The 72089-nt window shown below is 41.6% G+C and overlaps 2 protein-coding genes across 2 annotated transcripts in view; one reads left to right on the forward strand and one right to left on the reverse strand.

Moving 5' to 3' along the window:
* Nucleotides 1-2527: 2527 nt before the first annotated feature.
* Nucleotides 2528-31554, forward strand: ncf4 (neutrophil cytosolic factor 4). The gene is made up of 10 exons (XM_054603801.1): nucleotides 2528-2626; nucleotides 3300-3384; nucleotides 3460-3619; nucleotides 11035-11105; nucleotides 11741-11868; nucleotides 15331-15379; nucleotides 22382-22480; nucleotides 27355-27506; nucleotides 28883-28948; nucleotides 31177-31554. Exons 1-10 carry the CDS (start codon nucleotides 2595-2597, stop codon nucleotides 31382-31384), a joined length of 1050 nt encoding a protein of 349 aa, XP_054459776.1. The 5' UTR covers nucleotides 2528-2594; the 3' UTR covers nucleotides 31385-31554.
* Nucleotides 31555-58424: 26870 nt separating this feature from the next.
* The window catches only part of si:ch211-79m20.1 (serine/threonine-protein kinase LATS1), a 14488-nt gene continuing 823 nt past the window's right edge, over nucleotides 58425-72089 (reverse strand). The window contains exons 2-7 of the mRNA XM_054603795.1: nucleotides 64713-64815; nucleotides 62212-62277; nucleotides 61899-62095; nucleotides 60299-61322; nucleotides 59769-59904; nucleotides 58425-59299 (exon numbers count right to left, since the gene is read on the reverse strand). Of these exons, the coding sequence (XP_054459770.1) occupies nucleotides 59777-59904; nucleotides 60299-61322; nucleotides 61899-62095; nucleotides 62212-62277; nucleotides 64713-64815 (1518 nt within the window). The 3' untranslated portion in view covers nucleotides 58425-59299; nucleotides 59769-59776. The remainder of the gene's footprint in view (nucleotides 59300-59768; nucleotides 59905-60298; nucleotides 61323-61898; nucleotides 62096-62211; nucleotides 62278-64712; nucleotides 64816-72089) is intronic.

Below are 72089 nucleotides of genomic sequence, written 5' to 3' on the forward strand. Positions count from 1 at the left end.
GGCTCTACTGCTGTGTCTGGTTCTGATGTCTCTACTGCTGTGTCTGGTTCTGATGTCTCTATGGCACAGCTGCTGTGTCTGGTTCTGATGGCTCTACAGCTGTGTCTGGTTCTGATGGCTCTACAGCTGTGTCTGGTTCTGATGGGGTTCTGATGGCTCTACAGCTGTGTCTGGTTCTGATGGCTCTACAGCTGTGGGGTGAGAGGTGAACCTGCCTGGTTTGTCTGAGGGTGTGTTTGTTTGTGGAGCCGCTGATCTGCAGAATGTGGACTTTCTGGTTCAGGTGAGAGAAGGAATGAGAGAAGAAAAGAAGAAGAACACCAGCAGACAATACAAGAAGAGATCTGAGTGGAGAGGAGGAGGAGAGAGATTATCCTCCCAGCAGAGTTTAAAGGAAAAAACACATCACAAAACTTTATTTAACTAAAGCTCTGACAGTTAACACCTCCATGTATTATGAATCAATGTAGTCCAGATGAAGTCAACATTCCCTCTGCAACATCTGAACAATGTAACGTAATAATCAAAACAAAGTAAGGTACCAACAGAAACAATGTAATGCAGCAATGTAACACGACGACATCAAGCAAAAACTGTAACAAAGTAACGTAACAACCAAAACAATGTAACACAACAGAAACAATGTATTCCAACAACGTACCATTGCAACCGGAAGAATGTAACGCAACAATGTAACAAGCGTAACTAAAAACAAGCACTTTTGGTGGACTTTCTTACGTAGAAAATGTAAAGTAATTGTTTGCTTTTGGTTCCACACGAACATGAACAGCGGTCTGAGTGAAGTCCTGTGTTGACCCGTCCATCATGCCTCCTACCTGCTTGTTATACTCTTTATTATAGCATGCAACTTTCAATTAATACTACATAACTCGCTCTGACTGAATTCAGTGGTTTACAGGAACGTACAAAGCCAACATTTCATCCTGGTGACTGATTCATGCAGCGAAGACTCTGAGAGAGGAGTTCTCATTCTGCCTCTTTAGATTTGACTTTTTATTTTTAGTTTGGTTTGTTTACTTTAGTTCGTCTGTTTCTCCTGATTCTTATTAAATAAAAGGAGAAAATAGTTTCCATAATGTTTATTCTGCGTGGCAGATTTAAGCTGAGGTTTCCGGACCGTCTCCACCGTGCGATGGTTCAGAGTGGGAGGCTGGAGGAGCTGCCAGCATTCACCATCTTGTTCACAGTATTTACTCTAATCAGTCAAATGAAATGTGGGCGTAGTTCATCGATGTTTGGATGGAGCATGTGGCAGCAGTGGTGTGGACGGACAGACGGGAGGAGGAGGAGGAGGAGCTCTGGAGGATTAAAGAGTTAAAGGACACTTGACCTGCGTGAGGCTTCTGTTCTTGCAGAGCTTTGATAACTCCTTCACAGTCGGTGGTTTTGTTACAGTGGCCTCTGAAACAGGTTCAACATGAAACCTTTTACATCCATTGTTCATTTACCTAATACCACTGCTGATGAAGTCTTTACTGCACACGGATACACTGCAGAGATTATAGATACGATGCATGTTAGATTATTATACTATTATTATTATTTCCAGGTACATTTGCACCATATTACATGAAGTAAAGAGGAAGTGAGTTGATGCTGATACCAACAGTCCTGATACGTGGTCAGAATAACAGACATTAGTGGAGTTACAGATCATAACACTCACGGTTCAGATCGGTCAAACATCGGATCAGCACAGACGGAAGAAAGAAGCAAATATCAGAAACTTTAAAAGATCCCTTATTACCTTTTTTTGCCACCGATACTTATGACCGATCATTGATGATCCATATTTGCAGACAGGAGGACAGTCATGTAGTCATTTTATGTGATGTTGTTTCTTCAACAGAGGGACTGAGCTGAGGGGTTTTTATATTTTATTATGAATATTATTATTTTATTTTACTAATTTATTTTATTTCATTTATTTTGTTTATGTTTTTCTTAGTTTCTTTTCTTTCGTTTTGTTATCTGCTTTATTGTTTTCATTGTTTCATGTGGGTTCACCTCTGACCTCAGTCTTTCTTTGTTAATCTTTCTGTTTTATTGCCAAAGCCTTTAAAGGTGCTCAATAAATAAAGTTATAATTAGTCGGTTGCAATCCACAAACCACAAGATGAGACGTAAACACTTTCCCTCATTCTGTCTCTTTAGATTTGACTTTTTACTTTTAGTTTGGTTTGTTTACTTTAGTTCGTCTGTTCATCCTGATTCTTATTAAATAAAAGGAGAAAATAAAGTTATAATTAGTCGGTTGCATTCTTCCACAAACCACTAGATGAGACTTAAACACTTTCCCTTAAAAGTTAAAGTCAAACTTCATGTGTAAACGTTGTAATAAAGTTTTTATTCAGGTGAGTATTTACAGGTGGAGACTCCACCTGTTCAGGTATCTGTTGATCTACGTCACAACCTACCTGTCCTCTGGCCCCGCCCCCTCGAGTCCCCGCCCACACCCCGCACCATCCTCCGCTCCTCTGCGGAACTCTGGCTTCCTGTGCTCGGGTTCCTCTCAGCTGCAGACTCGGAGAGCTGCGGAGGGTTGTTCTCCTGTCCCTGTCAGTTCCTCCATCATGTCTCTGCCGCAGCAGCTCCGGGGGGAGAGGTGAGTTTTTATGTTTTAGTTTTAACTTTTTATGTTTTAACTTTTTATGTTTTAACTTTATTTATGGCCCTGATATCTGTCAATAAAAGACCAATGAACAGACATGTCATTGTCCTACTAGTTGTTATATAACAATATGATATCCTCTTATTATTAACGTGAGAATATCAAAAAAAGAGCAAAAGTATAGTAATCTGCCTCTGCACTATACTTTTGCTCTGGTTTATGCTTTAAGATGCTTGTTTAAGAAAGGAGATGCACTGATGACTTCTGGTGACTAGTAGTTCTCTTGAATACCTATGTTGAATACACTTCCTGTAAGTCGCTTTGGATAAAAGCGTCTGCTAAATGACTGTAATGTAATGTAATGTAATATAACCGAGTTATGAAACTACAGGCTGACTGTGTGTTTGCAGAAGTTTTGTGGCGTTCCTTTGATTTTTCTTTATTATGTTGTGTTTTTATAATGTGTTTTATTGTTTTGCTCATTTAACAAAATACATGTAGGATGTAAAGTGTGTTAAAACTGCTCAAATCTGATCAGACATTTAAAGGCCTGTTTAATATTATAAACACCAAAGTTTCAAATCTAATGAATTGAAAATAATGAGCAGCAGAACTTCCATAAACCAGATTATCAGGTAAAGTGTGTAAAACGTTTCTTTTTGCTCAGTGACTTTGATCAGCTGCCTCATAACATCCCCATCAGCGCCGCCATCGCTGACATCGAGGAGAACAAAGGCTTCATTGACTACTTTGTAAGTTGACTAAACTTTTCACTGAACCTAGAAAAAGAAGAAGCGTATAGTTGTAACGTCTGTTTTCTCCTCCAGATGTTTGTGATTGAGGTGAAGACTAAAGGAGGCAGCAAGTACCTCATCTACAGGAGGTACAGAGAGTTTTTCAACCTCCACCAGGTCATCGAGGCCAAATACTCCCCCGAGGACCCGGAGCGACGCGGTCCACACACCTGCATCCTGCCGTCCCTTCCAGGTGAGCGTTCACAGATTCCGATTTCACATTGTTCACATTCCACGGACACATTATAAGCTGTTGAGATGGATTTTTCCAACAATAAAACATTTGTATACGTCCAACATGATGGACTGAAGTCCTTAAATACATCTGCTGGTTCTGATTTGACACGTAAGCATGTTTTAGTCATAGGCTTTATAAAAGGATGGATGTAGTTGTCATGGCGTCTCTCAGTGGTTTGTGGATGTTTTGAAGCCTCAAGTTCTGCATTTTGGCCGTCGCCATCTTGTTTTTTTGCAACCAGTAAACAGGAAGTGACCATATTAGAACTAAGGCTCCAGTTCTGAGAAGTGAAGTCAAAGCTTCATGTGTTAAAGCTGCATTCTCTCTCCTGTCCACCAGGGGGCGACTCCTCTGGTTGTATAGAAGTCTATGAGAAAATGACTCTACTTCTCTCTTGATTTATTCCCTCAGTAAACATTGTAAACATGAGTTTATGGTCTCAATCTCTAGTTTCAAGTCTTCTTCAATACAGCATGATGTTCATTTAGTAAATGATGCTCCATTTAGAGATGATGATGCAGACTTTCATGTTTTATACTCGCGTTCCAGATCCCAATTTTTCCCAAACTGCAGCTTCCTTTACAAAGTACTGACTGTTCCATGCAGTATGCATATATTTGGGTACTACTACTTCCTCATAACATGTCACCTTGATCTTTAACCCTCTCCTGCAACACAACGTGATGTCATCCATCAACGCAACGTGTGGGCCAATCAACGCCATGCAACAGCTAACTGCCAGCTTACTGTGTACTGTGAGTGGTGTAATGTCAAACCGCCGTCGCTGCTAACGGTCTGAACGGCAGCTAACGTCACCGGTCAGTGATTTATTAAGACCAGCTGTGTTTGAGTCAGAGTTACTTCATCTTTAGTTTCTATACTTCTGTTTGTTTGACAGCTTTTCAGTCAGTAATTGACTGGCAGCCGTGACATCACTTCACTGTAGAGTCAGTAGTAGTGTTGACTGTTTTAACACTAATTCTATTTTGAAACAAATGCTTTTAATTGAATTCTGCAGACTGGAACGTTTATCAATAAATGTCTCCTGAAGATGAGAAGCTTGTTTCTAATGAACTGATCAGTTTAGAGGTTTTGGTCCATTTGTCTTCCATAACACGTCTACTTTAAGACTAGTGGAAAGAAAACATTTATTTTACTTCTTTTATTTATTTATGTCTGTAGATTTCTCCTAAATTCACCAAAAGTTACCATTAAATAATGCTCATTTGCATATTTAAACATAACATTTCAGAAAACTTGTTATACAAAAGATAATCATCTTAATGTCAGTAATCAACTGGTGAAGTTTCATGTTGATATCTATTAGTTATTTTTTTACCCTATTCACCTGTAGAGTCTTCAACATGTATGTAATTTAACTAAACATATCTTTAAAGGACGTTTTCTCTAAATGAGTTTTTTCTCAGACTCTGATCCATAAATCTCCACTTCAGTAGCTCTTACATACACCAAACTTTACAGCTTCATTCCTCTCTATATTCTGAAGGTTAACACAGAGGGGTTTGTTCAGATATCATTCATAACCTGATTTATACAACATTTAGTACTGAAAACATTCCCTCTGTAAAGACCTTTGACTCTAATATGTCAACAGAATGAAACAATAATGTTGAACCTGTCTTTATCTAATGTTCACATTTATATTCTGGAACTGTGTGAACATTAGCACATATTCAATAAGAAAATGCCTCATTTGCATATTTAAACATAACATTTCAGAAAGCTTTTAACACAAAAAAGAATCTTCTTAGTGTCAGTAGTAAACTGGTGAAGTTCCATGTTGATATAAAGATGTTTCGGTCGTGTTTCCTCTTTAACTTCTCTACATAATCACGTCTTTCCGTCTAGTTTCGTGAGACTAAAGTAAAGTCAGCGACTGCTAGATTTTCACTCGTTGACCTTCAAACACGCGCTCTGCTCCTCTTCATGCATAGTGAGAGGAGGAGCAGACGGGTTCACGGTGACAGCTGGCTGCAGGAGGAACTGAAACCCAGCTGCACGTCTCTTGTCAGATATCACAAATCAAACATATATATATATATATATATATATATATATATACATATATATATATACAGTTGTGACGCTGAGTTTCATGTTTTCACTCTCTCTCTGTACGGCGGCAGCATATTTACAGCACATGTTTCTGTATAACAACGTGGAGCTGAGCGCTGCGTTACGACACCACAGCAGCAGAAATGTGCCGTGTGAAGAGTAACTCCTACTCTCTGAATGTTTATTCAGCAGAGTTAAAAGAGTTCAGGCTACTTTGTGAAGCACAAAGAGGAACAAAGGCAAGAACCTTTTAGCCTGAGGCTTCTGGTGTTTGCAGGTACGGAGTCCAATCTGGTTATTTCCTTTGGTCTTGATATTGACACGATACGAATGAGTTTAACTGGTGAAAAAGTGACAGGACGCGATCAGAGAAGACGTTTCTCTCTGTTGCTCTCGGGAACTCCACAAGTTGCATAATGGAGTCATTGGCTTCAGAGATTCACTGGTTCTTTCAGATACATTCTCACATTCACACACCCTTAATTGTCACATGTTTAATGCAGCGTAATGCTCATGATGAAGGCTGCTTAAACATGATGAGTCGATACCGATATGAACCATGAGGATATGCCTTCAATGGTGACGAATCAGAGTCCCAGAACGAAGACATTTCAACTTCCTCCCTCAGTGAACCTCGTGTAACGTCTCCTCTTCAAAAGGTCTTGAAAGCGTTTTGGAATAAAGCTTTTTCTCTTTAGTAACAGAAGTATCAAAGTGTCGGGATAATGTCGTAGTTTATCCTACGAGGTCTCCTTAGTTTGAAGCCGTACATCAGTGGACTGTAATAAGTATAATCCACAGAACATTCAGAGAAGAGCAGATGGAGAGAAGGACAGATGAGAGCCGGAGGGAATCTCCAGAGATGGACAGAGAGGGAAAAACAGCAGCGATGAAGGTTAAGAGTTTAAGAGACGTGAAGGAGTCCGATTCATTCATCCATCAGCTTCAGAGAGGTTCTCCTGGTGAGATACGTGACGGAGCAGAGGAACCAAACAGTCATCTTCTCTGTTCTGCTGCAACTCTTTGAGAAACCAACCAGACACCCTGCATTTCATCGTCTCCTCATACATATCTTACTGAAAAGGAGAGCTAGTTAGCATTAGCCATTAGCTGTTAGCAGTCGGTGGGCGTCACAGTCCTGCTAGGCTAAATAACAGCTTTGTTTAAACTCGCGTGAGCTCGTATTTATGAACAGTATTTATACTCTATGCACTGTTTGTCTTTAATATCTAAAACATCAGAGGACGAAAAAACTAAACAAACTCTGAAGAATCAAGAAGACAACGAGAGTAACCGACAGAACGCCATAAACCGACCGCCACAATGACGAGGAGGGGCTGTAATTATCTGTAAACTCATATCTCATATTCATAGAATACCTTATTACCTTTGTTTAAGCCCTGTAAAGAAAGAACACAACCCTCCACTGTTAAACTACACTTAACAACTAAAGTTAACGGAGGTTGCATTATGATGCGTTCAAGCTCTGGTCACTAAAAAAGTTTTGATGTGTTAAAATGTCATTTATAAAATGTAGTTTTTGGTTGGAAACTAAACTAAATCCAGTCTTTTTCACAGAAATATGAATGAGATATGAGAGGTGAATTATGACCTTTTTAACTTTGTTTGTTTTTAACGCAGAGATCTATATTTCAGAGCGTCTGTAGTAAACCTGTCACCGTCCAGCTGTGTTCACTGTGTCTCTGTTTGTCCTCTCGTCCTCATCTGCTCCCTCGCTCTCGTTTTTTTCACTCTGCAGCTCGTTGTTTTTTCCCAGAAGCCTCTCTGTGTGCGAGCGGCCGTCAGTGTCTCTATTGATTAACGGAGGCTGGAAGCCAAAACCTGCACCAACGAGAACCTGAGGGGCTTTAATGTGTGTGTGTGTGTGTGTGTGTGTGTGTGTGTGTGTGTGTGTGTGTGTGTGTGTGTGTGTGTGTGTGTGTGTGTGTGTGTGTGTGTGTGTGTGTGTGTGTGTGCAGACTGAAGATGCATACAGATTGATTTCAGTTTGACTGGTTATGAACGTAATACTTCATGGATGTACAGCTCTACTGCATTTTGAGATCATGACAAAGACATCAGTGTTGTTAAACTGAATGACATTAGGAACCAGTGGATGATATTAATATCAGCTATTTGTCAACGTCATAATCCATCTATGATGAGGAGTGATATATGCCAACACAGTCTGTATAGAAGAAGTTGACTTAGTCGTCTTGACGTCACTCGTTGGTTTGTGGACTGATGTTATGAAGCCACTGATTTGCCCTTTTGTCCGTCGCCATGTTGTTTTTTTGCAACCAGTCAACAGGAAGTGACCATATATGGACGTGGTCATCGTGACGTAGAGACGCCGTATACGTCTCTGGTGTCGACCTGTCAATCAGTGTGTAGCCCCGCCCTAAAGCATCCCCTGCTTTATGGTCTGTTTGACTCTAAATGGAGCATCATTTACTAAATGAACATCATGCTGTATTGAAGAAGACTTGAAACTAGAGATTGAGACCATAAACTCATGTTTACAATGTTTACTGAGGGAATAAATCAAGAGAGAAGTAGAGTCATTTTCTCATAGACTTCATTTTGGACAGGAGAGAGAATGCAGGTTTGACGACATCATCCACTTCTTATATTAAGTCTTTTGACAGTAAGGAGTCTGGAGGGAAAGCTGTAGAAACTACTCAGAGCTTAAAAGAGTACATCACCACGTCTGCAGGATTTTTGGGTTTAGAAAAATAATTTTATTGACGGTTTATATTCTCCTAAAAAGAGTCAAAGGTGAGGCAGTAAAGCTCTTTGAAAGATATGCGGTGTGTTTATTCTGTGACCTTTCTTTTTATAAAGTTAAAGTATCCCACTATAAAATATATATATATATTCCAGTCACAAGACAGCACCAATATTTGACTGGACAGATTTGTGACATGAATTCTTTATCACTGACTTGAAGGAGCTTCTTCAATGTCACTCTTCTATATCGGGGAGAGTTCAACTTTTTCTACAAACTCTGATTTAGCGTCTGCCACCGAGGAGTCTGCTGGATAATATTAGATGTGATGGGTTTAATTGCAGTGCCAGATCTCATCAGGACGGAGAGGGAATGAGAGAGATGGGGGGGGGGGGGGGAGGTCTGTGTGGTCAAATTGAAACACCACTCTCCGTTTTGCTCCGTCTCTCTTAATAGAATCTCTGTTACAGATTTTTTTATTCCCATTTTCAATCTAAGGAATATATCAGAGATACATGGGGATCTATTGAGTCTCTTTACATCTTATGAATCTTGTTTTGTGATGAATGCAACAGAGATGTTAGATGATAGAACAATGAGTTCAAGGTCAGCAGAGCGTTGTTTGATTCAGCGAGGCTCCAGCAGACGGAGAAATGTGATCCGATGAGTGAATGATTCATCACCGAGAGAGTAAAGGGACGGAGTGAGTTATCTCAGAGGAGAGAGGAGGAGAGAGAGGGAGGAGAGGGGAGAGAGGAGAGAGAGAGGAGAGAGAGGAGAGAGAGAGGAGGAGGAGAGAGGAGGGAGGGGGAGGAGGAGGAGAGAGGAGGAGAGAGAGAGGAGAGAGAGGAGAGAGGAGGAGGAGGAGGAGGGAGGAGGAGGAGAGAGAGGAGAGGAGGAGAGAGGAGGAGGAGAGGGGAGGGAGAGAGGGGAGGAGGAGAGAGGAGGAGGGAGAGAGAGGGAGGAGGGAGGAGAGGAGAGGGGGAGAGGAGAGAGGAGAGGGAGGAGAGAGGAGGGAGAGGAGGAGGGAGAGAGAGGAGAGGAGGAGAGAGGAGGAGGAGAGAGGAGAGAGAGGAGAGAGGAGGAGGGAGAGAGGAGAGAGAGAGGGAGAGGAGGGGAGAGAGGAGTGAGAGAGAGGAGAGAGAGAGGAGAGAGGAGGAGAGAGAGGAGGGGAGAGAGGGAGAGAGAGAGGAGAGAGAGAGAGAGAGGGAGAGAGGAGGAGAGAGAGAGAGAGAGAGAGGAGAGAGAGAGGAGAGAGGGGGAGAGAGGAGGGAGAGAGAGAGGGAGAGAGAGGGAGAGAGAGAGGAGAGAGAGGGAGAGAGAGGGGGAGAGGGAGGAGAGAGGGAGGAGAGAGAGGGAGGAGAGAGAGAGAGAGAGAGAGGGGGAGGGAGGAGAGAGAGGGGAGAGAGGGGAGGGAGAGAGAGAGGGAGGGAGGGAGAGAGAGAGAGGAGGGAGGGAGGAGAGAGAGAGAGGAGAGGAGGAGAGAGGGCAGAGAGAGGAGGAGGAGGAGGAGGAGGAGAGAGGAGAGAGGATAGAGGAGAGGAGGAGAGGAGAGAGGGGGAGAGGGAGGAGAGAGGAGAGAGGGGGGAGAGAGAGGAGGGGAGGAGAGGAGGGGAGGAGAGAGAGGAGAGAGGGAGGAGAGGAGGAGAGAGGAGAGAGAGGAGAGGGAGGAGAGGGAGAGAGGAGGGAGAGGAGGGAGGAGAGAGGGAGAGAGAGAGGAGAGAGGGAGGAGGAGAAAGGAGAACCAGAGGAGAGGAGGAGGAGGAGAGAGGGAGGAGGAGAGAGGGAGAGGAGAGGGAGGAGAGAGAGGGGAGAGAGAGAGGAGAGAGAGGTTTAGAGAGGGGAGGGAGGAGGAGAGAGAGAGGAGAGAGGAGGAGAGAGAGACACAAGAGGAGAGAGGGTCTGGATCTCGAGGGTCATTAAGACTGTGCTAATTAGATTTAACAGGCATGGATGAGCCTCCTGATTTAGAGCATGAGGAGTCCAGATATCAGCGATGAGGCTCAACATGTATTCTCCTCTAGTTTGGAACAAAATAAATGTGTTTTTTCTTTTAAATTACCATAAAACACAAAAGCTACACACACTGCAACGATACATGGCGTTCTTGTGGGTATTTAATAGGGATGTTTATTGGCGAGCACCTGAAGATATCTACAATATATCGCAATATATATTGTGATACAATACATATTGCAAAATAGAACAAAACATATAGAGCTGAAAATAACAACTAGCTGTACCACCTGGATAGTCCAATATGTACTGTGTATATGTGTGTGTATATATATATATTTATATAATACATCACATATTGATAATTCAAGGGGAAAAATTGCATCAAAGCTACTTCAGAAGGTATTTTCATTGCACATAGTTACTCAGAAGAGAAAACAATGAACTGAAATGCACAAGCCATGAAAGATTGTGCATATTGTATTTTTTTCATTGTGCATTGAACACACGTTAACTACATGTAGATGCCATGACCAACATAAGGAACACAGTGCATTAAGCTGTCCTTCTCATCGATGTCCCATCATTGTGAACATGTGTTCTCTTTTAGGAAAAGTCTTCATGGGCAACAAGAGGGAGATCGCAGAGAGCAGAATCCCTGAACTCAACACGTACATGAAGGTAACTCTGGTTTCCTGCAGCGTAGTGGGCCGGTCGCTGCTGTGGGTGGAGCAGCACGGTGGTGGAGCTGACGGAGCTCGGCGTGTAGGCGATGCCGCTCTGCCCCCGTGCACACACATCCCGTCTGACTGACTGTAGTTGTGGGACTTTTGACTTGTTTTCTGCTGAAGAACCCGATCAGGTTTCTCTCTCTCCCACTCACTCACTTCTCTTGTTGCTGCTTTGCTCTTTTTTTTATTCTCATCCTACGTGGTTCTCTCTCTCGCCCTCGCTCTCCTTGCTCTTATCATCTTTTTGGCTTCATCTCCTCTTTTTTTATTGTTTGTCCTCCGCTCTCCTTCTCCTCCATCACTGCTCCATCACTGCTCCATCACTCCTCCATCACTGCTCCATCACTCCTCCATCACTGCTCCATCACTCCTCCATCACTCCTCCATCACTCCTGAGACCCCTCTTGTCTCTTCTGACCTCTCTAACCATCCTCTCTGATTTCCCTCTCCGTCCACCTCCACCTGTCTTCAACTCAACCTCATTATCTCTCACACCCCCATCTCTCTCTCTCTCTCTCTCTCTCTCTCTCTCTCTCTCTCTCTCTCTCTCTCTCTCTCTCTCTCTCTCTCTCCCCCCTCCCCTAGAGATTGCTGGGTCTGCCAACATGGCTGTTGTTGGACGAGGCTCTCAGGATGTTTTTCTACCAGACGGATCAGGACGGCCAGCACCAACCTCGAGCCCTCCGGCGACTCCGCCCTCCGACACGCAAAGTGTAAGCACCTTTTTAACACTTCATCCTTTCAAACCACAGAGCGTTGAGAGCTGTGATGATGAGACAGATGCCACCAAGCTCACCGTTATTTTGCATGTTAAACTTTTTGAGAACAGTTTTTTAGTCGGATCTGAAGAGGCTCCTCTTATGCAAAGTGTTTGATGGTGCAGAAGGTGCATCCTTGGTTTCAAACAATAAATTATGAAGTGGGTTATTTTTTGTGCCCTTAATCAATTTGCATTTGCATTTCTAAGAAGTCCAGTGTCAGTAAAAGGAGCTCAAAATGTGAAATATCAGATCTTTACATCAACAAGATGGGAAATGGCCTCCTCATCTTTTCAAAGTTGCCATAATTGGTATTAATGTAGTGGCATTAGGCTTTTTAAGAGCCGTTCTCATCATGAACTTATGAATAGAAATGAACGACTTAGATGATGTTTAGATATTGAAGTATGGTGGAGCAGATGTGGAGGATTAAAGAGACCAAGGCCCTTCAGAGGAAGTAAACGATGGGAGATAATGGACTTTTCCTAAAAAAAGCGTAAACCTCAAAGTGCTTAGAATATTAGATTTATGTTAATAATTAAACTGGTGATGTTTAAGTGTTTTTCACAGCTTACATGTGTAGAAGCAAGAAAGAGGAAAACTTAAGCGGATATACAATCATGTAATATGATATTTGATATTGTATATCCCTTGTTTTCTAAGTATTTCTCACCTTGACTCAAACTCATCACATTTAAGGAGCTTTAAAGTGTTTGGATGCTCTTAAGAGAAGACAGGAAGCGTGAAGAAGACTGTAATAATGATGAAGTTCAGTCTACGACACTCTATTCAAGTATCTGAATCTTTAGAACAGATGATTATACGTTTAGACTTTATCTGGAGGAGTTTCTGCTCTTTGAGAAGGAAATAAAGACTCTACTGAGAGAAAACCATCCGTGAATATTAATATAAAGCACCAAATACCAAAAAGATCGTAAGGTAAACCTGCACCGATAAAACACATCTGGTATCAAAACAGCTGATGACATCACTGTTTTTGGCAGGACAAAAGAAAGCTTTGGAAAGTTTTGTTTTATCATCTCAGCTCAGGAGGATCATGAGTGAGTGAGTGAGTGAGTGAGTGCATATCTGTGTCTGTCCACTCATCTCCCATTCTGCTGCAGCAAACAGCAAACTGCATCATATCTGGTGCGTCTAGTTGACTTTTTATGGCCGCAGTGAAGCTGGCGAAAGAAAATGATGCAATCACGACCTGACCCTGGTTTCACAAAGCCTCCGCAAGTTGTCGTGCTGCTTTTTTCGTGCACTTTTTGTAACTTGCCGGCAACAAATAGTTCACCGATAGAAACACTTTTTACACGTCTGAGGATTTAACGAAGAAGGTCAGTTTTCATTTTTAGATTCTTTAGAAACAGGAGGTCTTAAAATAATCTACATTTGAGTAAATATTTAGTAGAACAATCAAATATTTTACAGGATATTTGATTATTTATAATACATTTAATACTTGACTTCTTTCTTTACAGGGTTTGTATAAAGGTGATAAAGTAGTTCATGAATATGAGATATGAGTTTACAGATGATTACATCTTTCCTCTCTATTGTGGAGGTTGGTTTATGGCGTTTTACCGGTTACACGGGTTGTCTTTCTCATTCTTCACAGTTGATTTTGTTCATACGTCCTCCGGAGTTTCAGAGAATAATGCAATGAACATTGCGTTAAGCATAAACACGTTCATTTATTCTTGTAACTGGAGCTCTATCTGAGAAGTCTCACGCTACCATGTCACAAGAGTTTAAACAAAGCTTCACACACTACGAGATAACACAGCTGAGTGCATCTCTGCAGTCACACCTGGAGGACACCTGATCTCTACTGAGTGAAGCTCTCTAGTTACACCTGTATATTAAATGCATGACTTTTATCAAAACCTAGTTTGATCTTTCACTTAAACGTGATATCTCAGGAACACATGTTGAGAATTTATTCGACAAATGTCTAAAAAGATAAAGTGAGTAAGTGATGACATTTGGTAAACTTGGCTTGTTAAGGATGACAAACAACCTGGAGGAGAAAATTCTAGTTTAATCTTTACTCAAACTGCGTTTAAATTTGCGTATGAGACAAAAACAGTAACGTACAAGTCATAAATATTTATATAAAATCAAAAAGCGAGGCTGTCTTTAGTTATAAAGTCCAATCTGATCCCTGAATCTCTCTCTTGCATCATAAATGCAGTTAAATAGCGAGAAAGGGAAAGAGGCAAGGACCCAGAGAAGCTCCTCCCATCGGCCCGTTTACGTTCCACTTCTTCTTTCTTAACGGTCGTCTCTCGGCGGTCGGCTTGCAGCAGGAGATGTGGTAAACAGGGACTCTCTCAACAGGAAATGATGCAAAGATTTTCATTACTTCCTCTGCTCCAACATCTGACCTGCCTTTTTAGTTTTTATGGGTTGGAAACATTACAAAGGAACTCTGGCATTTCCTCTTTTTAATGCTTTGTTGCATAGTTTCAATGTTTTACAGTAAACAGCGTTATTGAACGTTGGCATGAGTTTCCATCTACCATTAAACTACTCATGTTTTATCTTTGGTTTCAATATTCTTTACAAAATGATTTCAACATTTTGAACATTTTGTTTTCTTGCGTAAGAAAAGTAACATTGATTAGAGTCCAGTATAAATATAACTTCTCAGACATTACTGCATTTTGCTTCTTAGATGTTTAAACAAAACAAAATTCCTAAAGTGAGTCCGTCCCCGTAGACCTCAATGGTAAAATGAACAACTAAACATGTTTACATCCTAGAGCAAAAAATGTTCGCCGTCGCCATCTTGCTTTTTTTGCAACCAATAAACAGGAAGTGACCATATATGGACTGAGGAGGAGTGACGTAGAGACGCCGTATACGTCTCTGGTGTGGACCTGTCAATCAGTGTGTAGCCCCGCCCTAAAGCATCCCCTGCTTTATGGTCTGTTTGACTCTAAATGGAGCATCATTTACTAAATGAACATCATGCTGTATTGAAGAAGACTTGAAACTAGAGATTGAGACCATAAACTCATGTTTACAATGTTTACTGAGGGAATAAATCAAGAGAGAAGTAGAGTCATTTTCTCATAGACTTCTATACAACCAGAGGAGTCGCCCCCTGGTGGACAGCAGAGAGAATGCAGCTTTAAGACACGGACGATGGCTTCACTTTTCCAGGTTGCCTTCTGGAAAATACTTGGATCATGGCATCATGTTGTAGGATCATCCTCAGGGGACCCTGAACATCTGTCTCCATCTCTATTTCTAATTATCTCTAGAGCCGTGCTGCTAGTGTGACTACACAGAGGAATTATAAAGATCGATATTTCAGACATTTAAAGAACTTAAATGGTGGAGGTGCTTCCTGTTATTGATCACATGACCTGTCCACTCATCTCTGTCCGTTCTTTTGTCTTTTAGGAAGACGGTCAAACCAAAGATGGATCTCTTCTCGTCTCCGAGGGCCGAGGTAATGTGGAGCAAGTTTTTCTTTTTTTCACTTTAGTTGTTGTTACTAAGGTTACTGTCTCCATGGCAACACACGGAGTAAAACAGCGTTTTGGTCAAACAACCACGCAGAATGAACTGAATCGCCCTGAGGAATACCATGTGATCCTTCCACACACACACACACACACACACACACACACACACACACACACACACACACACACACACACACACACACACACACACACACACACACACACACACACACTTACTTTTTTTACTCAAGATGCATAAAGTTTAAACATAGATAAATAAATAAGGAGGACTTCATTAGTCAAATGCTTTCTCACACTTTAACACCTCGCTTCACTTCCTTATTTTAATTCCTGTCTCCTTCTCTCCTTTCCTATTAGCCTCCCTCACACCTCCTCCTCGCTTCCTTTCTCCCTATTCCTCTCCCCTTAAACGACCCTTAATCGTGTCCTCGTTTCCTCTCCCCTCCCTCTGTCTCTTCCCAAGGTCAAGTTCATCTCTCCTCCTCCTCCTCCTCATCCTCTCCTCCTCCTCCTCACTCGTTCTTTATTCCGTTCACGCCTTCTCCTCTCTGCCGCCGTAACAAACAGAGGAGAAACAGCGTTTGTATTCTGTGAGGTTGAGTCGCTGCAGGAGGTTAAAGTGGTGATGACCCGCCAATTAAATCCTCCAAGAGGAGAGAGAAAGGCTTTTATCTTTGTACGATCAGCTGACCTCTGAAACGTTACCCAACACTCCCCTGATATACAGCGACCATAACCAAATACAAATACAAAGTTTAGACCGTCAAACTGTCTAAAACTCAAAGTGGTCCTCACAAAGATAGAAGAACGAGAGCACACACACGCTCAGTTTAAAACCATCGCAGGCTATTTTTAAACTAAACCAGTAACTGTGTGTGATGGTGTTTGTGTGGGAGTGATAACGGACGACAGCATCACTATGGACATGTTTTATAAAACAAACAGTTAATTGGTTAATTGGTTAAGTAAATACGTAAATTGCAGTTCTGTAGTGGCAGATTCACTCGTTGAGTATATTCTTGCTGTGTGTGTGTGTGTGTGTGTGTGTGTGTGTGTGTGTGTGTGTGTGTGTGTGTGTGTGTGTGTGTGTGTGTGTGTGTGTGTGTGTGTGTGTGTGAGTGCATGTCTGCAGGTGAAGTGTGTGTTTCTGTTTCTGCAGCTCTTGAACTTCGTGAGCTTCATCACCTTGCGAAAGAGTTTAACTTCTCCTATCCGTGCACTACGACCACACACACACACACACACACACACACACACACACACACACACACACACACACACACACACACACACACACACACACACACACACATGTACACACACTATCTGTTTTATTGCCAAACTAAGAGCAAACACTCTATTTTACTCCCCCTCTCTCTCTCTGCCTCCCCTCTCTCCCACACAGAAGTAAAACACTGCTCTCTGCTCACGAAGCAGTCGGCCTACTCATCATTTATTTTAGCTCTTTCTCTCCGAGCAGAACGAGTGCTCCTCTGTGTGTGTGTGTGTGTGTGTGTGTGTGTGTGTGTGTGTGTGTGTGTGTGTGTGTGTGTGTGTGTGTGTGTGTGTGTGTGTGTGTGTGTGTGTGTGTGTGAGTGTGGATGTTAAACTTTGTCTAAACCAACTATAATCGGCTCGTCTTCGTCCTGACGGAGGAGAGGAGAGCTCTGGTGTTTTTTGTCACAGTAGAGATGGTGCTAGCGTTAGTGTTAGCGTGAGCTATGAATAAGGTCAATAGGGCAGAATGCTCCCAGTTAGCATGATGCTAACGATGCTGGTTTTGTCTCATGTGACTGGGCAGAGACGGAGACAGAGAAGCAGAGGTAGATAAAAGAGATAGGGAGGAAAGAAATGCAAGAAAAAACCCATAAAACTAGAACATTGAAAATGAAAGCCGGTCCTATTCAAGCCAGACTCAGCAGTTCTTCTTCTGCAGAGATTAAAAATGTGATCCTATATTAGATAAACGCCTAAAAAGATGTATAAATGTATGCGTTTCTAGTTTAAAAGATGAATTTTCATAACTTGTCGCACGATACGAGCTTTTCAGACATCACAAATAGTTCACTGATCAAATCACTATTCACAAGTTGAGGATTTTACAAAGAAGGACGTTTCACTTTTAGATGTTTTAGAAACAGGAAGTCTTAAAAATCTACATTTTAATAAATATTTAGCAGCCAAATCAAAGCATCTACAGAATATTCAGCCTTTGTTTCTTTATAACACATTTAATACTTGACTTCTTTCCTAGAAGGGTTTATATAAAGACAATAAAGTAGTTCATGAATATGAGATATGAGTGTACAGATTATTACAATCCCTCCTCTACAACCTGAGCTAATCCTCATATGCAAGCATGTCCTCCCATGATCCTTCACTCCAGGCCATCCAGGAAGTGGGCCATGCACTTAATAAAAAAAACCACATTAAACGTCAGGGGGAGAAAAAAAAAACCTCATTCTCATCTCCACCTCCCTGTAGCCAGATAACGAGCCGAGGTCTTAACGAGCTCATTAAGGCGGAGTCGACGGCGGTCTAATTCCAGCCGATGCTCCTGAGGATGAACCCAAGGGTGGAGCATTTAGAGGACGGGGAGGAACACAAAGCACCTGCTCTGGATAAACTACAGTATAAATATATATATATACATATTATATGTATAATGAGAGGAGACGGGGCAATTAATCGTCTGTTTTGCTTTGGCTGGTGAAATAAGAAAGATGTCACTGAGGAGGCCGTTGTAATTTAAATCTTATGAAAGATTCTGGTCTATTGATGCTGCTGTGGCTGCAGAAACTAAAATGGTGAATGATAGATATTAGCTCTTTCTCTTTGATTCATAAAGTAGGGCCTCTACCTGATGCTTTGTTCACACCAGACGAGGAACAGTACATTTACTTACAAAGTCGATCTAAAGATGTGAAATTTGCCCCGGACAATGGGAATTTGCTGTGTTGCAAAAAGTCTTATCAGCAACCAGATTCTCCTGTCGTGACGGACATCTTCATGTTGTAAATCAGAATAGAAGGATTAAAATATCGTATCTATCTTTACAATAGTACCTGCTCATTTGTTCAGAGACCAAACAAAACTCTGAATAAACGTATGTACGTAAAGCACGGACTGTCTTTGGTACAAACGATAACGATGCTTCAGTATTTACATCCGTCATGAAGCAGCAACTACTTTAAATGTGCAAAATAAACTGCAACTACCACGTTGTAAAAGTGAAACTCAAAGAAAACACATACGAACATATAGCATAACTAAATAAACGTTTTGAGCAGAAACAAAACAAGTTCTATTAGCAGCACGACTACTTGGTTAAGCTCATGAAAAGATCTTGTTTTGGCAAAAAATTTGGAAAACTTGACTATGTGAACACAAAGAAAACAACACAAAGTTGGTTTCACACGGGATGAGAACGCTGGTCTCCTGAGTTAAAGTCTCGTCTTTGGCACACTGTAAACTACATAAAATCCAATCACAAGACGTCACTTTCGTATTCTTTTGTTCTGATTTTGGTATTTAGCCTTGTGAGTCGATGATAAAACCTACAGTCTGATAACGCCATCACATTTAAACGAGTTAAATTACGTTACAGCGACTCAACAAGACAAAAACAGACAAAATAAACTCTTCTCACTGTTGTTAATCTGTAACAGTTAGAAGACATGTTGGTGCATTTTTCCCGACTGTGGTTCTGTTTCTACAAGTTATCACACTGAGCTAATTGTACGGATTTAATGTTAAAGTCTTAAATGTTTCACAGTTGCTTTTGTAACCTTTCTCACCTCTACGGGAAGTTATTTTTGCGGACGCTAAAAACATTAGGACTCAAAACACTGTTGCTCATTTGCCTCTTGATGTGCAGCAGTTTAAATAAAAACTAGTTGGCTAAAGTATTAATAGAGACACAGAGGTAAGAGAGAACGAATGTTATGAAAGAAACGGACTGAAATAGAGGCACATGGATGAGGAGGTGGATCAGCGATGCTGAGGAGAGATGAGAGAGGGGAATTGCTTTGTCACTTCATATTTGTGTTGGAGATAGTCGCTTATCGCCTCCAACACATATTCACATCGTCTAGAAATTACTGCCAGTGGTGGGTCAACAACACAATAATAATAATAATAATAATAATAAACCAGCGTCGAATGATAGCATTAAAAAACCAAAACAACGGAGCGTCCACAGGGTCGAGATAATCTCTACGGATTGATAATCCTATCAACTCCCTCTCTCCCCAGCTTCATTAATCCGACATTCTCATTTCCTGTCGACACACACACACACACACACACACACACACACACACACACACACACACACACACACACACACACACACACACACACACACACACACTTAATTATTTTTAAGGTATGATCCTTTTGAATTTCGCACGTCAAACCCAATATTTTTTGCAATCTCTTTTCTTTCCACAGCAGAATTCTTTCAGTAAATTTCTCTCCATCTAGTCGTTCACGTGTTTAAGTCCACCGCTGGATTTAAATTGCATGCTAATGTCCGTCGCCATCTTGGTTTTTTTGCAACCGGTGAACAGGAAGTGACCATATATGGACTGAGGAGGAGTGACGTAGAGACGCCGTATACGTCTCTGGTGTGGACCTGTCAATCAGTGTGTAGCCCCGCCCTAAAGCATCCCCTGCTTTATGGTCTGTTTGACTCTAAATGGAGCATCATTTACTAAATGAACATCATGCTGTATTGAAGAAGACTTGAAACTAGAGATTGAGACCATAAACTCATGTTTACAATGTTTACTGAGGGAATAAATCAAGAGAGAAGTAGAGTCATTTTCTCATAGACTTCTATACAACCAGAGGAGTCGCCCCCTGGTGGACAGGAGAGAGAATGCAGCTTTAACACATGAAGCTTTGACTTCTCTTTTTGGAACTGGAGGTTGCCTCCTGGTTTTAAACAGAGATCTTCGCTGCTCTTCTTCTCTTGTATATTTAACGTTTCTGATTAGAAGTTCAAAGGGTGTTTGCTGCCCCCTAGTGGTTGATACACGTCTGTACTTCAAGCACACTGTTACCACAACAGAACCAAATCAACCAGGAGTGAAATCTTAAAGGTGCAATAAACTTGGTCTTGCATCTTTGAACTTTTTGTGACTAAATGTTCGCTGAATACAACGTATACAACAAATAGTTCACTAATAAAAAATATTTCTTTACAGGGTTTCTATAAAGGTAATAAAATAGTTCATGAATATGAGATATGAGTTTACAGATGATTACAATCCCTCCTTTATAGTGGAGGTTGGTTTATTGTATTTTGTTGGTTACACTCGTTGTATTCTTGATTCTTCACAGTTCATTTTGTCTTCTGGCATTTAGAATAATCATGCAACAAACAGCACGATGAGCATAAAAGCTGGTAGTAGCTTACATCATGCTGCAACACGAGACCATAAAGACAGACTCACTCACTCACTCACTCACTCACTCACTCACTCACTCACTCACTCACTCACTCACTCACTCACTCACTCACTCACTCTCTCACTCTCTCTCTCACTCTCTCTCTGTGAGGATTGTGATTCTATAAAAACATCCACGTGAGAACCTCAGTGATCTTCTGCCCTGCTCCTCTGTTTAACTTTAACTCTCCTCATATCCTCCTCCTCCTCCTCCTCCTCCTCCTCCTCCTCTCCTCCTCTTCACCTCCTCCCACTGCTTTAACCGCTCCTCGTTCTTTTCTTTTTTTTTAGGTCTCACTGTGCCTCTCCTCATCCTCCAACAATCTTTTTTTAGATTCAGTCCTCTCCTACTGAGGTTGTAAATCTGAGAGTACAACAGAACTTCTCTTTATTTCCACGCAAGCTGCTTTGTTTGTAATACGAGTGTTGCTACAGTGAAGAGGACTGTGTGTGTGTGTGTGTGTGTGTGTGTGTGTGTGTGTGTGTGTGTGTGTGTGTGTGTGTGTGTGTGTGTGTGTGTGTGTGTGTGTGTGTGTGTGTGTGTGTGTGTGTGTGTTGGAGGACATGAACAGGTTTAAGCATCGTAATGACTGAAACTTTTTTTTTTTATTCCAGGCTGTAGCACTTTTTAAAGAACTCTGTGTTCATGCATTTTACATCATCTCCCACACACACTGTCTCAGCTGCAGAAACACTATAATGAGTCCTGTACATTCTGTAAACACACACACACACACACACACACACACACACACACACACACACACACACACACACACACACACACACACACACACACACACACACACACACACACAGAGGTGCAGCATGCACGACTGTAATTGATCACTGGAGTCATTAATGATTGATTAACCGGTTCCATATTTTCTCTGTTCATTGTAAATTGAACTTGGCTGTCGGTGGAGATAAACCGGACACTTGAACGCGTCACCGTGGCAACTGTGATGTGACATTTTTCACTATTTTCAACATTTCATAAAATATTCAGCACAGTTATTGATAATGGACAAAATCATTAGTTGCAAAAACTTTTCACCAAAACTATTAAATACGATCACATGTCACATCAGCGTAACGGAGCAGATGAAGTGAACCTTCATCTCCTCATCCTCTCATTCTCTCACAAACACTCATCACTTCAGTCTTCCTCACACTCTTCTTCCTCTTCCTCTCTTTCAGTAACACACAAATGCAAACACACACTTCAAAGTCCTTTTGTGCATCAAATCTCTGCTTCGCTCACAAATCTCAACTTTGTCAAACTGTAAACAATAAAACATCTCCGTCACTCACACGTCATCCTCCATCAGTAAAAAGAGTGAGTTACCTGTCCGCTCTCCTCTCTTTGAGATGAATGAGTCCGTCTCTCTCTCCTCTCTCGTTCCTCTCCCCTCTCACTAACTGGTGTGTGTGTGTGTGTGGTTTCTTCTGTGTGTGTGTGTGTGTGTGTGTGTGTGTGTGTGTGTGTGTGTGTGTGTGTGTGTGTTTCAGGCGATATTTGACTTTCGCGGCAACGGCAAGGCGGAGCTGAACCTGAAGAAGGGAGAAGTGATCTTCCTGCTGCAACGAGTCAACACCGACTGGCTGGAGGTAAGAACGGAGAGAGAGAAGGAGAGAGGGAGAGGAGAGAGAGGGAGGGAGGGAGAGAGAGTGGGAGGGAGAGAGAGTGGGAGGCAGTAAGAGATGGGAGAGATAAAGAGGAGGTGGAGGGGGTGAGGAGACATGAGCCAAGAAGAGAGAAAAAATAGACTGAGAGAGGGAGGCATTCTGATTGGGATGATGGAGGGAGAGAGATGGAGGAGAGTGATTGAAGGAGAAGGAAGAGGGGGAGAGAGATGGAGGGAGAGAGATGGAGGAGAGGAGATGGAGGGAGATGATGATGGAGGAGAGTGATTCAGGAAGGGTTATCGAGGAAGAGTGATGGAGGAGAGTGACTCTGAAAAGAGTGAATTACTTTTATATTGACGATCTTTTTCTTGCAAATGTTGTAAGAAAATACAAAACATTCTCTTCAAAAGTTACAGCGGTCAAAAACAAAATAATATAAAATATTAAAAATGAACCAATCACTACAAAGTAATATTCATAGCGTCACAGATGGGTCTCATATCTTTTCAGAGGATAAACAAACAATCTTTAATAAAATAAAGTATGAATTAAATATATCTGTTCTTTATTGCATCATAATGTCTTTATTCATTTTCATCAAACTCTATTCTCTTCTTTGCTAAACAGATTTTTTTGAGGTCACGAATGACGATATTTATGATTATCCCAAAAAATGAGAAATCCCCAATATGAACTCATGATGAGTTTTGTGTCGGTGTGATAATCTCCTGTTTCATTTCATCCATAATCCCTGAACGCATCCCAGAGACCTCAGAGCGTCTCCTCTGACTCGTCTCCTCTGACTCGTCTCCTCTGACTCCTCTCCTCTGACTCGTCTCCTCTGACTCGTCTCCTCTGATTCGTCTCCTCTGACTCGTCTCCTCTGACTCGTCTCCTCTGACTCGTCTCCTCTGACTCGTCTCCTCTGACTCCTCTCCTCTGACTCCTCTCCTCTGACTCGTCTCCTCTGACTCGTCTCCTCTGACTCGTCTCCTCTGACTCCTCTCCTCTGACTCCTCTCCTCTGACTCGTCTCCTCTGACTCGTCTCCTCTGACTCTCTCTGACTCGTCTCCTCTGACTCTCTGACTCGTCTCCTCTGACTCGTCTCCTCTGACTCGTCTCCTCTGACTCGTCTCCTCTGACTCGTCTCCTCTGACTCGTCTCCTCTGACTCTCCTCTCCTCTGACTCCTCCTCTGACTCCTCTCCTCTGACTCCTCTCCTCTGACTCCTCTGACTCCTCTCTCTGACTCCTCTCCTCTGACCTCTGACTCCTCTCCTCTGACTCCTCTCCTCTGACTCCTCTCCTCTGACTCGTCTCCTCTGACTCGTCTCCTCTGACTCCTCTCCTCTGACTCCTCTCCTCTGACTCCTCTCCTCTGACTCGTCTCCTCTGACTCGTCTCCTCTGACTCCTCTCCTCTGACTCTCCTCTCCTCTCTGACTCTCTGACTCTCTCCTCTGACTCCTCTCCTCTCCTCTGACTCGACTCTCTCTGACTCTGACTCCTCTCCTCTGACTCGTCTCCTCTGACTCCTCTCCTCTGACTCCTCTCCTCTGACTCCCTCTGACTCGACTCTCCTCCTCTCCTCTGACTCCTCTCCTCTGACTCCTCTCCTCTGACTCGTCTCCTCTGACTCCTCTCCTCTGACTCCTCTCCTCTGACTCGTCTCCTCTGACCTCTCCTCTGACTCCTCTCCTCTGACTCGATCTCCTCTGACTCCTCTCCTCTGACTCTCTCCTCTGACTCCTCTCCTCTGACTCCTCTCTCTCTGACTCCTCTCCTCTGACTCTGACTCTCTCCTCTGACTCCTCTCCTCTGACTCCTCTCCTCTGACTCCTCTCCTCTGACTCTCTCCTCTGACTCTCCTCTGACTCTCCTCTGACTCGTCTCCTCTGACTCCTCCTCTGACTCTGACTCCTCTCCTCTGACTCCTCTCCTCTGACTCGTCTCCTCTGACTCCTCTCCTCTGACTCCTCTCCTCTGACTCCTCTCCTCTGACTCGTCTCCTCTGACTCCTCTCCTCTGACTCCTCTCCTCTGACTCCTCTCCTCTGACTCGTCTCCTCTGACTCCTCCTCTGATTCTGACTCTCCTCTGACTCTCCTGACTCCTCTCCTCTGACTCTCGTCTCCTCTGACTCCTCTCCTCTGACTCCTCTCTCCCCTCTGACTCCTCTCCTCTGACTCCTCTCTGACTCTGACTCGTCTCCTCTGACTCCTCTCCTCTGACTCCTCTCCTCTGACTCCTCTCCTCTGACTCCTCTCCTCTGACTCCAGGTGAACTGATCCAGTTTCCTCCACAGGAACAATCTCTGAGAGCGACAGAAACAGGAAGTGGGACGTTTTTAATTAGCTGCTCCACAATAAAAAAAAAAAGAAAGAATATTAAAAGCAACACTGAGTCCAGATAAAGAAAAGGTCAGGAAACGTGTTTAATACAAAATATGGGAGGTGTTGATGGAAAGAGAGAGAGGAGAGGGATGGGGGGGCTTATGTTGTGAGAGAGAGGGAGAGAGAACCAACATGGATGAGGAGGAGGAAGAGGAGAGAGGAGAGGAGAGAGAGAGGAGAGGAGGAGGAGGAGGAGGAGGAGGAGGAGGGGGAGGAGGAGGAGGAGGAGGGAGGAGGAGGAGGGAGGAGGAAGGAGGGAGGAGGAGGGAGGGGAGGAGGGGGAGGAGGAGGGAGGGAGGAGGGGAGGAAGGGAGGAAGAGGAGGAGGAGGAGGAGGAGGGGATGAGGGGAGAAGAGAGAGGATGAGAGGAGGAGGAGGAGGAGGAAGGAGGATGGAGGAGGAGGAGGAGGAGGGAAGGGAAGGAGAGAGAGGAGGAGGCTCTGATCTGACCTCTGGCGTTCCACAGATCTTAACAGGAAACACTGCATTTATTCCTCCTTTTTTGGCAACTTTTCATCCCGCTGGTCCGTTGCTTACAACTCGTGAAGCGTTGCCTCAGAGGTAGTCGGTGGAGAGAGAGGCTGTGGGTGGAAGAAACGTGAGAAATCCCACTGTGGGTACTGGGGTGTCGAGGTGAACGTTTCAAACGCACCAGTGGTGAGAAAACATGGACTCTTTTTTCTTCTGAAGGTTCCTGAAGACGTATCTAAGTAGACGCCATGATAACAGCTGTTTGAATTCTCTAAATGTTAGGAAAGGTGCTTCAATGCCTCCTTTTCTGTCTCCTTTAGCAAAGGAAACACTGGTGCTTCCTTTAGCAAAGGAAAGGAGATGATGCCGACCCACAATTCCTGCTGCTGCAACATTTAAAGTGACACAACCATGCAGCTCTAACACAGATTTAACAATTATATTATACAGTCATAATCTAATGGTTTTAATGTTAATGAATATGAATAGACGGTGAGAACCATTTCATTACACTTTATATGTATTTATTTACTTTGAACATGTAACAAATAAGTAGAAATTAACAGAAAATAAAGCAAACTGTCTATGAAAAATTCTCATTTTCAATAACAAGAAGCATCAGTAAAAAAAGAAAAAACAAGCTAGACCTAGGATAAAATATGAAACTATTAAAAATCTAAATTTAACTGAAAGGTTTAATCCACATTATTGCACAAAGGAAATATTGATATTGATCATTTTCATTGATATTCATAGTGAATAGTGAGTTTCTACTGAAGCAGTGTTCATCAGTGACGTCAGCGGGAGGGAAGGAGCTCCGGTTTCTCTCCTTCACACTACGAGTGAAGGAGTCACTGAAGGAGATCTTTCTACAGACTGCATGTTAGAGAATGATAGATTTCATGGGGTTATGTTTTAGTTGCCCTTTTTGTAGTCCTTCGTATGATGTGATTTGTAGTCCACCATCACATCATAATTATGTAGTTAGTGAAAGAGGAGTCAGACTCTGTCTTTTCCTAAATCCTCATGAATTCTTCTTCACGTCTTTCCTCGACCTCATGACGTCGTCCCTCCAGGTCAAGGAAAAGTGTTTAGGAAAGGACGTTAGGAGGTACATTGTTGACCTCCTTCTCCCATAGTCCTTTATCAAACATTTATTTCTAGCCACACGAGGGAGCTGATACTTGTATCTGCTAATAATAACATTGATTCTAAAGTGAAAGGTTAGCTTCAGGAGAGGAAATTTAAATAATAAAAAGAATTACTCCAACTTAATGCATTTATTTGGTCTCAGTTTTGAACATATTTTCAATAACACATGCATAGAACAAAGTTGTGATTTATCAAAACATAGTTTACATGATCAAGATAATATGAGGTGTTGAGAGGATGGAGCAAACTCTTCCATGATTTATAGATGAGGACGGTTTGTGAATGTGTCCGTGATGTCATATTTATCCTCTGTCTCTATGTCTCCTCATCTCCTCATCTCTTCATCTCCTCATCTCTTCATCTCCTCATCTCTTCATCTCTTCATCTCCTCATCTCTTCATCTCCTCATCTCTTCATCTCCTCATCTCTTCATCTCCTCATCTCTTCATCTCATCTCCTCATCTCTTCATCTCCTCATCTCTTCATCTCTTCATCTCTTCATCTCCTCATCTCTTCATCTCCTCATCTCTTCATCTCATCTCCTCATCTCTTCATCTCTTCATCTCATCTCTTCATCTCCTCATCTCTTCATCTCATCTCTTCATCTCCTCATCTCTTCATCTCTTCATCTCTTCTCTCTTCATCTCCTCATCTCTTCATCTCTTCATCTCCTCATCTCTTCATCTCTTCATCTCTTCATCTCTTCATCTCCTCATCTCTTCATCTCCTCATCTCTTCATCTCCTCATCTCCTCATCTCTTCATCTCTTCATCTCCTCTCTTCATCTCTTCATCTCTTCATCTCCTCATCTCATCTCTTCATCTCTTCCGTCTCGTCCTCAGGGCACCGTCAACAATCAGACGGGTATTTTCCCACAATCCTTTGTGAAGATCATTAAGCCCCTCCCAGAGAGCGACTCGGAGGGCGAGGCTGGAGGCCCGTCCTACAGCTGTCTGCGCTGCTTCCTGCTCACCCCGTCCGGAGTCACCACCAGGTCTGTTTACCAGTCCGATCAATGATTTCATATTAAATATATTGTTTTGAGGAGGTAAACTAAATAGTTCTGCAGGAGTGAGTCAGTATTTTTCCACCTCCGGTTCTTCTCTTTCAAAGTCAGTGAGTTTTAGCTTCGATGCCTGAAACAAACTCTGTTATTAACTATAAGTACGATATTGATTTATCGTAAAATATACGAACATACGACCATTTTTACATCAAGGAATTATCGTACGATATCCATGACCTCCATCATTTTAACATCATCCACTTATCTTAAGATATACGGACATGACCTCCATCATTTTTACGTATTCAATTTATCGTACAATAGTTGGACTATATTTCGCACTATCAAATTATCGTACAATAAATAAACATGACCTCAACCATTTTTACCTCATCAAGTTATCGTACGATACACGGACATGATCTTGATCATTTTCACGTTATAGACTTCTTGTACGACATGTAGACATGACCACGATATAAACATATCTAAATATGTTTATATTATTATGAAACCATTTTATTTATTGTTTTGGTTGAGGGGCTTTATTTTATTTAAGTCTTATTTTTTCCCCAATATTTTAATATTTTCTTCAAATTCCAATTTGAAGAAAATATATTCTTATAAATGAAAGTGCATTGTTTTTTAAAGGCTGTATTTGCATTATTATGCTATTATATTAGCATTACATGGAAGGAATAAATGGTCCTAAAATTACAATAATATTGTTTATTGCAAATATATCTGGGAATATATATCGTCCAAAAAGATTAATTATAGTGTCAGGTCCACGGTTAATACAAGCTTAAGAGATTTTACAAAATTGAGGAAAATGTACATGGAGGTTAGTAAAGAAGCTAATAGGCCTCTTTAGATTGTAACGTGAATATCTTCAATAGTTTGAATGTTTTTTTAAACAAAATACCTCCACAACAGGAAGTATTCATAATCCTCAATAGTTCATGTTATAACGTAACAAGAGCAACTGTGCTTTGGATGAAAACCTTTTAATTGAGTGTTAAATTCATTGTTTCATATCTGATTATTACATCTTTAGAAGTGAATGATCCGGGCTGATTGATTTAAATTCAAACCAGATTTATTTTTAATTTTGTTTAATATATATTCTCATTATTATCTGCCTCATTGCCAGTGTTGTGGTTCAATTTGTAAAAAGAAAAATACAAGTTTAATGAAATCTTAAGTAAAGAAGTGAAAATAAATGTTATATATTATTTATAAAATAACAAGTGCAACTGTGCAAAAGTTGTCTTTTAAATCAGATTATGTGGATGAAACCTTTTTTTGAGTGTTGAATTTATTGTTTAAATTCTGCTTTAAAGCGATGGTTTTGCGTTTTACAGAGATGTGTGTGTTCAAGAGGACATCACCATCCAGCCGACCTACAAGGACCTTCTGTCTCGTATGAGGTGGGTGTTTGATAATCCTACACCTTTATGTAACTCACCATCACTGTGTTGTTATGCTGCAACAACGGAGCGTTTTTAAGGAGAAACAAAAGATATGATGAACATTTAAAAAGTGTGTTTTTATTTCATTTACAGCGTTACAGGAAACAATGATTGAGAGAAATGTGAGGATCAGTTTTGTGGGTGTTAAGAGGCGACTGATGTTTATCTGTGGGGGGGAATGATTGTGTTCAACCTCACACCTGAGAGTGAAATACTGCAGCTCCCAAAAAACGTGATAATGGAACATGAAAGTATCTGATGAAATGATAATTCTACTATTTTAGCATCATAATCACATCAACCATCTTATGTAAGACTTCTCCTACTGGAATAACATCTATAATAACGTGTAATCTTTGACCTGAGCTTTTTAAAACATGTTCACCACGTTTTATTGAAGCCATTTTAATAAGTTAGACTTTAAAAGAAGGAGATTTAAATCACAAAGGAAAGCATTTTGCTCGTAGCGGAGCAGAGCAGTGTTTCTCCTCGGTGTGCACTGATGAACCACAGTGATTGACGACCTTTTGTGATCACACTTTCACCATTCCAGCTCCATCTGTATTTTTTTTTTGGTGTTAATTCCAGAACAAACAAGGATAAAGTCCTTTAATCGCTGAGGTGCAGCGTGTTTGAACTGTTCTGCACCGCACACCTGCAAATCAGCGAGTCGCCCATCATCACCGTTTGTCAGATTAGTTCCCGTAGGAGCTTCGACTCCCTCCGCCCTGATGCATACGTCGTCTTCTTCTCCCTCCGTCTCTCATTATCTGGTAATTTAGATAGGTGAGCTCCACGATGATTAGCCCTCCACATTCATAATCAGTTCATTTCTTCCGCTTATCTGCTCATTATTGTTTGTTTTTTTGCTGCGTTGAGGCCTATTGAGCCCTGGAGACGGATTGGATGAGACCCTGGTCTGGAGTTTTTAATATGGCTTAGCAGCGCTAAAGGGAGGAGGGGGAGTGAAGGCAGCGGGGGAGGAGAGGGTGGAGGAGAGGGTGGAGGTATGAGGAGGTCGTGAGTAGGAGAAGAGAGCAGAGAGGATTCAGTCATGTTAAACAAGAACAAGAGGAAGAATAAAAGAAGTGGAGAGGAAGGAACGGAGGAAATGTTGCTTCACTGATGGATACAGAAAGAAATGAAAACGAGTATAAATGAGACAAAAATGGCATAATGGGGGGAATCTATTAGCAGTATTATAATTTGTTTTCAAAAGTGTATATAATCACCTGAAACTAAAAATGTATGTATTTTGCGTAAGCTTAGAATAAGCCCTTCGTATGTGCTATAGACCCTAAAGCATCCCCTGCTTTATGGTCTGTTTGACTGTAAATGGAGCATCATTTACTAAATGAACATCATGCTGTATTGAAGAAGACTTGAAACTAGAGATTGAGACCATAAACTCATGTTTACAATGTTTACTGAGGGAATAAATCAAGAGAGAAGTAGAGTCATTTTCTCATAGACTTCTATACAACCAGAGGAGTCGCCCCCTGGTGGACAGGAGAGAGAACGCAGCTTTAACACATGAAGCATTGACTTAATTCTGAAGAACTGAATGTTGTTGCTTGCCCAGAACATACTTCACTTCTGCACCTATTTTTTAATTTCCTTTGGTCCAGCACATGTTTTTTTGGTGATAATTCTCTCTGCAAGAATTTTAATTAAAGTGTAATATATCAACAAAAGCCATGTGGGGGCATTCATTTCCTCCGCTGGAAGAACGGGGCAGGCTTCTCTTCCTTTAATGTCCTCATTAAATATCTTTTATTGCTTAAACATTAAAGTCAACAACCACTTAATATGAAGGAAACCTGAAAGTGTTTTTATTCTCATAGAACAGTCTAACAAGAAGAACATTTTTTTAATAAAGTAGAAATAAAGGAAATAACTTAAAGTTGAAGTTGTGTTGGTGCAGTTTGTCTTCTGCCTTTATTTCTTTACATTTGCAAAGATATATTTGTTGAAAGCTACATTTCAATGCTTTCTTGTGCTTTTATATATATATCGTATAACAAGACGCTAAAACAGCTTAATTCTAACGTTGATGGTTCTTTACTGAACGTAACAAAAAGCAACTCTTTTTATTTTATTTGTTGGAGATACTTTCTGAATTCTTTGATGTTTTCTAAATCAATAAATGAAAGTATAAATACCTTCCCGTCCGTGTCTCCCTTCAGGAACGTCTACAAGGTGGACGACTTCGCCGTGAACTACCGCGACCCCGAGGGCGACCTCATCCGTATCCTGGACGACGAGGACGTCCAGCTGATGATCACAGAGAGCAGAGGTCAGCAGGGAAACGTCAAGAGACCCGTCAACCAGTTTCCATGGGAACTGTACGTGACCTTGACCTCTGACTTCTCTGTGTACAACGCCGAGGCCTGAGAGAGCGGAGGTCAATGGAAGCACAGAGGATATTTAGTATTCTTATATCTGAACTTGACCAAGTGCTTATTGTTGCTGGTGTCTTTGTGTGGTTTTCTCTTCCCTTCATTCTCATCCTCATTAAAGGTCAACTCATTTCACTTCAACTAATTTAATAAAAGTTTTAATGCTTTTTTGTTTGTTTTCTTGTTGAAAGTTGTTGCAATCTGCAAAAAAACCCAACTTTGAGCTGCAGATCTACTCACACATCTGTAGATCTCAGAGATGACAGGAGTGAATAGAGGAGAAATATGTACGAAGTAAACGGAGAGAGACAAAGAATGTTTACATTTTGACATGAATTACAGATATGATGTTCGTTAACTTAAAGTCTCACTTTGTTGAAGTATCATTTAGTTTTGTGTGAAACCGCTAAGTGAACTACATCTCTCTTCACCAACAACACAGCTGTTAGCTTAGCTTGCTAGCTAGCTAACTTAACTTTTTTTTACAAATGTAACATTTCCCATTATTATACTTCAACAGTTTATCAACAAACAAACTCAAATATACAAACGTCATATGTGTAATTCATCCACAGTTCAAACAAGATCAAAACATTCATGGTGGTCCACTGGAAGTGAATATGGACCCTTCCACTTCTTTCTCAATAGATCCTTAAACAATAATCAATCCACACTTAATCTGAAGCATTTGTTTATGTTTTGTTTGTTCTGTTCTTTTTCCAAGACTCAAACAAAAGAAAATAACCATTAACAGTTGATCCACCTGATTTGTTGCTACAGGGGAAAGTCTCAACACTGAAGGCAAATAAGCCCAAAAATTCCTCTTATTATTTTCTTTGGTGCCCTGATCAATTTACAGATTTTGCTCTAATAAACTTCCATAACTTGATTTTTTCATATTAGTTGAATTTTTTAATTTATTTTACTACTCCTAAATTCACAAAAAAAATACCGTTAGATAATGCATCATTTGCATATTTAAACAAAACATTTAAGAAAACTTAAAATACTAATACAAAAAATATTTTTGAAGTTATTGAAGTTATTGAGGAGTTTTATGTTAATAAGATAAGATAATATATCTCTCTATCTAGATATCTATTAGTTACTTTTTTACCCTATTCACCTGTAGAGTCTTCAACATGTTTGTCATTTAACTAAACAACAGTTCTCACACATTTCATCCACGTGTCTGCATTTCATTCACACTCACCTCAGGTAAAAATTCAGATATGATATTTATTTTGCTGACAGGACGGTTGTTTCTCCTCATTCTGAATGCAAAAATATTCCCACCATATTTATTTTAACAAACTCTCACAGACACTGTGTGAGTTATGCATCTTTAAAAGTTGCTTATCTTATACTTAAGCGTAAACAGCATCATGTGATTGAGCATTCAGGTGTGTATTTTGTTTTAACTTCTAGGAGTAAGCAATATTGGAAAAAAATGACAAAACCAGAAGGTAAATATGTTTGTTAAATCTGTGATGGAGCATTTTTATGCTATGCAAAGAGCTACATTTATTTATTTATTTATTTAGAGTCATTTTATTGTCAGTTCTAGTAGAAATCCAACTTATTTTAGATCAAAACAACAGTTATCTTTATAACGGCTAAAACAGTTAATTCTCTTTCCTCAAACACAGCTGGGATCCCTGGACACATGTTGGTGTAAATGGAGGTTCTTCAGGCGTTAATGGGATTTTTTTTTGTTGTTGTTGACATGGATGCACATCATTATTATTCACTTTCACACTATTGTTAAGATATGTTTATACAAAAAGTGTAAGATTGTATTGATAGAAACCGTAAAGAACATTTAAATGAAAGTCCAAAGGGATTAAACGAATAAACGCACGTCCTTTATAAACGTACACATTACTCTGATTCCAATTACTCATATTGCATTTTTCGTTTCTAAAGCGCAAGTAAGAAATCCCCCTTTACTCCTAATGATTGACAAACACAGTGACATTGGTTTCACCTTGTCAGAGCTGCTGAGAAACAAACATGATGCGGTTCTTTGATGCTTTCATCCAGAGCAGCGTAACGCTGAGCGAGCAGAAAAGGATTCAGGTTGTGTTCAAGGACACGACTCAGTGATCTGACAAAGTGGCAGGTTGGAGTTCTTGTTACGGGTTTTCTCTGGAGTCAAAAATAATTTGAATTTCCTGACATTGTTCATTAAAACAAGGTTATTGTATTGGGATTGTACAACAGGGTTGCACAACGGAACGTGGATTGGAGTCCCATTTTGCTAAACAACAAAAACACACAAAAACACATAATATCATGTGTGGAGTGTTGAGGATCAATTAAGGAGGATTCATTGTTGTACTGGGTTAGCCTTTGTGCTATAGGGTCAGCAATTGTGCTTCAGAGTTAGCAATTGTGCTAACATTACTGGGTTAACATTTGTGCTATTGGGTTAGCAATATCAGCTGCTTATAGCTTCATATTTAATGTACAGACACAAAAGAACCTTCGATCATTCAAATCTTTGCAGGAAGTGTATCACCCAAAAGTGTACCTAGTACCTAAACATATTTATTCATATAATAATAACTCAACTTTTTTACTTAACATTATATTCATGCCTGTCTGTTAATCTGACCCGGTCTGTCCGTTTGACATTCTGTCACTTTCTCTCTCTGCGTCTGTCTGTCCGTCATCCTCACTCACCATCACCTCATCACTACAGAGGTCAGACTGTAACCTTTGGCCACCAGTTAATTATCAACATTGGTCTTTGCTGCCACGCCGGCCTGTTGTACATCTAATTAAGCTCATAATGGATGTCATCAGGGCCAAAGCCATGTCAGCCTGTGAAACCAGCTGAGTACCATGAACAGTCAGTTAAACGTGGACGACATGCTCAGGTAGGGAAATAAAAGTTGGAGATGAAGGAGGGAAATTTAGTTTTGTAATCTGAATAACTTTTTGTATTCTTTGATATATGAATATATTATTCATAAAGCCTTTTTTCCACCTGACAAAAAAACACTATCATCTGAGAGGATTATTTGTCTAGGGCTTTTATTGTGAAAGGTAAGAACAGAAAGATCTACTCAAGGTTTAAAAGAAGTGTATATATATATATAATATATTATATATATAATAAATATATAACATAATAAATATATAACAAGTTTGTATATACCTAGCCAGTCCATCAATGAGTAGAATGTAACATAAGCACATTGTATCGTAACCTGTTCCTGTAACCAGTGTTGCATGAAAGCATGGTGGAATTAGAGAGCTAGCAAAGTAGCCATTTGTCCACTAGTAAGTGTGCTAATTCCACCATGCTTTGGTGCTACATTTGTAACAGAACATAAACCCAAAAGCAGGCTACATTTCTGTTAATCCCTCTAACAGTTTACCTTTTAGTGACATTTCTTCCCTGACAACAATGCCTGCAGGGTAAAATCCCTGTTGTTGACCTTTAACGGTGGTTGTTCACCTTCCGGAGCGACTGACTGGTGAAATGTAACAGACTCAGACTGAATCTACCAACATGTGGTCGGTGGTTGGTGTTCATTTCCCAACACTGGATCCTGTGTGCCGTCCATTAGAATCCTCTCTCTTTTATCCTCCCATGACCTTCCTCTCACCTTCTCCTCTTCTCCATCACTTATTTCTCCCATTTGGCAGCTCCAGAAATATAAATCTTCACTTAGTGAAATATAAACTTACGGTTATTTCCCACAGAAGGAGAAGTTGAATCCTGATAAGTAACTGCTGAGGCCGTTCAGGGGGATTGCTTTTTTTTCTAAATCTCATTATTCTAAGAACCACATTGCCTTCAGAAGAGCTTTGCAGCGAGAAGAATATCCATTTAAAGTTTCCTGATGAGGTAAATCTTGCCATTAGTTTGAGTTATGTCGCTTTTTAAAATAGTTATTCGTAAACATTTGTCTACAATAGTCTGTTATGAAAAGCGTATAGCTTTGTCCCACATGAGTTCTGTATTAATGATAAGTATAAGAAGGGCAAAATTAAAATGCAAACATGCTTGGAGATCTTGGATTACGTCCGTTGCCATGTTGTTGTTTTCACAACCAGTGAACAGGAAGTGACCATATATGGACTGAGGAGGAGTGACGTAGAGACGCCGTATACGTCTCTGGTGTGGACCTGTCAATCAGTGTGTAGCCCCGCCCTAAAGCATCCCCTGCTTTATGGTCTGTTTGACTCTAAATGGAGCATCATTTACTAAATGAACATCATGCTGTATTGAAGAAGACTTGAAACTAGAGATTGAGACCATAAACTCATGTTTACAATGTTTACTGAGGGAATAAATCAAGAGAGAAGTAGAGTCATTTTCTCATAGACTTCTATACAACCAGAGGAGTCGCCCCCTGGTGGACAGGAGAGAGAATGCAGCTTTAAGACAGGAAGCTTTGACTTAATTTCATATCTATAAAATCCAGAGCATTGCATTGTGGTATTGTTAGTTGAAAGAAGTGTACGTGTCATAGATACTATTTCTTATTTCTATCAGTAGGAAGGTCCGTGCTGTAGTTATATAACATGAAGCTGTTACTAACTCTAATAGATTTTATCAGGTTAGATTATTTTCAAAGATGCTCCGACAGTGTGATGTTTTCATCACAGCTTTAGTTAACAAACAGCAGGAGGCTGTCCTCTCTGCTATAGACTGAATGCTATTGAGTTTCATTTTTGAAATTGGCTCCAATGACGAGCTTTAAGAATAACTTTATAGAAACAGACGATCTTCTCTCTGATGGTCTGGTTTACTGATGGAGGTCTATAGAGGATCAGGACTAAACCGAGACTGGATCAGAAGTGTTTGTCAGTGTGAAGTGGGGTGTAGTTGTCAGACTGTGTTTCAAAAAGAAACGATAGAAGTAAAGATTACCCTCTCTGCCCTTCATTGATCCTCTCCGATCAGCTGTAGAGCTGTGAAGTGCTGCCACTCATTGGACTTTATGAGGTACTGCAGAGTCTTTTCAATGCACAATGAGTGTAATTGCTGCTGTTAATTGCTGCTGAGAGCTTTCCTCATTGGTAGTTTACAGGATCTGATGATGCTGAGCAGCACAGAGTTGTGTTTCTGCAGAAGAAGACAGAGATGAATGACTGAAGCTGACAGGAGACAAACTGAGATGAATACACAGCTTCTGGTTACGTATGTTTTCTCTCCTGGTCTCTAAGTTTGGAACACACACACACACACACACACACACACACACACACACACACACACACACACACACACACACACACACACACACACACACACACACACACACACACACACACACACAGAGCTGAGAGATGGATCTGTCCGTCTGCTCCTGGTTTTCGGTGATGAGTTCAATCCATCTTTATCTCATTCTGTTCCGGCCAGCGGACATTCAGCCTCCTCCTCCACATTTATGATCATGTAAAGATCTGTCACACACACACACACACACACACACACACACACACACACACACACACACACACACACACACACACACACACACACACACACACACACACACACACACACACACACACACACACACACACGACCACATACTTCAGGCAAACTTAGAGGAGGAGAATCAGGAACATGTGGCTGAAATAAAAGAAGATACATTAAAATGTCTTTTGAGTTCTTCCATCTAGTCCCAATCCTTATAATATTAGTATTAGTAGTAATGTAATAATAATATAACTTACAATATTAGTATTACTAGTAATATATTAAGTATATATCTTATTATATTTAGCCAATCATTTTTCACAGATAAACTTAACTTATAAAACATTAAACACGACTTCATTCTGAGAGCTTGATGTTTCTTTTAGTGTCACAATGGAACATTATTAAAGTGCTTTAGGTGGTGTGTGACAAATATGACCGGATTAATATCAGTATCATCATCTTCATCTTGAACACCTGATTGGACAGATGAGCTGCTTTATAATAATAATAATAATAATAATCTTTATTAATATAGTACTTTTCATACAGACTATGTAGCTCAAAGTACTTTACATTTAAAAATAATTAAAACCTTACTTTTATAGGAAGTATGCATTTTTCATTTACATTTGAAGTGTAATTTAAAATAAATAAATATATTAAACAAATTAATAAAAACTGGAAAACATTTTGCATTTATAATAAAAAAATTATAAACATTAAAGTGTTTAAGTACATTAAAGACAGACATTTGAAAGACATATGTGGGACTGTGGCTTGGCAAAATACATATGTGATAAATGATGTTTTAAAACATCAACAGAGGCTTCCTCTTTAAGGTTTCTGGGGTCGGCTGTTCCACATTTTGGAGTCATAAGTGAATTTATTCAGCTTTATTGCTCAGAAAAGGCATCGAAATAAAAATCTAACAACATTAAACATAACTAATACAATCTAAAGAATCCTAAATATCCGTATGTGTCCTGGATGCTGATTTAGTATAAAGTTATATGTTTGACTTCTCTATGAATCCAGAAGTCTCTCAGGTTGACTTTCCGTTTCTCTCCACAGGGGGGCGCTGTTGATCCACCTTCTGCAGCTGTCAGGTGACTGCATGCTGCATAGGCACAGCACTTCTTCATCTTCTTCATCTTCTTCACCATCAACATGAGCAGCTTCCTGCAGATCAGATTCTGAGGGAAAGAAAACAAAGTTACAGATTATTTTATTTATGTTTTCTAGGAGTTTGGCGGCAGAAATACAGTCGAAACGTCTCACAATAAATTAACTGAAGCTACTTCTTTGTTTTTTTATTTTTGTCCACATTTTCTGGAGACAAGCCTCCTCTCTTTGCAGCCAGAACAGAACCATGACTGGAGCTCTGCAGTGATTTTTCCATCCTGAGGAGAAGCTGGTCGATACTGTCGTCTCCGTTTAGGCCTGCAGGGTTTGAAGGGTTGTGCAGACGGGAAAGGGAAAAAATAAAATAAGAGGCGATGAAGCGGAGAGCAGCTCTCACTGTGTGAAAAAACAAGAAGTGGAGTGGAGTCACACAGATGACCACAGAACACACAAACAGAAGGTCAATGATGGAGCGGTGGAGGAGGCAGAGACTGCTGGGAGTCTGCTGTTAGGAAGTTGGCCTGATGTGTTGGTGTGAGGAGTGTGTGTGTGTGTGTGTGTGTGTGTGTGTGTGTGTGTGTGTGTGTGTGTGTGTGTGTGTGTGTGTGTGTGTGTGTCTTAAATCTGTCTCTCTCTTAGATATGAAAGACAGGTTGGTAAAGGATTGAGACGAGTGGGTGGGGGGAGAAAATGGAAAGAATGAACCAGAGAGAGGTGAAGTTAAAAAAGCAGCAGAGAGACTTTTGATGTTCAAGACGACAATAAAAAGAGGCTCCGCCAGCAGATTTACAGAAACAAGTCTGTTTTCCTGGATTACAGTAAACCGGGTGTTTAGTGTGTGTGTGTGTGTGTGTGTGTGTGTGTGTGTGTGTGTGTGTGTGTGTGTGTGTGTGTGTGTGTGTGTGTGTGTGTGTGTGTAGAGTTGGAGGGGATTTTCATGAAAAGATCAACTTCTGACGAAATGAAACAACAAAAGAGAGGCAAAATGATTGAAGTCCAAAATCCAGGAAAAGTAAAAAAAGAATAAAACTAAATCTCTCCTCTAGTTGCTCCTCTCGTCCATCCATCACGCATACTGCTCGACACTCTGGCTGTGACCTTTGACCTCTTTACCAGTTATTACCAATCTAATGTGGACCAGCGTCTGTCTGCTCTGAGAAACATGAGAATAAAAACCGATCAATACGATCAAAACAAACATAAATCAAACATTCCCATCATTTTTTCCAGGTTGTTTGATAATAGATTGGTGTTATTTTATTGACGACATCTCATTACACCCTCTTCTTCTGCAAAATTTGAATTTCACCAGCAAACAGCAGTGGATGGATACAAAATGAACTTGATTTAATCAAATTATTACTAAATTAGGTTAAAATGTGTGCTGATTTAAATGGGTCCTCCACACCTTTTATGAGGAATCTGTCTGTATGTTCAGGTATATTGTTACTACGTGGTATATAACATTTCATTTTTTAGTAATTGTCAGTATAATTTGAGTACCGATCTTCTTATTTTTCTTATTATACCTGGATTTATTGACAATCTCATTTTGTTTAGGACAGAAAATGTTGAAGTCCCACAAAGTGACGGATATTTGTCATCGTTCTCTAAACCTTTAAATGTCCATTTTTGAAGACAAAACAGAGACAAATTTAGCGGCAAAGGATATTATGTGGTAGAAACACACACACGCACACACACACACACACACACACACACACACACACACACACACACACACACACACACACACACACACACACACACACACACACACACACACACACACACACACACACACACACATTGTCCTGATCAGCTTCATCTCTCAGCACTTCCTCCACATCCAGTAACTTCCATCATTCTTATCACACATTTTCTTTTCTTCATTCTTGTCTCCGCTCTGCCTTTTTACATTTTTTCGTCTCCACTATTGTCTTCGTTCCACTTCTTTTTTCTAAATCCCGTTATCTTTCCTCCGCTTCCCCCTTCGGTCCTCCGCTCCGTCTGCAGCTCCGTCTGCTTCTGAAACAAAGGCGGAGGAATGAAAAGCCTTTGTTCTTCGGTGACTTTGTATTTGAAGTCGGAGCGGAAGCTTTTTCATGGCGGTCCAAACTGTAATTAGGGTTTTGTTCGTACAAAGAGCCGCTGCCCTTGATGGGCCTCGAGTGGATAAACTACTGAGGGCCTCACACCTCCAGTGGTGTTTGGGGGGGTGGAGGTGGAGGATCTGTGACCCCCCCGACGGAGATGTGTTTGAGTTGGTTTCTGTGGTTTACCTCACAGTGACACAGCCGAGTCCACGACCGCTTCATGAGGCGATGATGGAGCTCTTTGGTGAGTGAACTTCAATATGAAGTCTGCTGAGAGGTTTCAGAAGATAACAACAAAGGTGCTGCCATCCATCCATCCATCCATCCATCCATCCATCCATCCATCCATCCGTCCATCCATCCATCCATCCATATAAGAGATCAAGAGATCAGGACTCTGGTGGTCTAGAGGAGGTGGACTCTGTGTTTACATCATGATGCTTGGTGTTCAAACACAGTCAAAGATGATGGACAATGTTTTCCTCATGTTGAATATTTTATTTGAAGATGTGTCGGCGATATTATCTGACCAGAGCATTGTTTTTGTTGCTGTTTACATTCCTTATGATGCAAATAAAATAGAAAACTACTGTTTTGGTTTTGTTTTGTTAGAAATAAGTTACAACTGGGTTTTGTTGTGCATCCCTGTGTTGCATAATGACAGTTAATGATCCATGAATTATTATCACTGGATCACTGGATGCCACCACGTTTTTCATCACTACAAGCCTTTTTTTAAATGTTGTATAGAAGTAAACGGAAACCAATTTCTGTCTGTAAAGATATTAAAATAAACTGAAAAGACCCAAATATTGCAAACCCTCAGCATGCTTTGGAAAGGTTTGCTTGAAGACTCATATTGTCGCTGCAGTTGCTCAAACAATACAAAATGTACTATTTTCTTTCTATTATAAGTGCTTTAAAAACATAAAAGGCTGGTTATGGTTCACGGAGGAGACGTGTGTTTTGTGTGCAACATGCACCAGTGAACCGGATTACCATCCACACTTAGAGAGGCGGCAGATGCAGGTGAAGACACCGGTGTATATCATGTACCCGTATACACACAAGAACAAAGACAGTGAAGGCTCCACTTTCACTTTCTAAACATCCTGAAGAGGTTGATAGATGTTTCTTCAGCGTGAGAGAGGACAGACGTTCGGCCCCTATCATCAACCAGACCTGATGGGAGAAGATCCTCTTTCACTCACTTCCACCACAGCTTTCACACTTTAAACAGGACACACACACACACACACACACACACACACACACACACACACACACACACACACACACACACACACACACACACACACACACACACACACACACACACACTGGTTTCAGTTTTCACCGGGCTTCAGAGATGGACTGATATCGATTTGTTTAATCTTTATAAATAATCTTTATATCCTGCAGCTTTCAATATGTAGAAATGAGAGAAACGTGAAACAGAAGCTGCTGGAGAGGAAACAGAAAACAATCAATCATGCTGTCAACCCGACACAAACAGTCTGCTGCTTCCGTCACCACCTGTCAAGACAACACAGCTGGATTAAAGGGATGCAGGGAGGTGGAGTTGGATTTAGGAAGTCAAATATTTAAGCTGCAATATATGTAACTTAACAAACTTTGACAGGATTTTAAGCCCTGTTTCAAAAATTGGTTTACTTGAACTTTAACCTCCTGTGTTCCTGTTGTGGTTAAGGTTACTGTGAGGACTTCTATCTGGTCCTGAATCAGTCTCAGTTTAGTCCTGATCCTCTATAGACCTCCATCAGTAAACAGACCATCAGAGAGAAGATCGTCTGTTTCTATAAAGTTATTCTTAAAGCTCGTCATCGGAGCCACCGGGTCGGATTCTGGAGAAACCAGATGAGATCATGAAGGTTCACCAGAAACTCCTTCAGCCCAGATCCAGCAGAGACCAGTCCACCGTGGACAGACCCAGATCCAGCAGAGACCAGTCCACCGTGGACAGACCCAGATCCAGCAGAGACCAGTCCACCGTGGACAGACCCAGATCCAGCAGAGACCAGTCCACCGTGGACAGACCCAGATCCAGCAGAGACCAGTCCACCGTGGACAGAATACATTTATGCAAAGAGGCTTATTGTTGCTTCTCCTGCCTGAACTTTACTTTATATATAAATATGGTCACTTCCGATGCAAAAAAAACAAGATGGCGACGGCGAAATCTCAGAACTCGAGGCTTCAAAACGTCAGTCTACAAACCAAAGAGTGAAGTCACATGACTACGTGTATCGACCATTCAGTCGATCAGCCGTTACTCTACGTTATAGTCCAGTCCTTCAGAGAGGAAGAGGAGCTTGGTCACCGAGTTCAAAGCTTGTTTTCTGATGCTCTCAATGAGTCCTAACACCATCTGTAGTGTGTGTGTGTGTGTGTGTGTGTGTGTGTGTGTGTGTGTGTGTGTGTGTGTGTGTGTGTGTGTGTGTGTGGTACTGTCTTTGATGTGTACAGTATAGGTCTGTGCATGTCTCTCTCCATGTTCCTCCGTCTCTCGTTCTCCACTGACATCTGGACGAGCGAGAAACAGCTGTGTCTGCTGCAGTCCCCCTTGGGATTTATAGCCTATCTCTACACACACACAAACACACACACACACACACACACACACACACACACACACACACACACACACACACACACACACACACACACACACACACACACACACACACTTCCTCACTTAACCCCTCATCCCTTATCATTCCACAACATCCCACCTCACGCTGCTCCCTCGTTAACTCGTCCTCTAATCTGTTTAAAGGGAGATTTTCTCAGCATGCATATTAACAATGTGTGTGCGTGTAGTGATGTGGACAGTGTGTGTGTGTGTGTGTGTGTGTGTGTGTGTGTGTGTGTCCAACTCTACGTGTCCGTGCATCATGCATGTAATTGCATCACTCTTCCTGCGGGTACATGTGTGCAGATGCATGTAGACATTCATAGTTTCATGTGTTTAGTATTTCTCCAACAGTGAACATTCCTCAGCCTCTGATCTTCTCCTCCTCCTCCTCCTCCTCCCTCCTCCTCCTCCTCCTCGGGCAGCCATTCATAATCAAGATCATTCTGGAAGAAAAGAGGTCTGTTGGGGTGGAAAAAAAATATTCTTTCATCTTTTGCCCTTCTCTCTTTCTTATTTGGATTAAATGTGCTGCAGAAAGATTTATGGGATGAAACTGGCTCAATGTCGAGATGGATTCAGTGAGATAAAAAGTCAAAGACGGAATATTTGGGTAACATTTTGAATCTTCGGCACTGATATCTGTCTTCACCAGGCGGAGACCTCCAGTTCTGCCGACTGAAGCCATGCAGAAGTGTCTTTAACCTGCATTCAGAGAAAATGACTCTACTTCTCTCTTGATTTATTCCCTCAGTAAACATTGTAAACATGAGTTTATGGTCTCAATCTCTAGTTTCAAGTCTTCTTCAATACAGCATGATGTTCATTTAGTAAATGATGCTCCATTTAGAGTCAAACAGACCATAAAGCAGGGCCTTCAGAGCAGCATGAATGTATCTTAACGTGGATTACAAGATGCAAAACGAATTCATAGCTGCAAGTTGGACGCCTGCACAAAACCCCTTCCACCTTGTTGATGCTCAGTGCAGTCGAGATCCTGGAACAGTAAAACAGTCACTGGAATAAAAGCAAGAAAACGTCAGTAAAAAATTCTCCCGAAACATTTATGATGAATAAACGTCTCTTGACTTGCTGTGCTGTCAAGTCAGTTTTATGTAGTTGGGCTTGAATGAGGACTTTACAAGCTGTGATTATGAAACAGCCTCAATAAGGATGTGTTCGTCTCAGTGACCACGTTTACATGCAACACATATTCTCCATATTTTTGCATTTATTCTGAAAAAGATCTCTGTAATCACTTTATTGTATTTCCAAAAATGAGATAATATATCTTCAGGGAGTGCAGCTAGTGACAGTGTGGGCTCCATGGTAACGTATGAACATGATCTCATCTTCAAAGGTCACATGTTTGTTAACTGATGCTAACTGATGCTAACAGACGTCTACCTGACTTCTACCACACACCAGATAATAATAGTAATAAATAATAGCCTCTTCTGTAATGTGCTAAACTTTTGAAGTGATTTATGTGAAGAGGGAGACTTTCTCTCTCTCTCTCTCTCTCTCTCTGTGTGTGTGTGTGTGTGTGATGGACTGCAGCTCCAGTTTTAGCCTCACAGCAGTGATTAGACTTGTCTGTGAGCTGATTAATATTCTCCAGAGACGCCGGGCGAGGTGAGGGAAACGATTATGGGATGGACGGATAATGGAAAGATAATGTCCCCCATGGATCACACTGTCAGAACAGGGAGAGTCGGAGTGGGAGGGAGGGAGAGAAGAGAGGGATGCAGGTACAGAGAGAGGAGAGTTGCAAAACTTGTTTCAAAGAGTTTTAAAGTGTTAGAAGGATAAATGGGTGAGGATGGTGAAATAGGAGCTGCTGTTTGAGGCTATACCTATGAAAACGATGTGTTGTAATACGTATATGTCCCACGAAATAATGTGCATGTAATCTATGGAATAATTAACCAGTATGTATAAGGACCACAAAAGGCCATACATGGTGGGTGGGTCAAACAAGCAGACCGCTGTTCGTTCCTCGTGTGAAACAAGAAGTCAGTGTTGATTTATTTGTCAGGTCACTTCCGTACTTCAGTAACGACATTTCTGTAGTTATTTTAACCCAACGACTGTCTTAAAACCAGGCGGCAACCTCCTTCATGTGTTAAAGCTGCGTTCTCTCTCCTGTCCACCAGGGGGCGACTCCTCTGGTTGTATAGAAGTCTATGAGAAAATGACTCTACTTCTCTCTTGATTTATTCCCTCAGTAAACATTGTAAACATGAGTTTATGGTCTCAATCTCTAGTTTCAAGTCTTCTTCACTACAGCATGATGTTCATTTAGTAAATGATGCTCCATTTAGAGTCAAACAGACCATAAAGCAGGGGATGCAGAGGCAGGAAGGGAGCAGCTCAGTAGCAGGGGAAGGATAAGAGAAGGGGTGAAGGAGAGAGGGAGGAGAGCAGCAGCAGAGGAGTAAATCCAGCTAGTGTTTGGCTCGACATAATCTATGCTAACATGATAACGTCACCCACAAGCTCGGCTGAGAGAGAAGGGAGGAGGAGGAGGAGGAGGAGGAGGAGGAGGAGGAGGAGGAGGAGGAGGTTGGTCAGTATGTCAGTCAGGTAACTAGTCAGGTGATCATCACTGTTCAGACCTGCCTATAAAAACAATCAGCCATAGAGCTACAAAAAACAGGAGTAAATGCATCAAAGACGTTCAGAGTGTCTGATTACATGTGGTATTTGAACACAGTGAGTCCCCTGAAACACTGGACCATATTCATAATTTGCAGAAGAAGAAATGCAAATGCATCCATGCATTGGTGGTAAACGTTAAAAAACAGGTACAGTACATATTTAGAGGCCCACGTGGGGCTCAGACAGGTCGCGAGTATCCGCACGGCCAAAGTGGCATCACACAAGTTGATAATCTCCAACTTTTAGAAAAGTGTTGGTGACGTCACTGTAGAAAATGGAGCAGAAGCTTGTTTTGGTTTTGTTAGTCTATCCTAAACTTTATATTTTGGACTCACACTTTCATAACAAAGACAGAAAAGCTCATTTAGGATCAGATTGCTCGGCGGACTTTAATTGTTGCTGAAGAGTGTTGAGCTTTTATCACAGTACGTCTTGTCTCTCCTTGACCTTACGTTACGTCTATAAGACTGAGAGGTGACAAAGCTCATCTCTAGGAAGTATGAAGCAGTCATCCTCTGTTTGGGGCTCATGGTGAAGAAACTATGTCAAAGAATTAGATAGAAGGGCATAAAGATAACACAGAGCACAGGACACAGCAGTGGTTTGAGTGGGGGTTAGGTTGTCATGACATTGTTGTCATAAAAACAGAGAAAATGCAATCTCTGGCTGTCAAAAATTATATTTATCTTGTTTGCTATTTGACATTAGGCTGATGATGCACTATTGTTCTAGAAATGTTGACTTTTACTTTGACCTGGGTTTGAGAATCCCTCTGTGAAATTTGTCGTGGAAGCATTGGTTTTATTATTATTTTATTGCTGGGAGGCAGGATGACTGTTTCTGGAGAAATGTGCCTATTCGCCCATATCCGTCATAATTGTCTTTTCTTTCCACAGCTTCATAATTGACCTTTTGTGCGTGTCTAGCCATCTGTGACTCTGGTTTGAACGTTTGTGTGTCTTTGGTGAGACTGAGTGCTGCTCATTGTTCTCTCTCTCTCTCTCTCTCTCTCTCTCTCTCTCTCTCTCTCTCTCTCTCTTCGTCTCTGCTGTAAGAATCGGCTGGAATTCGAGGCACGCCGTTTGCACTTCCTGTGTTTTCCTCGTGTCGCTAAGGTAGCACTTCCTGTCTCAGGAGCTGGAAAACACTGCTGCGATGCAAAACACACATGTGTGCACATTCACACATGCCCACTCTGTGCAAACACACTGCAGGTATTAATGTATACTGGCAGCAAATTGAAATAGCATGCACATGCTACAACATATTTCTTTCTCTCCTTCTGTAGAAAGTTGTTCCCTTCAACAAACAAGCATTATATTGTGTAATCTAAAGAGAGATGTACTTATATAACTGTATATATTTATCACTCTGCCAATTTGGTGACAAAAATGACTTAATTTCTCCCATAAAAATCTGGAAAACAATCACTGAGCTTAAAACTAGTTTAAGAGACTTGATAGAGTTGATCAAACTCATTCACAAGGACATTTGTCTTGCATCACATGCCCCAAACAATACAAAATAGAATATAAAAACATAAAACAGCACAAATGTATGTAATGTAGAAGCATTGAAATGCAATTAAACGGTGCAAAAAGCGTAAAAAATTCACAAAAATAATAAAAGCAAAAGTAATTAAATGCTGTGTTCCTCTAGGTAACAACAAGGGAGAAACATTATTTTATAGAGAGATTGTATTGAATTAGTCTTTGGTAATGTTAGCTTATCAATTTACAGCAAGACTGCGGTTTTGGTAGCAAATTGGCTCGGCAACAAAAATCAAAATGTCTACGACCAAAAACCAAGATGGTCAAAATGTCTACGGTTAAAAACCAAGATGGTGACGGCAAAAAAAACAAGAAGTCAGTTATTCATTACATTACATTACATTACAGTCATTTAGTTATTCCTGCCTTTATTTGACAACCAGGTCTGAAAACAACTATATTACTTATGATAACACCTGTTCCAAAATATTTATCTCGATGAGGAAAATGAAATGTAATCCGGGCTATAAACAAAGACATTCAGACTTTTTGAATCACCATTTTTGAAATTCAAAGTAGCCTCGCTTTGTTTTTTCTCCTTATTAGTAGTCAGAGCCGGTCCGTGACCCCAACGTGGTCACAATGGGAGACTGAAACACAGTCCTGCTGTCAGACTGTCAGACTCGTCTCCGTCCATCTGACAGCCTGTGACAGTACGGAGGGACACACACACACACACACACACACACACACACACACACACACACACACACACACACACACACACACACACACACACACACACACACACACACACACACACACACACACACACACAAACACACACACACACAAACACACACACACACACACACACACACACAAAACACACACACACACACACACACACACACACACACACACACACACACATTCTTTGAGTCTTAGTCACTTGCTCACAGAAAATGCCATTGTCAACATCCAGAGAAACAGAAAAAAAGAAAGAGGATGTTGAGTGTTGACTTGTGACTTTTTGAGAAGCCCGTCCTCCTATTCTTTCAGCTGTCGTCGAGGGAGAGAGACAGAGAGATAACAACTGAGATGGAGAAGGACTGATAAGTTCGGTGGTGAAGTGTTAAACCTCTGGTGATCTGTATGTAGTGAGGCGTTTAGAACTGCTGGACATTTTCTGTTCCTTATAGTTCATGTTTGGGTAGTTAAATGGCAAAATCTGGTCCATAAATATTAGCCTTGCAACAGATCATAAAACTCACAGATAGGATCAGCACAAAAGAATAAAAGGAGCAAATACAACTTTTATTGATCCCTGATCACGGCTTTTAGCTGCCGATACTAAAACTGATCATTGATGATCCATATTGTCAGATACAGATCTATTTCATTACATTACATTACATTACATTACAGTCATTTAGCAGACGCTTTTATCCAAAGCGACTTACAGGAAGTGTATTCAACATAGGTATTCAAGAGAACTACTAGTCACCAGAAGTCATCAGTGCATCTCCTTTCTTAAACAAGCATCTTAAAGCATAAACCAGAGCAAAAGTATAGTGCAGAGGCAAATTACTACGAAAACAATAATTGCAACAGACTAATACGAATATAATAAGTGCTACAAACTACTACGAATAGGATAAGTGCAGTAAACAATACGAATTCAATAAGTGCAACAACTAATACGAATGCAATAAGTGCTACGAGGAAGGCTCAGGGTAGTACTTCATTTCATCATCCCCATCAAAATTCTAAATGTTATACTTTTACTTTGTTGTAGTCATCTATAATATTTTGTTCATATAAAACCAAAATTCACTTTTATATTGAAACTAATCTTATCATTATTAGCTTCAATGATGTATTAAAAGCTGCTGTTTTGAGAGCACCAGTCGTTCTCTGAATGCTTGCATCACCCGGTGTGTTTATCACATTAATGGTAATATATGTTTGTGTGTTTGTACCAACGTCTCCTCATTCAACCGTTCTTATTATATCTTACTAAAAGAGACCTACAAAAGTTTAGCAAAGTGTCAATTTCTGCTTGTTACGTGAATACAGTCTTTTCAAATGAAACTTGTGACTTTACAGGGAACAAATTAGTTAGGTTTAGAAACAGATCATGAAATACTTAGTTAGGTAAAGGAAAATATCATTGTTTGGGTTAAAATAACTATGGAAGTGCAGTTACTGAAACCTCAACATTGACTTCTTGTTTCACACGGGCATGCACGGCAGTCTGCTGGAGGTTTGGTGTTTGTAGGAGCCATCCTCCCTGTGTGTGCTTCACTGGTCTTTATACTTCCTGGTTAACGACTACATTGATCATTTAAATAATTTCCTGGGGTATCTACGAACTAGGGCGCATTCTTTTATAGGAATAGCTACGAATGCTGGATGATCCAGCCTGGTTTGTATATGACGGCGTCTTTAATAAATACATATAGCTGGTTTATACATCAACTAAACTCTCCAAGACGGCAGCATCACCTCCACTGTCACAGTTTCTACTGTAGAGCTCACACTGAGGATATGCAGGAACATGCACAAACACACACACATACACATGCAAATAAAGTGTACAGTGCATAATGCAAGTATTCATACAAACAAGTACACAAACAGTACAGATGCATTAGCCATGAAAATATAGAAACACACACTCACACACGGCATAATTCATCAAGCGCAGTTTGACCTTTGGCACGCAAACACAAAATGCATACACACAAATAGACAAATGCAAATGCATATAACATCTCCATGTAAATGTTTTGTTTTCCTTGCGGTGCTCAAAGAGCTGCAGTCTCTGGATGTCAATGAATGCTTCTAATAGCGTGTGACTCAATCGTTGATGGTCTAACCGACTGGACGCGCTGAATCAGCACCGAGCGCTTCTTTAATCTGAGAGAAAACACACACACAGAAAATGGGACACCGCAACCACACACACACACACACACACACACACACACACACACACACACACTTGTCCTATAAGGAGAGGGGTGACTGAGCTCCAGCGTAATGAGCACCGGGGCAGCGAGGACAACACGGGATTAGAGTGTGACGGGTCAGGATCAGGGTCACCACAGAGTGAGAGTGCTGAGTGAGAGGTAGGACTCAGAACCAGACCAGAGAGTGAGCAATGAGGAGGCGAGTGGGGAAGAAAAGAGGGAAAGGAAAGGAAGTAAAACTGCAGCAGAGTTCACTCAAAATAAAGTAGTCTGATTCAGGCAAAAAATAAAAGATGTGAAAATGTTTTTAAATCTTTTTCTACATTTGTCTAATCAGAAATATCTGACCATAACTGATTACGATGTGGCCAAAAGTATGTGGACAACCTTATGCATGTTATTGAACATTTCATTCTTAAACTATGGGCATTAATCTGCTCTTATAACAGCTGGGAAGCTCTCCTCCAGATGTTGGAACCTGGCTGCAGGGGTTTGCTCCCATTCAGCCACAAGAGCATTTCAGTCACAGAACTCAAGTGTTGAAATAGATAATTATGTGAATGAAGCGTATGTGAATGAAGCGTATGTGAATGAAGCGTATGTGAATGAAGCGTATGTGAATGAAGCGTATGTGCAGCAGCGGACGCGTCTACCGATTATTTTAAGTGGAGTATAATATATATCGGTGCAGCTTTGCCACTGGTGCAGAAGGAGAGCATGCTGCAGGATTTCCTACAGATCATGCTTGCAGATCGCGAAATCCTCCGTTATTATGAATCCCACTGCTCTTCTTTGCAAGCACCAGGATTGGCAGGCGTCCACGCTCGCCAAATGTCTTGCTAACCTGATTTGTTCAGTACCTTTGCCCGAACCAATAGGTTATCTTAACCCCACCTACTGTTCAGAGAGTCTAGTTACGCCAGTCTCCTGTGTGGCTCTCATGAATTGAGGTTATTATCGGTTATTTAACCCCAAAATATTTTCAATGGTTGGACTTCTGAATAAGAGACCATCAGGAAAAGTATACGTGTGTTTTGAGGATGTGAGAACATGCAAGATGTCGCAACACGGTAGCCACATTACACCATAACCCGCAAGAAACCAGGGACAAATATACACTTCTGGTGAGAAAGAAAAGACCGTTTCCTCTTTCTATGCTGCTTCCCTCCAGCTTTCATGTGAAGGACAAGTGCAGAGCAGCGTGATAAGCAGAGCGTGATTTAAAAAAAAGAGTGAATTTAGGAGGGGAAAAATGGATCTTTGCCGAGGACGAGGAGGAGAGCATACACTTCTCGTTTCACTTCTGTAATCCCTGACTGGGTATCTGGAAATGAGCTCATGCCTAGTTACCGTAACCAAGAGCCCTGGGACAAATAAACTTGTTCTTAAAATACTTGTAGCTGTCCCGGGATCTGCTGGCTCCAATGCCACTCCAGCTTTGTTTCCAAGGACTTGAATCAGGGTTAATGAACAACTGACTTGAGGTCCCAGAGCAAATAAACTCTCTTAAAGTATTTTCAGACCAAGCATGAGGGCACGGTCAAAACCCTGAGCAGACCCTGTGAACTGAGCTACCAGTGGATGTTAATGTCCCCGTGGACAAAAAAAACATATTCAGGATGAAACCCTGTGAAAGTGCAGTCATTATATAGACAGATAAAAAGAAATGGCATCCAACAATGTGCAGAAATGTAGCATGAAAGCGTAACAGAAAATGATTTTTCTCTCGTACACATACAGTGCAGTAATTATGACTTCAGCTCCCTGAAAGATAATAACAGGAACTTGTCCGGGAAAACCTGACTACCAAGCTATTGTGTGACGAGCTAGAATGATGACAAATATGGAGCGAGGACGTCTTTGTGTGAGTGCTTTGTAGATTCTTTGGGAGGACTTGATGATTTGAGTTTGGACATTTTTGGGAAATGAGGTAATTCTGGGTGTTTTTCAGAGACTTTATTTGAGGACTCCGTCTTCACAGATCTTACTCACATAAGACTTGAGACTTAAATTGGGCTTTTACTTCTTGACTCAAGACTAACACCCATTCTGAAAATACTCTCTTAGAGCTCCTTACTTAGTCCATACATTTCTAGAAGGAGCCGTTAATAGGTATGCCAAATTATTAAGAGATGATTGTCTGTCTCTATATGTCAGCCCTGCGACAGACTGGCGACCTGTCCAGGGTGAACCCTGCCTTCGCCCATTGACAGCTGAGATAGGCTCCAGCACCCCTGCGACCCTTAACTGGATAAGCAGGTTATGGAAAATGGAATGGAATGGAATGGTTGATCAAAAGGAAACATACACTCTTAGCGATAAAGGACATAGAATTGTCAGTGAAATCAATAGGCCTAATTATATAATTTTTCTATTTAGAAATGGGATAGTTATGAATAATATTTATGCGCATCTCTCATCTTGAATAAATTGTAAACCATACATTAAAAGTAGCCTACTAAAATCGACCCTCCACAGATGGTGCGCGATCTCCGAGCATGAACAAAGACGTTTATACTCAACAGATTCTTGATACATTATTCTCTGAACCACCAGAGGACATACGGACAAAATGAACTGGTAAGAATCGAAAAGACTAAGTGTAATCAGTAAAACAAAAAGTCATGTGATCGCGCAAGCCAAGTAACAAAAATTCAGAGCTGCACGACCAAACGCCGGCCGTGATTACTATATTTTCTGGCCTCTCTCCAACTTCACTTCAGCGAGTATAAACTGAACTTTAAAATCATCCTTCCTACTCCTGAAAGTGTTTCATCTTAAGAGCTTTCTTAAGGGTTAAGATACTTTGCTTCGTGAATAACTTTTATCTTTACCAGGATATTGTCTTAACTTTAACGGGAACTTTTTAGAAAACATCATTATTTAAAGAATTTTCTTAGAATCTTGTTACAAGTATCAACTCCTTTCTTCTAGGAAGCTTTATTAATACAACAGTTTTCAAAGCTGCACAAAATGAAGCATTTTGATCAAAGTGAATAGATAAAGAAGAACCTGACTTGACTTGCACTTGTCCCTAAAGACTTAAAAACAGCACAAGATTAAGGTAAGGGTTGGGGTTAGGTATGCAGTTGTAATGGATAAAGTTAGGGGTATTTTGACAAACATAGAAATGCAAATGTGCAGATTTTCTGCACATCAGCTCTCTACAGTCAAACCAAGCTCCTCAGCTGGTGTCCAAAGCAAAGCCAGAAGGTGTTTTCTCGTCATCTAGGCGTTTGAGAGTTGAACTTGGAAATGTGTTTCCAGAATAAAGTGCACATGGGTGTGCATGTGTGTGTCCTGTGACAGAGGGCGGACTGAGGACAAGGCGTGGGGGTTAGACAAGGCCACACATGGAGCCACAACACCCCCACAGCAAACAACGGGGAGACCAAACCACCAGCTCTGCCCATACAAACACACTCTCACCACATGACAACACTATTGTGGCCGAGGGAGGCTCCGTGTGTGTGTGTGTGTGTGTGTGTGTGTGTGTGTGTGTGTGTGTGTGTGTGTGTGTGTGTGTGTGTGTGTGTGTGTGTGTGTGTGTGTGTGTGTGTGTGTGTTGTCGGTGGGGTGGGGTGGTCATCTGGGTTTCCTCCAGAGAGTGAAACAAACCGAGTGAGGGAGATTCACTTCCCCGTTGGGACAGACAGATAATATTGACACAATCTGTCACAATAAGAGGCAGACGGAGCCACATTTTGGAACGCGCCAAGACTACGTTGGGTTTAAACCAAAGACTTTCCCTTCACAAGATGAGATTTCCTTGTAATTGAAGAACAAATAAGTTGGTTTAAATATTAAATAGAACTTTGGCAGTGTGGTTCACTGTCAGACCAAAGAAAGTTTTTACAACTCTATGCCGATGACACCCACCTATTTTCCCCCTAAAAAATCTGACAAACTTGGTACAAACACCTGAATGCTGAAAGAAACAAGATACTAAAAAAAATTCTACATGTAAATACTAAAAAGGTCCTTTTGGGTAAACTAACACGGGTAATTGCCAAATAGTAATTTCAACTCCATTCAGTTATACAATTTTTTTGGAGGGAAGTTGGGACAGTCAATGAACATTTGTTAAAAATCTGATTCAGATTGAGCTACATAGCAGCTGACGAGTGTTTTTTATGATTTTAAAATGGATTATTCAGGTCACTATTATTCTTAATAGACTGTATACAAACTGACTTCCTGATGTAGTGTGCTTATTGTCAATTCAAAAAACCATTATATTTGTTATAGAAAACTCCCCGATTTTTTTTCGTCTTTTTCTTTTGCTCTTTGTCGCTTGTTGTTTTTTTACACTGCTGCTCAAATTGCTGTTGAAACTTTAGATGATGGCGCTTATTTTGCATTTTGTGAGATATAGAAACAAATGTTAGTCAGATGAGACACAGAACAGGTTGTGTAAGTGCATGTTCCGTTCATAGTGAGTCATTTTCAGGGGAATCAGAACGAGTCTCCCCTCAGGTGAAATGGGCGACATTTCACACACATAAACATAAACAGTGGTGAGTCAGCAAGTTGTGTCTGAGTGTGTGTGTGTGTGTGTGTGTGTGTGTGTGTGTGTGTGTGTGTGTGTGTGTGTGTGTGACTGCATCCCGTCTGGATAGTTGCATGTAAGCATCTGTGTGTGTGTTAAAACTGTGCATTAACCGCCCTGACCTCGCCACTAAGTGTGTGTGTGTGTCTTGTCAGGTGTGCGTCAAATGTAGGCGTACCTTACCACACTGTTTACACACGACGCCACGGTGTGACCTCGGAGGTTGCCGGTGACCTGATTGGCTGCCAGCTACCAGCTCATTAAGCCCCTCGCACGGGGACACCATGCCAGAGGACACACTCTCCATTTGTTTCACAACACACGGACACAGTCGCACACACTCGTCAGAGGGACACCGCAGGTATGGCAGGCAGCCACATGCCCACACACACACACACACACACACACACACACACACACACACACACACACACACACACACACACAGACACACACACACACACAGACACACACACACACACACACACACACACACATGAGCACACACTCACCACAGACCATCAGTAGCAGAGAGTCCGTCTGGCCTCGGTGACCTGGCTGAACTTTGGCTCACCCTCATTGGTTCATTTCACCACAACCTCACACTAAGATGCCTATTGGCTGGTGGACCAAACTGCAAGGTCATGACTTGTCAAGAAGAAGTAAAATTTGGAGAAGGGAAAGACAGAAAAGAGACACAAGATGAGCACAATTACAACAATAAAGATAACGGGATAAGGAGAGGAAAAAAGATCCAAACTGACAATCTCTAAGAACACAGCAACGCTGTTGGCTCAATCTATGATTAAATGGATTTGGCTTGTTGTTCCCAGAACAAACCAGTAGCTTTTGTGAGTACAACATTATCATAACTGCTAGAAATGAAGTTCAGAGCTACGGAAAATGAATCCCAAGTTGTAATAAACTGGTTTAATCCTATAAACAAAGAGCATAATGAAAGAAAAAGAGCCCCACTTTAGGCTTTACTTATCATAGTGTAAAAAAAGAAAAGTCTGAATTTCTCAAAACTCATTAAGGACTCAGACGGGAGGCTAATACACTCCCAGTACCGTCCATCCTCTTCTCATTTTCTGTACCCAGTGTAGCGTTACAATCACAGCACAGCACCAGCCTTTTAATCTCTTTTCTGTGGACTATAAAATGAAACCATCAGCACATTATACAATCTAGTGAATCCGAGTTAATGACTCGTTATCTGGTGATAACAATGTGCTTTCCAACACTGTGACAAGAGTGTGTGGATGAAGCTTTTAGTTGTTCAATTATACTCATTTAGAGGCTGGCTAGTTAGCTAGCTAGCATGCTAATTCCACCATTAATTAATTCCACCACCTACTTGCTGCTTAAATAATGTAAAGCCTAGCTATGATGCCAACCGGCGCTTCAAACTAAACAGTCCTTGGAGAGCAACTGAGCAACGGCAGCCGTATTTGTTCAGCCGTGTGATCAGCCAATAAAAAATGGAATTGCAATAGCCAAGTTTCAACAAGTAGAGGGCAGTCGTTATGTGTATTTATAACACAATAATAAGAACTAAAATATATTTGCTCTAAAATGTCAGTATGAGGACCTGAATCCATCAACAACACAACCAAATAAACATAATCATTGGTGTTCAGCTGAAAGAAAAGACATTTGGGGGTTTAGTTACTTACAGCATAGAAATACTTACATTTCTACTATATACTATACTATGGAGCTTCAGATAATAACAGCAAGATTCCTACTGGTATCTCTGTCACTGTGAGTCACATCTACACCCTCCGGCTCAACTTGTGATGCTATAAAAATAGTTCAAACGGTACAATTACAGTATTGAAAACTGACTCTTTGCATGCCCCTCCAACGTGATCTCATGGGACGCTGTTGAAATAGCAAACTTTTAAGGTCACTTAGTGTGATACGTTTACACATTTTTAATGTTTTTGTGTGCCATTTAAAGCCACGCTGTCATTCCCAACTCGTCACATGCAGACGCAAGGTGGCGGTTCTAAACATGTGGTTAATGTTCTGAATGGAAACAAAGCAGAAACGTTCATGCAACAAACCTACTTGGTTAGGTTTCTGAATAGATCAGGGTTTGGGTTCAAAAAATTATTTAACGTAAATCTTACATGAATTAAGTAACGTAATAAAGTTAAGTAGTCAATGTAAGTTCTGTCTGACACACAGGACATGAATGTCAGCCTGTGTTTGTTTGACCTTCTCCCTCTTAAATCTACTTCACCTCTGAGGGTTTAACTTTGCGGCGTGAAATGATAAGCAAAAAGCAAAACGTGTAGTGATAACATGCAAGTGACATAAGAAGTTGAGCCTTTGCTAAGTCCCGCCCCTCAAAGGCAGACTGACCAATCACAGTGTTGCATGGCTCAGGCTGGTTTAGTGGATTTGGAGCTGGTCATAGTTAAACGTGTAATAGTAACACTCGATACTTGGAGAAATGGAAGATGTATTTTTCTAGAACATTAATCGAGCTAACATCAGCAGAGTACGGTAGCACATAATTGACTACATTAGCTCTTCTGTGCTACGCTAGCTACTGAAGGTATACTGATTGTATTTTAATGATTGTAACAGTGTTGTTCATTCATTGTATTGACGACTCTCTGGATCTCCAGGTGATATGCTGGTTCACTTTTACACTTTAGCTTCTATCTTTATCTTTTTAACCTGTTTTCATCCTGATTTATCCTTCAAACATTATAGACACTTCTGTCTGCTTCCCTCTGGATTCGCTTTATAGTTTTCCAAGAATGAGGTAATATGTCTTCGGGAAGTGCAGTTAGTGACAGTGTGGGTTCCATGGAAACGTAGCTCTGACAGCTTGATGGAGTAGCAGCGGGGGGCGGGGCTTATCCAAGGGAAACATTTTTACCAGTCTGGTCCTTTAATTGATTACCATAAATCTCAATAACATGGCAGTTGTGAGCTTTTTCAGTTGACTTGGATCACAAATGAATGTGCTGAAACTCTCCACATCAAGGAGGCCTGTAAGTGAGTTTAAGCACCTTGAGGCCCTCTAAAGAACATGCTGAGTCATCGTTCTCAAATCTGCTGACTGAATTAGCTTTCCAAGGGGGGGATCCCCGTTACACAACAGAATGACATTTAGACGGCCTCTCTGTCTTAAATCATCTCTCCGTCAGGGTCTTGTGCTCGCTACTCTTTCACATTTTCTTACAGCCTCATCCTTATATTTGCATAATTACCTTTTATATATATCTTTCTTCTTCCTCCCCTCACTGGGCCTTCACTCGTCGTTCATCTTCGGTCCATTCCTGGACTGACCTCTCCCTCCCCTCCCTCCCTCGTCTCTCTTTCACCATACGATACTTCTGTGTTGACGTGTCCGTCGGCCAGTTCCCATAGCAACCAGACATTTCTGCTGACCCCTGCCCCGCTTTGCGTGACAGAGCTGCAGGACGTCCAGCCGCCGGGCAAAGACTAGCAGAGGAGTCTACTGTATGAGTGCACATGCTATGCACACACACACACACACTGCATGCATTTAGCACTTAACACACACACACACACACTCCAGAATTTATAAAATGTTAACTTGTCTGTAAAGCTTTGGACTGGCCGACATCACAGACTCCCTGTTGCTCTATGTTCCTTAATGAACCCTCAGATCCTCCTCTGATGGTTTCTAGTTCCTCAAAACCCCTTAAAAAAGAAAAGTGGAGATGCATCTGAAAAACACTTAAAAACATATCTTCTTCTTTTTTAAACAGGACTTTATGTGTGTTACAAAGAGTCCAAAATGCTTATTTTCAAATGACCAAATGACCTTATTCATCTGTTGAAATTCTCTAAATGCCATTTAAAATGTAAGCGCAAACTGCATGCTTTCTTTCTACCACTTAAATAAGTAAAAAGGTTTTCTGCTTTTTATTTTTAAATGTGCAACACTTTGAGCTTCATAGTCTGTATGACATGTATACAAATAAATATAATTATTATTATTAAATGTAAAACACAAAATGTCTATTTGTTGAACATTTATATTTTTTATTAAAAATAACATTCATGACAGTAACAGTTGTACAACCAATAATTATAATCTGCAACAATAATTACACTTGAGAACTGGAGGACTTCAAATCCTCCTCTTTTTTTAAATAAGTTAAGAAATAAAGTTTTTCTCCCCCCCATCCCTCCCCCAGAAATCATCTCCTAAAAGCATTTAAACATACAGTGTTGGCTATAACTGGCTCACAGCGATCTAAACGCCAGGTCTTTAAGACTTGCTTTAACGTGGATATTCATAGCGTTACATCTAGGCAGGCATTTGGTTTGTTTTGGATCTGGCAGTAGTACAAAACGAGCAGGTTATCGATATGTTCCAGTACATGAAGCTACAGTACACGTATGATCAGTGTATGGCTACTCCAGTGTTAATAAAGTTAGATTCAGAGAATTACAGTAATGTTTGGCGTTGAGGCCGGAGCTTCACTCTCCAGTTTCCAGTTATCATCCCAGTGTAGAAATCCAGTTCTCCACTTTTTAAACCCTCCAATAATCACTTCTTAGTCCAAGTCGTAGTCCAGTTCTCCACTCGTGGACCAAAAGCGTTAAAGCAGCCAATCAATGGCTGCTGACCGCAACAAGAGACCACCAGTCTGACAGGCGTCCGTCTGTTTTTGGGTTCATATTAATGAAATCCAGTGTTTAGTTTGACACAACGTCCTCCAACGAGTCTCGTGAGATTGCACTTTTTATGGTAATCCATGAAGCTGGACGCTCTGCGGCAGCTCTGGAGCCGGACGGTGACTCTGAGTCCGCCACCTCTTGTCGGTCCCTCAGCGTTCGTCCCACATTCAACAAGCCCGCGTTTCTTGTCTCTCCATATTCCTTTGGTGCAATTTGTCTCGCTTTTGGTTAGCTTCACCATTTCCTGTGTCGGGGAAAGAGAAAGTCACAAGATGATTATGTGATTGTTCAAGTAGATAAATAAATTCTCTTCTGACTTCTTCCAACATTCAGTTTTCTATCTGCCTCAGTGTTTTACCTACAATGTTTTATAGAAATCCCAGATTTATGGATAATACATATATTCCTAATTTTACCTCCAGACAATTCAAGCCAATTTATGAATTTAAATTAAAAGAAAAAGATACTTGCAAATTTACATGTTCTTATTCTTTACATGTTTGAATACATAGAGAAACTTAATCTAAATAAATGTTCGGTTATAAATATTAGGTTAATATTCCAGAGACCAGTAACAAAAACTAAAAATTTGTCTCACTCATGATTTTCTTTTATGGGCGATTCAAAGCATCAAACATACTTTTGCACAAATGACATTGACCATCACATCTCCCTCTCACTATGCCACCACAGTGCATTGGTTTAGCTCTCACCTGCAGCTCTACATGATCATGGCCCTGAGGGCTGCTTTGCTGATGCGTTTGCGGTGTTTCCTCCGGCGGCGAGGCGATGCTGGACGGAACGGCGCCCGGCGGGCCGAGGGCGAGACGGGAGCCGCAGTAGAGAGGGCTGAACGAAGCAAAGAGAAGGTAGAGGACACGGTTAAAACAGAAAGTAAACACAGAGTTTAACCTTGCCGAAAACAACAATTATATCAATAATGGCAGGAGGAAGCGTGAGTGTTGAGGTTACCATGGAGGCCATTTTTCCTCAATACTTTAGTGCTTTCAGATGGCTAAACTTTGGGAAACAAGAAATGTGTCTTTATGGGTTCAGTTTGAGGACTTAATACTTTTTACCGGAGGGAGAAAAACAAACAAAAGGAATGATTGATATAAAAAGAGCTCCTGTGACTCTTCTAGCTGCAGTTAGGGCAGCTGAAAAGCATTTGGCAAAAGTAACCAACAACTTTAATAAAACAGCGTTTCAACAATGTTTCATTCACAAACAGTGTGACCGTCACCTGTTTTAAAGGTGGTCGGCTTTGGTCTCTGCTGAGGATGATGTGGATGAAGATGGGTCTGGAGGTCCGGCTCCGTCTGTATCATCTCCAGAGCCTTCCGTCTCCTCTCCTCCTCCGTTAAATTACCGAACCCGCTGCTCAGTTTCAAGTCTTTTTGCGTCTCCTGATTGGTCGGCTCCACCGCGGCCGAGTCTCCGCTATTGGCCGAGCCGCTCTCCTCCCTCTCGCTGCCTCCCGATGCCTGACTGGCTGCTACAGTCTCAGTCTGTTTCGTGACCTCTGTGGTTTGTCTGCTGGTCACTGAGTCTCTCTGAATGGTGGGCGTAGGAGGGGCGGGGCTTTCCTCCAGTTTGGGCGGGTGAGTCGGGCTGCCGGACGGCGAGGCGGCGTCGGATTGCAGAGTGTCCAGCCGATGCTTAGGGTGATGCGGCTGATGATGGTGGTGTCTTTGCTGATGGTGTAGCAGCTGTTGTTGTCTCTGCATGTGATCCGGATGATGCGCCTCGCCGCCGCCGTTTGCCACGTGCACGCCGCTCTCCTCCCGGCTCCCGTCATACCCGCTCCCGTGCCCGACCTGCGGCGCACCTCCCATGATGCTGTGCTCCGCCCTCGCCTCGGAAGGCCAGCTGCCGACGGACCCCAGCACCCCGACGATGGGCTGCTGCACCCGGGGCTGCGTCCAGTGCACCAGCTGGGTGTAGCTGCCCTGCTGCCACTGCCTCGCCACCGGGTCCCGCTCCTCGGGGCGGAAGCGCTGCTGGTTGTGCTTCAGGTCGTCGTGGCGATGGAGGTCGGCCTTGTTGGAGGCGTGAGTCTTTGGTGGAGGCGGGTGGACGGTCCGGGGAGGGGGGGGAAGGTGGGCGGGCGGGGGAGGTGGAGGTGGAAGGGGGTTGGGGTTGGTCTGGATGGGGACCGACTGGGAGGAGGAGGAGGAAGGTTGGCACCTACAGCTGACGTGGTCCTCCACCGAGATGATGGCCTTCTCGTAGTGGGCCTTCCTGTTTATGTACTGGATCTTTGTCACCTGAAGGAGAGACGGAGAGAACAAAAACGTGAACACAAGACCAGAAAAGATGAAATATCTAAAAACGATACAAAGTGTTTGGTTTGACTAAGAGGAGACACCACAGCTGATGTACATACATTTATGAGACTTCCGTTACACATCGTCTGTCAGACTAGATGAAAGATGCGTCCTAAATGAATCAGCATTTTCAAACACACCATTTCAGAAAACTTGGAACACAATAAATGATTGTCTTAATGTCAGTAATCAACTGATCGTTTCCTGAACCTTCCAAAGCTTTTTACGAGTTTTTTCCTACTGAACAGAAGGTCATTTTGAAAATGTAATGAGCATTAATTGACGCGTGTTTACAGGACTTTTGTAGGAAAACGAGAAGTTTCTTGTAAGATTACGTTTCTCTATTAGACATTCTTTTAGTTTTTTAATCACAAGATGCTTCGTTCAATTAAAGGAAAAGGATGTGTAGCTCGAGCCCTTAGCCTCTTAGCTTAGCATTAAGGCTAGGAACATGTGGAAACAGCTGTCCTGGCTCCGTCCTATGGAACCTCTACATCTCCGTCATGCAGCGTGTACCTGCAGGTATCGGGTGGAGGAGACGGTGGCGACGCACTGCAGCATCCTGGTGTTGCAGCAGCCGGAGCACCGCTGCACCTCCACGCAGGGCGGCCACAGCAGGAAGTTAGCGTTGCGGCGGTCCAGCATGGACCTCGTCACCTCCATCACCTCCGTCCGAACTTTACATGCCGCCTGCTGGGCCTGCTGTGCCTCCACTGTAAAAGAAGGGAGGAAGATGAGAATAAGAGAGAGGAAGGGGGGAGGTTTGTTATTAAATCAGAAGTGTTAAAAAAAGACGAAGGAAGGGACACAAATAGAAGTGGAAACCTACCAAGACTTCTAGTGAACCGGCCGTGGGTGTGGTTTGTGAGAATATCATGCTCGTCTTCTTCCTCTTCTACAGAAAAAGATTGGAGGAGGGGGAGATAAGAAGAGGGGAGGAAAGAGACAAAAACAAAAACAGAGTTAATGAAGTTGACTTCCAACTCTTTATCTGAGAACCAGGCCTCTTTGAGCCAACAGGAATCTGTGAAGCATGTGAGGCTGTCGGGGCAGTTTTTAGCAGAAAGCTCATTGTTCGCTGCACAAAAGAAGGCATTTTTTTCTTCTCTTTCTCCTCCCGCTAAAACAATTAGGGTTATTTTCTGCAGCAATTTGTCCCGGCGCTGTCAAGAACGCTGCTGAGGGGAGATATGAGCTGTTAAATATAGCTCATGTGTGGACGTGTGCGTGTTAGCGCTCTAACATATGTCGTTACTTCATACTGTTGCCCCTCAGTGCTAATTATAACCCCGGTGTAGATGGCTGCTGGTCACTGAGTGTGTGTGTGTGTGTGTGTGTGTGTGTGTGTGTGTGTGTGTGTGTGTGTGTGTGTGTGTGCACAGATGCACAAGGTGTTGTTTAATTGCCTGTTAGCCCTAATTAACTGCCAGCTGCGAGCTCCGTGCATTTATCTGCGTCTTCATGTTCCGACTCCTTCCTTCCTCTTTCATGCGTTCACATGTGACCCACTTCATTCTGTTACAAAAATCTGGAATTCTGTAATCCTTTTCAGACTTGTTTAAAGTTTTCATGCTCATTTTTTTATTTGTATGGTGATAAAACACGGAGGTGATGAAACGGCTGCAGAAAAAAAGAGAACTAATGAATAAGGAAGTAAAGAGACCGCAAAAAGTGGAGGAGGATGAGAAACGAGAAGTCAAATTTGATGTTTTTCTCAAGTAACTAATGTACTTCAGTGACATCATTCATGTGACCCAAAAGAGGATCTTTTCTTAAACTTAACTAAGTATTTTACCATCTTTACTAAACCTAACTAAGTATTTCACCATCTTTATTTAAACTTAAGTATTTTACCTATCTTTTTCTTAAACTTAAGTATTTCACCATCTTTTTCTTTAACTTAAGTATTTTACTATCTTTCCTAAACAACACTAAGTATTGTTGTTGCCTTAACCTAACTAAGTAAAGAGTAGTAGGACTGTTTTCCTTTTTGAAGAGCAGAAACTGACTCGTGTTGCAGGACTTTTGCAGGAAAGCAGGACTCATGAGGAGTCTCTGTTCTTAGGATATCATAAGAACTGTTGTATGAGGATGGGAGGTGTTTGCAGTGTGTTGTGAGTCGTTAAACTCGTCCCGATGACACAACATAATAAACACAACATACAGATCCATCTCATGAATCCTTCATCTGCTGCCTCGACTTCATTTAATCTCACAGGCTTCAGTTTCTCCATAAACACTTTGAGTCACTTCCTGGCTCCTGTTTTCTGAGGATCCTTCCCTCCGCCCGGTTCCTCTCTGCGGTCGCTGTTTTGTTATTTATGCTCACAGAATGATCAAAAGCCCGTCTATTAATATATGTATGTGTGACTGGCTTCTTCACACGGAGGAGAGCGGTTCATATTTATAATATCACCGCTGAGCAGCGTGTGCATGCGTCTGACGGTTTGTTTACAGCGTGGAGGCGTAGAGGAAAGGGGGGGGGGGTGTATATATGTGTATGTGTGTGTGTGTGTGTGTGTGTGTGTGTGTGGGGGGGGGGGGGGGTCCTCTTTCTGTCACACAAACACACACATCCATATTTCAAAACATGGAGAGGAATCTGGAGCAGGAGAACAATGCAGCGACCTTGAGCTGCAGGTTTCTCTCTCTACGTCTCAGTTTGTCCTAAACTCACCAAGGTCACAGTCTCTCTCTCTCTCTCTCTCTCTCTCTCTCTCTTATTCAAACAAACTTTATTGGCATGAAGGTTCAGGTTACAAATGAATGCCAAAGCTAAATTACGTAAAACATAATAATAATGTTTTACACAATAACTCTAACTCCACTAACTCTTTTACAGATGTAATCAATGCTTATAGCATCTCGTAATTAATGGAAAATAAATGGAAAAACTCAACATATTTTACAGCTAACTGCACATAAATATGGAAGTTTTCTGCGTCGTTGAAGTAGATGAATAAACTTGTTTTTTTCTCCAAATAAAACTTCTCTTAAATCCTTAAATTTCTCACAGAACATTAAGAAGTGAGAATCTGTCTCCACCTCTCTTCTTTATCTATCTATCTCGATCAATTATCTTCTCTCTCTCTCTGTCTCTCTCTCTCTCTCTCTCTCTCATAAAGCTGCCTCATCACTCCTCTCTGTCTCGGGTAAATATTGCCTCCACATGGAGTCTGTCTGATGCTCTCCCCCCCCACGTATGCATTCCTTTCTCTTCGGGCCGCCGTGGACGCTCACCTCCTCCACGTCTGTGTTATTAGTGTGTGTGTGTGTGTGTGTGTGTGTGTGTGTGTGTGTGTGTGTGTGTGTGTGTGTGTGTGTTCGTACCTATAGCGTTGGTCTCCTGCTGCAGCAGCAGCTTCAGGTCGTCCACAGAGGAGATGGGGGAGTTCCTCACCAGGTCGACCAGCGACGAGGGCAGCGGATCTCCCTGTGGAGACACAGACCAACATCAGACATCGCCGTGGAAACGACCGCTGTTTGAAGTCTAGTTTTCGGCTGTAATTCAGTACTTGTGTCCCAATTTTGGGGCTTTTAATATTCATTACTACGAACACATCATAGTGGAAAGACGAGGCCAAAGACATGCAGACATAACCATCATGTTCAGCCTCCTCTGTAGCCTTCAGTATCCTGTAAATCTGCTGCATATTTTGATATTATTATATGCAAAAAATCCCTTAATAGTTACATAAGCAGGAAGATATTTTAATAAATCTTTGCTGGTTTTGAAAGAGTGAATGTAGTTTTCCTCGTTCTGTTAAAACGATGAGAGTGTGAGGGAGAGAGTTTTAAATCTCTTCCTCCGTCTCCATTTCCACGACCTCCTGCAGAGGAAACGATGCTTGTGATTGCTGTTTGTCGACGCTCTCTGCTCTGTTTACCCACAAACACCCGCGGTTTCTCCCGTTGGATCACAGGAAACCAGCCTTCTCCCTGGCACACGCTCATTCCCTCAATGCAACATCAATTCAGTTTGATGCTGCAGCGGCAGAAATCATGAAAAAGACCGGCATCTTGTGTCAAATCTCACAGAAAGTTGTACAGAATTTATAGTTCTTTACGGAGATCAGAGGCGGATTACTCAGAGTCACATTTTGCTTCGGCCGGCTACCAGAAAGATGCCAAAACAAATGAGGGTGTGTGAGGAATGTGAGGAGAAAATATTCTAGGATAACCGTCTGAGATGCAGGGAGAGATGTTGCAAACACAGAGGAGTTATGTGTTTAAATGTTTGATGGTTTCTGTCAGAGCTCTTCTGTTCCTTCTGTTCTTTTTAAGAACCTTATCAATGAATGAAACTGTAGATGTTCCCATTGATTTCAATGGAAAATACACTGATTTGCCAAATCTATTCCTGACATGATTTCCCGTTAAAATGAACAGAAGCATCAACACTTTCTGCATTTACTCCAGTTTTTCTGCTCCCTGTTTGCTTGATAGAATTTTACATTTTTTTTATTCCCACTAAAAAGTACTTTTCTGTTACAAACCAGGTTTGTCCTGCAGACCTCATCCTGTTGTGATGATGCAAAACGTAGCTTCTGCAAAGCTAACGTCATTATTTGAGGAATGAAACAGAGATTTAAACGAGAGTGATTATTCGGGACAAATCCCGGCTCAGTTAAAGTGACAACGTGATGGAGATGAGATTAAAATGATGATCTGCAACACCTGCAGTTAATCCTGCATCTGTTTCCTGCTAATTCTCCAGTCACATGCTGTTAAACCGCTGCAGAAGAAGAAGAGGATGCAACGAGATTTAATAATGAGAAGAAGGTCACTAATGCTTCATGCGCTTTGTCACATTTTGGTTGCTTTGATTTATAAAACTTTTCCAACTCAGCAAAGCATAAAGAATGTTTTGCAATATATTATATATTTTTTCTGGCACCCAACATGACTGAGTACCCCCTAAAGCATCCCCTGCTTTATGGTCTGTTTGACTCTAAATGGAGCATCATTTACTAAATGAACATCATGCTGTATTGAAGAAGACTTGAAACTAGAGATTGAGACCATAAACTCATGTTTACAATGTTTACTGAGGGAATAAATCAAGAGAGAAGTAGAGTCATTTTCTCATAGACTTCTATACAACCAGAGGAGTCGCCCCCTGATGGACAGCAGAGAGAATGCAGGTTTAAGGCACTTCCACATCGGCCTCACTGCCCTAAAAACATGCATATCTGCAGTGTTCCATTTGATCTGAATCAATGTCAAATTTAAGTTAATGTACAAACTGTGGAACTGTATGCTATATGAAGGGACAATATTTATAATGAAATCAATACAAAGATAAATATGAAAAAAGGAAATTTAACCAAGATATAAATATAAATACTGTATATCAGACACATGTGATGCATACAGCTGCTTTTCTTTGCCACACAGACACTTTGAATAAAGACGACGTAATGAGTCAGAAATGTTTTACTGTTTCTACCAACCAATAAGATGATTCTACAATATTTATTTTTCAGAAAACTGGATGTATAACTTTACAAACTGACAGAAAAGGCAAATATATTAGTGCTCAAACAGATGGCACATCTGTAGAGAAGACTTTCTGAAGGTTTCATTTCTATTTCTGTTCATATTTTGTATCTCAGACATCCTCCAGTGTCTCCGTCTTGTTCTCTCTGTCTGCTCTGTGGGCGGCGGCTCAGGACACCTGGATGACTTTCACGAGCCATTGGCTGACCTAGTTGAGCAAACACACACACACACACACACACACACACACACACACACACACACACACACACACACACACACACACACACACACACACACACACACACACACACACCCCCTCTTTTCCAGTTCACACACAGATGCTTAACCACTTAACTGTCTGCCCAATTTGTCCAGAGACACACACACACACACACGAGACAGTTTTCACCCTGGTGCACGCTGTCATTACAGTGATGGCGCTGACTGACTGAAACACACACACACACACACACACACACACACACACACACACACACACACACACACACACACACACACACACACACACACACAGAGGAAGTAGTTCCTCAAAAGAACAAATTGCTGGTTTTAAAAAAGGCCAAGAATCGAAGAGAGTCAAATTACCCAGAATTATTATCCAACACACACGTACTTGCACGCACACGCACACACACACTCACACACACACACACACTCACACACACACACACACACACACACACACACACACACACACACACACACACACACACACACACATTTTGTTTTTCGTCTTAGTGAAGCTTGTTAACGTATTTTCTGCTCAACTATAAAGCTTTTCATTTTTCATATGTAACTGTGTGTGTGTGTGTGTCGCTAGCTCTCAGGTGTAGAAAGACTGTCTGGTAGGATGTGATGATCTGTACGCAGGTCACACACACACACACACACACACACACACACACACACACACACACACACACACACACACACACACACACACACACACACACACACACACACTGCATGGGGCTTTGAAGGAAGCCTGGGAGGCAAAGAGATTTTATGGAATGTTTGAGGAGAAAGGTGAATGGAATGGAATGTAATTATGGGGCCAGCTGACTCTCTCACACACACACACACACACACACACACACACACACACACACACACACACACACACACACACACACACATACATACACATATCTGTCATAAACACGCTATCAAAAAGAGAAGCAGATTCTGAGAAGTGAACACACACAAACAACACTGAATGACTCACAATCATACGCCCTTCTTTTATCACATATCTGACAGTGGGCCAACGCGCTGTCAAATTAACACACACACACCCACACACACCCACACACACACACACACACACACACACACACACACACACACACACACACACACACACACACACACACACCAGCAGAACAGATAGGTTCCCACAATGCTGCAGAGATGAGGGAACGGATGAAGGACAGAAAGAATGAAGAGGAAGAGGAAGAGAACCTTTTCTTTTTCTTCTTCTGTATAAACCTCCACAGTAAACAAGACGTTGATAACAGAGAGGAGAAGTCCCGCCCCCTCCCATGTCCCCCATTGGACCTCATTTTGAAAATATATATATACGGTAATCAACGGCGAGAGAGAAATATTGTTTGGATTGTGCCCTGAACTACACAGATGATATTTATACATTTAAAAGATATTTTTGCTCGTAAAGACAGTTCAGTGAACTCCTTCTCGTCTTGCTCATTATACGCCGTTAGCTTGGCTCGTTAGCTAGCCAGCTTGCTAACGTAGCTTTGTTCCAAGTGTTCTTCGTACCTCGTGTGTAACGAGAAGTCTCGACGTTATGAAACGCCACTTTGGAAGTTATTTTAACCCAAACGACATCTTGTCCTGTTCACTGGTTGCGAAAAAAACCAACATGGCCGCCGAAATTGCCGAACTTGAGGCTTCAAAACAACAGTCCACAAACCATTTTGCCTCTGATTATCTCATAATCATTTAAATCTAGTAATTATATATTGATTCCAGCAGTACTTGTCTTTATCAGCAGCATGTAGAACCACAGAAACAATCTTTGAGTTGTCCTCATTCATTTAACCACTGCAATCATTTGACACATATTCATATTTTTCAGCCCCTAATACCTTTTCATTTAGGGATTTTGTTAATGTCTATCCTTTAACAAATAAATAAAAATAAGTAACTGTGATCCAGAAATCCATATGACTTATATCATTTATTATTATTATATATATATATTTTTTTTATTTCCATCATGTCAAACAGTTTGCTGGACTCTTATTCTGCTCCACACGAGGCTTAAGAACAAATACTCTGATGCACTGCTGCGCTTTTCTCTCTGACACACACACACACACACACACAAACAAGCACATATGTCCATAAACACGTACGCAGCTACACCCAGATGCACACACACACACACACACACACACACACACACACACACACACACACACACACACACACACACACACACACACACACACACACACACACACACACACACACACGGCCTGTGAAATCCTCTGCAGATTAGTCGTTGTTCTTATGTAAAATGGATCAGGCATCATCCAAACTGACCCGCGGAGACAATAAACGGACTACGAGCCGCTCACAAAGCCAACCAATCAGCTGCGAGCGTGAGTGTTGATGTAACAGTGGAACGGCAGATGATGAGAGCACGTCTGACCTGATGTGAGAGAGCCTTTATGTGTGTTTGTATCTGACTCCAGGTCTGTTTAAATGGATTTAAAAATGAACCCTGTGTGTGTGTGTGTGTGTGTGTGTGTGTGTGTGTGTGTGTGTGTGTGTGTGTGTGTGTGTGTGTGTGTGTGTGTGTGTGTGTGTGTAAACATATTGTATAAGCAGTAAAGGTTGATTGGATTGCTCAAAGACACAACAGCTGCTGTAAAATAGAATAAATTATGAAAATGTTTTTAAGCATTATGTCAACTATAGTGAACCTGTGGTGACTGATGAATAATCAGTGTGTGTGTGTGTGTGTGTGTGTGTGTGTGTGTGTGTGTGTGTGTGTGTGTGTGTGTGTGCGTGTGCAGATAGATGTGGTCGATCTGAGACGTCAAAGATGTCTCAACGTTTTTTCCCCCAAACGTTGAGACCAGAGGAGGATTAGAGAGTGAGGTCACATGACGGCTCTGTGTTCTTTTAAATTTAAAGAAAAAATACGTCTGCAGAGCTGCATGTTCAACTCATCGCTCTAATAGTTTCTGTGATTAATAACCTGCAGATTACAAGAAGTTTAAATCCAGCAGCAGGAGGTTCAGGCTGTTCTCATGCAGTGTTCGTAGCTAAACCAATGAAAGTAAAGCACTGTTCTTTCTTCACATCCCAAAGAACCACTTATATTTATCCATCATTGCAAACAAGGAAGCACAAACAACAACAAATGCCACATAGGGAGCCCATCGGGGGGGACGGGGGGATAAAAGTGGCCCCTTCCTCACTTCCTACCCCGACCTCTAGTGCCCTTCCTCGGACCACACTCATCTTCAAACTCTGCCTCCCTTTTGATCACAACTACACATCTGTATGTCTGCATCCAGGGGACAAATTATGAAATATATAAACGTAACCTTGTTCAATGGTTCCTATGATATCTTACGTAAAGTAACTTTTCATTTTTCTTGTTTTTTTCTAGAAAAGTCCAGCAACACGTGTCAATTTCTGCTCGTTATATGACAACAGTCTTTTCAAAATAACCTTCCTGCCTCACAGGAAACAACTCAGTTAGGTTTAAACAACAAAACTACTTAGTTTAGGAAAATATGGTGGTTTGTGTTAAAATAACTACAGAAGTGGTCCAACTGAAGTACGAAAGTTACAAAATAAAAGTCAAATAAATCAACGTTGAGTTCTTGTGTCACATGGAGGACAAACAGCGGTTTGTTGGACTCTTCCTTGTCAATTTGGGTTTTTGTGTTCTTTATACTTCCTCATTTAAGATTAGGTGGATAACACAGGGATGAGTAGGAATTGAGGTGTTTTACCTATTTCATAGGTTAAGCTACAGATGCTGGATGAGTCACAACGGTGAGTTATTTTATTGTAACTTCCGTACTTCAGTAACAGCACCTCTTTAGTTATTTTAACACAAACAGAAATATATACTCCTTCACCTCCCTCAGTCGTTAGGTAGCCTGTGACCTGTGAAGAGGTTGGGTGCACAAAGTACCAGTCAGCAGACGATGGATCATATCTCATCTTTCTTGAGTCATAACGCAGTAATTATCTTTATCCAGACTGAGCTGTGTTTGCTGCTGAAGCCTAACCACAGAGGTCTGGCTGCTGTAATTGCTACGCTATCCTAGCTAGGTGTGACAGAGGTCATCTGACCGCTCGTCATCCTCACCACAGACCAACGACGACCAATCAATGATGACGAGACGCTCCGCAACCTTTAAGTCTTTAAGTCATCTTTGAGCTATTCGAGCATTTCTATTGCCTCCACACGGCTCTCAACATGGTGACAGGTTGAGCCGGCGGCTAGCAGCTAACGGTGCTAACAGTGTTTCCACGACAATGCTGTTATCAGCTTAAACCGCCATACGAGAGCAGAGTGGCCGCCACAAGCTTGTGGCTAACATGTTAGTGCATGTTACTGGTTAACATGCACTAACATGAACTAAAAAAGGCACGCTCACATGCACTAAAATTCACTAAAAGGCACACTCACAAGCACTCACATGCACTAAAAGGCACGCTCACATGCACTAAATGAGAGATGATAGTTGATATCAATTATGTGAATGACGAGTAGAGAACCTTTAATGAATTTCGGGATGAGTAACTCAAAGCTGGAGCAGAATAAAACACAAACATCCATTCACACAACATAAAGGAATATCAGCGCAGACGCTCTCCTCTTTATTAACGTCTGTTTGATCTGTTCTGTTTGCTGCCAGCTAAACAAACAGGTGTCAGAGTGGAAACACTGGGCTGGATGAGAACCCGCTCTGACTGAACACAGCGTGGTCGTGGAGAGGACAGGACGCTGAACACATCCCTCATCCTGCACGAGCTGCAGAGTCACGGAGGGAAAACTGATGGACAGGCTGTCACATGCACACACACACACACACACACACACACACACACACACACACACACACACACACACACACACACACACACACACAGGCAGCACGTTGCTGGGTTGTTTTTTTTACCCTGCAGTTA

Source organism: Anoplopoma fimbria, chromosome 9 (genome assembly GCF_027596085.1).
Source record: "Anoplopoma fimbria isolate UVic2021 breed Golden Eagle Sablefish chromosome 9, Afim_UVic_2022, whole genome shotgun sequence".
Lineage (NCBI taxonomy): Eukaryota > Metazoa > Chordata > Actinopteri > Perciformes > Anoplopomatidae > Anoplopoma > Anoplopoma fimbria.

Excerpts from the sequence above, each read along its gene's own strand:
- ncf4 (XM_054603801.1), top strand. The coding sequence starts at position 2,595 with ATGTCTCTGCCGCAGCAGCTCCGGGGGGAGAG. Across the intron at positions 3,385-3,459 it reads AAGGCTTCATTGACTACTTT|ATGTTTGTGATTGAGGTGAA; the intron begins GTAAGTTGACTA and ends TTTCTCCTCCAG. Across the intron at positions 11,869-15,330 it reads CGCCCTCCGACACGCAAAGT|GAAGACGGTCAAACCAAAGA; the intron begins GTAAGCACCTTT and ends TTTGTCTTTTAG.